This window comes from Pan paniscus, chromosome 20, assembly GCF_029289425.2.
Source record: "Pan paniscus chromosome 20, NHGRI_mPanPan1-v2.0_pri, whole genome shotgun sequence".
In the NCBI taxonomy this organism is placed as follows: Eukaryota; Metazoa; Chordata; class Mammalia; order Primates; family Hominidae; genus Pan; species Pan paniscus.
Genome location: NC_073269.2, coordinates 19,850,147 through 19,915,013, shown reverse-complemented (window position 1 = coordinate 19,915,013; position 64,867 = coordinate 19,850,147). Strand labels below are relative to the sequence as shown.

General features: G+C 44.8%; 2 protein-coding genes across 7 annotated transcripts; one reads left to right on the top strand and one right to left on the bottom strand.

Moving 5' to 3' along the window:
* Positions 1–18,889: 18,889 nt before the first annotated feature.
* SLC1A6 (solute carrier family 1 member 6) lies at positions 18,890–49,343 on the top strand. Of its 6 annotated transcripts, none has more exons than XM_034944478.3 (10): positions 19,621–19,824; positions 26,417–26,624; positions 27,460–27,597; positions 30,838–31,042; positions 34,980–35,022; positions 36,999–37,342; positions 42,661–42,894; positions 45,040–45,234; positions 46,307–46,441; positions 48,982–49,343. In XM_034944478.3, exons 2-10 carry the CDS (start codon positions 26,420–26,422, stop codon positions 49,175–49,177), a joined length of 1,695 nt encoding a protein of 564 aa, XP_034800369.1. In that variant the 5' UTR covers positions 19,621–19,824; positions 26,417–26,419; the 3' UTR covers positions 49,178–49,343. The 6 variants fall into 6 exon arrangements, 5 of the variants coding, with proteins under 5 accessions (XP_034800369.1, XP_034800367.1, XP_034800368.1 ...); XM_034944476.3 differs by having other exon boundaries at positions 19,686–19,824; positions 26,413–26,624; XM_034944477.3 differs by lacking the exon at positions 19,621–19,824 and adding an exon at positions 19,831–20,028 and having other exon boundaries at positions 26,413–26,624.
* Positions 49,344–55,762: 6,419 nt separating this feature from the next.
* LOC100976323 (olfactory receptor 7C2) lies at positions 55,763–59,386 on the bottom strand. The gene has a single exon (XM_003813594.4). The coding sequence runs from the start codon at positions 57,992–57,994 to the stop codon at positions 57,032–57,034; it is 963 nt and encodes a 320-aa protein (XP_003813642.3). The 5' UTR covers positions 57,995–59,386; the 3' UTR covers positions 55,763–57,031.
* Positions 59,387–64,867: the final 5,481 nt, after the last annotated feature.

The following is a 64,867-nucleotide window of genomic DNA, read 5'->3' as shown; positions in this document are numbered from 1 at the left end:
CAACATGGTGAAACCCCGTCTGTACAAAAATGCAAAAATTAGCTGGGCGTGGTGGCACATGCCTGTAATCCCAGCTACTCAAGAGGCTGAGTCATGAGAATCGCTTGAACCCGGGGGGCGGAGGTTGCAGTGAGCTGAGATTGTGCCACTGTGCTCTAGCCTGGGTGAGACAGAGACTCTATTACAAAAAACAAAATAACAACAACAACAACAACAAAATCCCACAAAAAACAAAAAGACAAAAACGAAAAACACAAACCGAAAACAAACAAAAACAAACAAACAAAAATAATGGCTCAGGCATCCATCATCAATGTCTTCCTGCAATGGACAAATTCCAGTTTCTTTTCTATCCTGCTCAACTTGACCTCCTGGTAGCTTTGAAATTGTCAGCCCTCTGTGACTTGAATCCCCTCCCCTGTGCTCTTTCACATGTTTTCTTTTTCACCTCTACTCTGTGTTCTTTACTAGCTGGTTGTCCGCCATCCACCCCTCAAATATGATGGGTTTCTTTTCCAGCTGGGTTAGGCATCTTCAGATGGCCCTGAATGGTCCTCACCTCCTGATCCTCATGCCCTGTGTAATCCCTTGAGTGTGGGCTGGATCTGATGACTCACTTGTAACCAACAGCCTATGGCAAACACGATAGATGCTGCTTCTGAGATTAGGTTACAAAGCGATCATGGCTTCTGTTCTGCTCTCTCTTGCTTGCTCTTTCACTTGCTCACTCTGAAGAAATCCAAGCCAGGCATGGTGGCTCATGCCTATAATTCCAGCACTTTGGGAGGCTGAGGTAGGAGGATTGCTTGAAGCCAGGAGTTTGAGGCTAGCCTGGGCAACATAGCAAGACCCTGTTTCTTAAAAACAAAACAAAACAAAACAAAAAACCCAACCCAAACCAAACAAAAAACAGCTGGATGTGGTGGTGCATATCTGGAATCTGAGCTACTCAAGAGGCTGGGGTGGGAGGATCGCTTGAGCCCAGGAGATGGAGGCTGCAGTGAGCTATGATCGCACCACTGCACTCCAGCCTGGGTAACACAGCAAGATCCTGTCTCAAAACAAAATAAAACAATAATAAAATTTAAAAAAGAGAAATAGCGTGTGCATCAGGTTTTCATTCTCCATTCACTTCTCATTCCTCACTTTTTCCTTGGAAAATCTTTTTCACATTAGTGAATTTGGGTATTCATAGTTAGGTTAGGGCCAGGTGTGGTGGCTCACAACTGTAATCCCAGCACTTTGGGAGACTGAGGCGGGTGAATTGCTTAAGCCCAGGAGTTTGAGACCAATCTGGGCAACGTGGTAAACCCTGGCTCTACAAAAAATGGAAAAATTAGCAGGGCATTATGGTGTGTGCCTGTGGTTCCAGCTACTCTGGAGGCTGAAGAAGGAGAATCACCTGAGCCAAGGGAGGTTGAGGCTGCAATGAGCCCTGATTGTGCCACTGCACTCCAGCCTGAGTGACAGAGTGAGACCCTGTCTCAAGAAACTAAAAAGGTTAGGAAGACTGTGGCTTTACAACCAATAGGTAGGTTCAGTGAAGTGAACCTCAGGTTTAGAATGGCATCCAAGTTCCTTACCAGAATCTACAGAATCCCACTTTCTTACCATCCGGCCCCATCCCACCTTTCCTTCCTTCTCCCACCTCTCTGTCCAAAGATCGTAAAGGATCAGTCATGATGTGCTCACAATCCGTGTTTATTCTCATAGTCTTTGCATTTGTTTTTCCCCTCTCTGAAATATTCTTTCTCCTCTGAAATGTTCTTATTCTGCATTTTTATATGGCTTTCTCCCTTTCTTGCTTTGGGTCTCTGCTCAAATATTATCTCTTAAAGAACTCTTCTCTGACCACTCGGTTTGAGGTCTCACACCACCAGGCTATACGCCATCCCTCCTCCCCTCGTAGCTCTTGTCAGATTGTAATTCTTTTCCTTCCCTCTCTAGAATGTCAGCTCCTTGGTGGGCATCTCATTTGTCTTAGTTATTACTGAATCTACAGTTCCCAGCCCAGTTTGGGAACAAACTGGAACAAAGTAGACCCTGAATATTTGTTCGTTGAGTGACATAATGATGGCTGCTCTGTCATGCTAAAACATACTCCATGTGTGTGGACCAACCAAGGACTTTCTTCTGCTTCTGCTATGAACATTCCTGTTCTAGCTGTTCAACCTTCAAACATCTTTTCTGTTTGTGGGATAACCCAAATTAGGTGGGAAGAAGAACTGTTGAAAGGGCTTATCTACTGTTATGGGTTGAATTGTGCCCCTCAGAAAAAGATATGTTGGAGTCCTCCCCTGTGGTACATGTGAATGTGATATTATTTGGAATTAGGGTCATTGCAGATGTAATTAAGGTAAGGTGGTACTGGAGTAGGGTGAATCCTACCGGTGTCCTTATGACAAGTTGGCCATGTGTATAAGAGAACAGAGATGCATGGGGAGAATGCCGTGTGAAAACATGATGATCAACAAAGGAAATGGCATCAATATGTCAAGGACATATCTGCACTCCCCATGTTTATTGCAGCACTGTTCACAGTAGCCAAGATACGGAATGAACGTGAGTCCATCAGGTTGGATAAAGAAAATGTGGCACATATACACAATAGAATACTATTTAGCCATTAGAAAGAAGGAAATCCTGTCATTTGCAACAACCTGGATGAAGCTGGAGGACATTAGGCTAAATGAAATAACCCAGGCACAAAGACAAATACTGCATCTTCTCACTTACATGTGGAAGGTAAAAAAGACAAACTCATAGAAACAGAATAAAATGGTGGTTGCCAGAGGCTAGGATTGGGGGCAATTGGGGAGATGTTGGTCAGAAGACACAAAATTTTAGCTAGAAGAGAAGAATAAGTTCAACAGATCTGTTATACATCGTGGCAACTATAGTTAATAACAGTATATTGCATAGAGATTTTCCTCAACTTATGATAAGGTTACATCCTGATAAACCCATCATAAGTTGAAAATATCATAAGTCAAAATGCATTTAATACATATAACCTACTGAGCACCATAGCTTAGCCTCATCTACCTTAAACATGCGCAGAACACTTACATTAGCCTAGAGTTGAGCAAAATCATCTAACACAAAATCTATTTTTCATTGTTCAATTCCCACATGGACACAGGAAGGGGAAGATCACACACCGGGGCCTGTTGTGGGGTGGGGGGAGGGGGAAGAGATAGCATTAGGAGATATACCTAATGTTAAATGATGAGTTACTGGGTGCAGCACACCAACATAGCACATGTATATATATGTAACAAACCCGCAAGTTGTGCACATGTACCCTAAAACTTAAAGTATAATAATAAAAAATGAAAAAACCTATTTTATAATAAAATGTTGACTATCTCATGTAATTTATTGACTATTGTATTGAAGGTGAAAACAAGAATGATTGTGTGGCTACTCAAAGGATGGTTTCTACTTTGCCCCACGGTAGAGTCAAAAAATCACAAGTTGAACCATTGTAAGTTGGAGACTGTCTGTACTTGAAAATTGCTGAAAGAGATTTGCAGTGTTCTCACCACAAAAAAAAATGATAAGTATGTGAGATAACGCATGTAAACCAAGAAGTATCTCAGTTGAGTCTCAATCAGTTTAGAAGTTTATTTTGCCAAGGTTATTGACAGGCCTGTGACACAGGAGAGGTCCTGATGACAGGTGCCCAAGGTCTTTAGGCTACAGCTTGGTTTTATACATTTTAGGCAGACAAGAGACATCAATCAATACATGTTAAGTGTACATTGGTTCGACTCAGAAAGACGGGACAACTTGAGGTGGGTAGGAGTTGGGGGGCTTCCAGGTCATAGGTGGATTCAAAGATTTTCCAATTGGCAATTGGTTGAAAGAGTTTATATAAAGACCTGGAATCCATAGAAGAGAGTGTCTGGGTTAAAATAAGAGGTTGTGGAGACCAAGGTTCTTATTTTGCAGATGAAGCTACCAGGTAGCAGGCTTCAGAGAGAGTAGATTATAAATGTTTCTTGGCCGGGCATGGTGGCTCACGCCTGTAATCCCAGCACTTTGGGCGAGGGAGGTGAATCATGAGGTCAGGAGATTGAGACCATCGTGGCTAACACGATGAAACCCCGTCTCTACTAAAAATACAAAAAAATTAGCCAGGTGTGGTGGCGGGCACCTGTAGTCCCAGCTACTCGGGAGGCTGAGGCAGGAGAATGGCGTGAACCCAGGAGGCGGAGGCTGCAGTGAGCCGAGATAGTGCCACTGCACTCCAGCCTGGGTGACAGAGCAAGATTCCATTAAAAATAAATAAATAAATAAATAAATAAATAAATGTTTCTTATCAGACTTAAAAACGTTCTAGACCCAGTTAATTCTCTCCTGGATCAGGGAGAAGACCTGGAAAGGAGAAGGGATGCTCCAAAAAGTGTAGATTTTCCTCACAAGAGACAGCTTTGCAGGGCCATTTCAAAATATGTGAAAGAAATATATTTTAGAGTAAAATATCTCAATTTCTTTCAGGACCTGCTATCTGTCATGTGATGCTATACTAAAGTAATTTGGAATTTGGTGTCTTATTGCTACAAAAAGTCTTAAGATCTCTGTTTTTTCTGTTGTTGTTGTTGTTTATTTTTTTGTTTTGTTTGTTTTTTGAGACAGAGTCTCACTCTGTTGCCCAGGCTGGAGTACAGTGGCATGATCTTGGCTCACTGCAACCTCTCCCTGCTGGGTTCAAGTGATTCTCCTGCCTCAGCCACCTGAATAGCTGGGATTACAGGCATGTGCTACAATGACTGGCTAATTTTTGTATTTTTAGAAGAGACAGGGTTTCACCATGTTGGCCAGGCTGGTCTTGAACTCCCACCCTCAAGTGATCTGCCCACCTTGGCCTCCCAAAGTGCTGGGATTACAGGGGTGAGCCATCACACCTGGCCAAGATCTCTGTTTTAATGTTAATGCTGGCCAGCTATGCCTGAATTCCAAAGGGAAGAGAGCTTAATGAGGCATGTCTGATTCCGTCTTTCTATCATGGCCTGAACTAGTTTTTCAGGTTAACTTTGGAATGTCCTTGGCCAAGAGGGGGTCCATTCAGATGGTTGGTAGGGCATAGAATTTTATTTTTAGTTTACATGCATATGTTAATAGCTTGATTTATTCATTCCATAGTGCATACACACACACATACACACACACACAAACATATTGTACATCATAAATATATGCAATTTTTACTTGTCAATTAAAAAAAAAGACATGAAGATTGGAGTAGAGGATATACAAGCCAAGAAATGCCCAGGATTCTTGGCAACTATGAGAAACTAGAATGAGGCAAGGGAAGATTCTCCTCCAGAGCTTTGGAAGGAGCACAGCCCTACCAACACCTTGATTTCAGACTTCTGCCTTCCAAGACTGTGTGAGAATAAATTCCTGTGGCTTTCAACCAGACAATTTGCTGTGATTTGTTATGGCAGCCCTAGAAAACTAATATAATGGCTTCTGCTCCTTTAGCTGAGGGTCCCTTGCCTATTCCTGGCCTGTCTCTGTGTGGCATTGCCTATCACAGGTAGGTGCACCGGGGAAGCATCTCAAATAGCAGAGCAAGAGAGAAGCAGCCACTTGCTCTCTTGGCTGTCTGAAGCTCATCTTCTAATATCCTGGTTTCCTGCCTTAATCTGCCCCAATGCTGCCATTTTCTGGGGATTCTTTTAAGCTATGAACCCCAAATATCTGAGACAAGTATCAGTCAATTTAGGAAGTTTATTTTGCCAAAGTTAAAAATGAGTGCCTGTGATACATCCTCAGGAGGTCCTGATGACATGCCCTCAAGGTGGTCTGGGCACAGCTTGGTTTTATACATTTTAGAGAGACACGAGACATCAGTAAATATCTGTAAGAAGTACATTGGTTCCATCCAGAAAGGTGGAACAACTCAAAGTAGGGAGGAGGCTTCCAGGTCATAGGTAGGTAAGAGACAAATGGTTGCATTCTTTTGAGTTTCTGATTCGCCTTTCCAAAGGAGGCAAGCAGATATGCATTTATCTCAGTGAGCAGAGGGATGACTGAGTTCTGTCTGTCCTTTGCCTGCAAGGAAATTCCTTGTGAGGGAGATATGTAGCTCTTTTATCTTAGTACCTATCTTTTTTAGGAATAGAATCGGAGGCATGTTTGCCCTAAGTAGTTCCCAGCTTGACTTTTCCCTTTGGCTTAGTGATTTCTGGGTCCCAAGATTTATTTTCCTTTCACACCCCACCAGATCCTCCAAGGAAGGGAGCCCACTGATATCCACAAAAATCCACCTCCTGGGGTGCAGAGCAAGTTGGAGGGGTGCGTCCTTTCTACCTCCTGGAGAAGGATGGAGAGTAGACTTGGGGGCCCACTAGAAAATCTTTCTTTCCTAATGGCTTGATTGATTGATTGATCGAGTGACTTGGCAAATGTTTATTGAGCATCTGCTCTGTGTCAGGCACCAGGCTAAGAGCCAGGAGAGTGGAGCAGTAAGATGAAGTTTCTCTTCTCTCCTGGAGCTTGTCAGTCAGTGGGAAAAATGAAAAACTAAAATAAACCATCAAAATCATGTCAGATAGAAGTAACGGCTTAAGGTACAATGAGAGGAAGAAGAAGAGGAAGAAGAAGAAGAACAAGAAGAAGAAGAAGAAGAAGAAGAAAGAGGAGGAGGAGAGGGAGGAGGAGGAGGAGAGGGAGGAGGAGGAGGAGGAAAGAAAGAAGGGGAAGGAGAAGGAGGAGGAGGAGAACAAACTGACCAATTGGCAGGATTCTAATGTATCTATTTCTAAGTGTACAGTTCAGTGGCATTAAGTACAATCACATTGTTGTGCAACCATCACCTTCATCCGTCTTCCCCAGATGAAACTCAGTGCCCATCAAACAACAACTCCCCATTCTCCTTGCAACTCTGCAGTCCCTGGTAACCAATGTTCTACTTTTTGTCTTTGCTTTGGCTATTCTATGTATCTCATATAAGTTGAATCATACAATACTTGTCCTTTTGCATTTGGCTTCTTTCACTTAGCCCACTGTCCTCAAGGTTTATTCATGTAGCAGGTAGGCATGATTCTAATTTTGAAGTAAGACAAATATCTCCACCTGGAAAGCAGTTCACCAACAATTTAGCGTTGATTATAAATAGGATTTGGTTGAATTTTTTCTACCGTGTTTCCTTCTATTCTTTCTGCATTTTTCAGATTTTCTGCAATGAACATAAATTACCTTGATAGTAAAAAAAATCTTTAAGATCTTTAAAATGGACACCCCCTTTTCGTTCCCTCTCTCTTCTTCATCAATGATATTGCTGTCTAATGTTCTTTTCCGGGGTAACCTAGCTCCTGGATCTACCAGTGATCTACCATCTCTCTTCTTCTATGAGGTCAACTGAGGACACTTCTACTACTATACTTTACTTTTTTAATGTCAAATTGTATTTTTGTTCACACTTAAGCAACTATTGATGCCAACACTGGGGATCTGGACTTTTAATATATGTTTTAATTAAAAATTTAAAAATTGACACAAATTGTATCTGTATATCGTGTATAGCATAAAGTTTTATCGTATATATATATTGTGGAATGACTAAATCTAGTCAATTAACATATGCATTCCCTCATATAGTTATCATTTTTGTGGTGAAGCATTTGCATCTGCTTGCTTAGCATTTTTTGAGAATAGGGTAACCATGCTGTACAATAGATCTCTTGAACTTTTTTCCCCTATCTAACTGAAATTTGGCATCCTTTGACCGACATCTCCTCAACCACCCAAGCCTATTGTAACCACTGTTCTACTTTCTTTTTCTTCCCTTCCCTTCCCTTTTCTTTCTTTCTTTCTTTTTTTTTTTTTTTGGAAATGGAGTTTCACTCTTGTTGCCCAGGCTGGAGTGCTGTGGTATGATCTCGGCTCACTGCAACCTCCACCTCCAGGGTTCAAGCAATTATCCTACCTCAGCCTCCCAAGTAGCTGGGATTACAGGCATGTGCCACCATGCCTAGCTAATTTTTGTATTATTAGTAGAGACAGAGTTTCGCCATATTGGCCAGGCTGGTCTCGAACTCCTGACCTCAGATGATCCACCCGTCTTGGCCTCCCAAAGTGCTGGGATTACAGGTGTGAGCCACCACACTCGGCCACTCTACTCTCTTTTTCTATAAGTTCAACATTTTAGGATTCCACATATGAGTGAGATCATGCAGTGTTTGTCTTTCTGTATCTGGCTTATTTCCTGTAATATCATGTTCTCCGAGTTCATCCATGTGGTTGCAAATGGCAGGATTTCCTTATTTTTTTGTGGCTGAATACTATCCCATTGTGATTATACTCTACTACCTGCCTGCTTATTTTTCTTCTTCCTCTTCTAAATACATATCAAGAGGGAAGTCTGAACAGAAAGAAACTCAGGATGGCGCACCCAAACTTTTTAAGCAATAGAAAGGCAGGGGGGTTTGCCCTAAGCAGCTCCCAGCTTGACTTTTCCCTTTGGCTTAGTGATTTTGGGGTCACCAAATTTATTTTCCTTTCACAAAGCCAACCCCACCAGATTCTCCAAGGCAGGCAGCCCATTGATAGCCACAAAAATCCACCTTCTGGGGTGCAGAGCAAGTCGGAGGGTTGCATTCTCTCTAACCCCTGGAGAAAGATGGAGGGTAGACTGGGCAGTTTGAGGGGAGTTGGGTCAAGGTGTGGTAGGAGGGTAAAGAAACCATACAGGATTGCAGAATCCATGCAGTTACGTGGAGCAGTCAGCATCTGGGAGTTATTACCACTCCTGGGCAGATGCAGAGAGGGGAGGGAGCTGTTACTACTGGAACCTAGAGGGGGCTGCCAGCCAGGACCTTGTGCTCTGCAGTCTAGGGCCAATCTGCAGGGGGATGCAGGGAGGCACCCCAGGAAATAAATACTCTGGCCTCACCCTCTTTCATCCCTCTTGCCTCCTGTAAGGGCTTCCCATTGCTTGAAGCCAACCAGAAGACAGAGGACAAGGCTTCTTGTTGGTTTGATCCATGAACCTGGACACAGAACAAGGGGAGGACAGATGGAAAACATCCCTGGAGGCCATCTTGAAGGTCTCCAGCATCATTTCGTGTGGAGCCCTAAGGAGTTAAAAGAAAACTTAAAGAATGGGCTTATCTGGGGTTGAGAGAAGCAAATGTTCTGAGAAATGGGGTCAACTGCAAAAGGCCCGCTAGCACCTAGTGCTCCGCTCACAGCCCGCCTGCACCCAAGCATTCTGTTGCAAGTGCTCAGCTCACAGCCCACCTGCACCCAAGCATCTTGTCTACAAGCTTTCAGCTCACAGCCCATCTGCACACAAGCATCTTGTTTGCAAGCACTCAGCTCACGGCCCACCTGCACCCAACCATCCTGTCTGCAAGCACTCAGCTGAAGGAGCACCACCTTATAAAACTTTCCCTCCAGCCCCTGCCTCTTTGCAGACAGCAGACAACCTTCCTTCTGCTGTCTTACCCATTGCATCCTTGCAGTGCATGTCCTCCTTTCTTTAATACATCTGCCTTTTAAAACTCACTCTTGTCTTGGTAAATTCCTTTACCCCTTGCATGCAGGCCTCAAACAGTTGTTGACCACGACATCTCTCACTAAGACAGAGTTGCCAGGGTGGCACCAGGCCTCCCCTCCCAGTACAATGCCGGGCAGAAAGCACATGTTAATAAATGTTGATGAAATAGCCAGGAATGAGAAGGAGATTGATTTTTTAAAATTATAAAATACACATAACATAAAATTGACCATTTGAAAGTTGATGGTTCAGTGACTTTAGTACATTTGCAGTGCTGTGCTACTGTCAGCATTATCAAGTTTGACTACAGTTTTCACCCCCCCAGAAGGAAACCCTCTACCCATCAGCAGTCACTCACCATTGCCCCCCGACTCCAGCCCTGGGCAACCACTAATTGGATGTCTATCTTTATGGATTTACCTGTGCTGGGTATTTTATATAAAAATAAGTGCAGACTGAATTTGGGAGGGGGTATCCTGAATCCCTCAGTTCTGACTTTCCCCTTTTTACCTCCCCTGAAATTCTACTTTTAGACAATTCGCTTGCATATCAGGCCACTCTGGTAATGAAAGACAGGGAATCAGGACGGGGAGACCTGGTCCTCCTCCCACCTCCTCTGCTCCCTCTGGGGCCCTGGGAATGGTGGGGAAGCTGTTAGCCGATAATGAGACCCCCTCTCCCTTAATGACTCTGGGGGCTGCGGGGATGCCTCAGGCTAGCTCTGCCCTAATTAATTAATAGGGAGCGTTTCCCACAGAGGAATTAGCCTCAATTCCTCGGTCTCAGACTCTTCTTGGCTCAGCTCGTGTTCAAGCTCCACCTTGCAGCTGGGGCAGTCGTCTGGGACAGCCTGGGGTGCTCCGTCTGCACTGCCTTGCCCTCCTAATGCTAGGGCCAGAGTTGGAGCCTCTGGTCAGAGTGGACCTGGGGTTGCTGGAGGTTTGAGCCAGACAGATGTGGGCTCCAATCTAACCCTGCTCTTTTTTTTTTTCTTTTTTTTGAGACAGAGTCTTGCTCTGTAGCCCAAGATGGAGTGCAGTGGCATGATCTTGGCTCACTGCAAACTCCACCTCCTGAGTTCAAGCGATTCTCCTGCCTCAGCCTCCTGAGTAGCTGGGATTACAGGTGCGCACCACCTGTCTGCCTGCCTCAGCCTCCGCTGGGATTACAGGCGTGAGCCACTACACCCGGCCCTGACCCTGCTCTTTATTAATTCTGAGGCCTGCTGCTTAACCTCGTTGAGACCCTTCTTATCTGTAAAAGGGAGCTGGCAGCCTTTACTGTTGAGAGAGCAAGAGACCCACAAGGCCACAGTGAGGTTGAGATACCAGTCCCACATACAAAATACAAGGTAGCACCAAAAAACTCGGCGACTAAGCTAAATAATATTCCAATGTCAATAATTAAAAAAAAAAAACAACTCATGAAATTAATGCAAACAATCCATGGTTAACCCAAATAGCAGAATGTTCAAGATAGAATCAGTAAGAGTGCTGAACTGAGCCACACAGGAGCCTGAAAAGCAGAAGGCACTGGGCGCGTTGGCTCACGCCTGTAATCCCAGCACTTCGGGAGGCCGAGGTGAGTGGATCACCTAAGGTCAGGAGTTCGAGACCAGTCTGGCCAACATGGTGAAACCCCGTCTCTACTAAAAATACAAAAATTAGCTGGACGTGATGGTAGGCACCTGTAATCCCAGCTACTCGGGTGGCTGAGGCAGGAGAATCACTAGAACCCGGGAGGCGGAGATTACAGTGAGCCAAGATCATGCCACTGCGCGACAGAGCAAGACTCCCTTTAGAAAAAAAAAGAAAAAAGAAAAAAGCAGAAGGAAAAGTAGGAACTTTGGTCCTGTCTTTATTTAACATGTTGATCTATTTGTTCATTGTGGATTTTTTTGCATTCATTTTGATTTCTAAAAAGATTTCATTGAAATATTGTTTCTCTTTAATACTGAGGTTTTTTTTGGTACTCCTTTACTTTTGTTTTATTGAAGTGAAATTTGTGTAATGTAAAATTGTCTTTTTTTTTTTTTTTGACACAGAGTCTCCCTCTGTCACCCAGGCTGGAGTGCAGTGGCGATATCTCGGCTCACTGCAACATCCCCCTCCCGGGTTCAAGCAATTCTCTTCCTCAGCCTCCTGAGTAGCTGGGATTACAGGTGCGCATCACCACACCCAGCTAATTTTTGTATTTTTGGTAGAGATGGGGTTTCACCATGCTGGCCAGGGGGCTCGAACTCCTGACCTCTAGTGATCTATCCACCTTGGCCTCCCAAAGTGCTGGGATTACAGGTGTGAGCCACTGCACCTAGTCAAATTAACTCTTTTAAAGAGTACAATTCCCAGTGTCCTGTAACCATCACCTCTATCTAGGTCTAGAACATTTCAATCGCCCCAAAAGGAAGTCTATACCCTTTAGCAGTCACTCATCATTTCTCCCGCCTGCAGCCCCTGGCAACCACGAATCTGCTTTCCAAATCTAGGATAGGATTTGCCTATTCTGGACATTTCATATAAATAGAATTATATACACTTATGTGGCCTTTTGTATCTGGCTTCTCTCACTCAGCGTTATGTTTTTTAAGGTGTGTTTTAAAAATATTTTTATTTTAAAATTTTATTTAAATGACAGATAAAATTGTGTGTATTTGTTGTGTACAGCATGATGTTTTGAAATATACACACACACATTGTGGAATGGCTAAATCTAGCTCATCAATATGTGCATTGCCTTCCAAAGTTCATTTTTATGGTAAGAACATTTACAATCTACTCTCTTAGCATTTGTCTAGAATACAATGTATTGTTATTAACTAGAGTCACCATGTTGTACAACAGATCTCTTGAAATTATTCGTTTTTTTGTTTTGTTTTGTTTTGTTTTTTGAGACGGTGTCTCACTCTTGTTGCCCAGGCTGGAAAAATTAGCCAGACCTGGTGGCGCACACCTGTAGTCCCAGCTACTCAAGAGGCTGAGGTGGAAGCATCACTTGAGCCCAGGATGTCAAGGCTACAGTGAGCTATGATTGCACCACTGCACTCCAGCCTGGGTGACAGAGGGAGACCCTGTCTTAAAAAAAAAAAAAGGCCAGTTTCATTTAGGCTTGTACTATATAAAGCATTACAATTATTCATTTTATTAAATCCTTTTTTTTTTTTTGAGACAGAGTTCACTCTTGCCGCCCAGGCTGGAGTGCAATGGTGCAATCTCGGCTCACTGCAAACCTCTACCTCCCAGGTTCAAGCAATTCTCCTCCCTCAGCCTCCATAGTAGCTGAGATTACAGGCACCCACCACCATGCTGGGCTAATTTTTTTTGTATTTTTAGTAGAGATGGGGTTTCACCATGTTGGCCAGGCTGGTCTTGAACTTCTGACCTCAGGTGATCCACTCACCTCGGCCTCCCAAAGTGCTGGGATTACAGGCGTGAGCCACTGTGCCTGGCCCATTTTATTAAATCTTGACTCTTGAGTATATGTCTTTTTAATATTCTGTGTGATGCAATGGGAAGTATGGATAAAAAAATTTTCTACACACAGAAGTACCATGGTAGCTGTCTCCAAGACAAAAAAAAAAAAAAAAAATTACTGCTTGTGTGAGTGTTTGAATTGCAAGCTGAACCAGCTACTTTTTTTCATGGAATTCCATTTTGAGACAGACAAACCTCAGCTATTCTGACATGGTGTATTAGTCTGTGTGTGTGTCTGTTTTTTTTTTTTTTCTTTTTTGAGACAGAGTCTGGCTCTGCTGCCCAGGCTGGAGTGCAGTGGTGTGATCTCGGCTCACTGCAACCTCCACCTCCTGGGTTCAAACAGTTCTCCTGCCTCAGCCTCCTGAGTAGCTGAGTGGTATGCACCACCATGCCCAGCTAATTTTTGTATTGTTAGTAGAGATGGATTTTTGCCATATTGGACAGGCTGGCCTCAAACTCCTGGCCTCAAACGATCCTCCCTCCTTGGCCTCCCAAAGGCTGGGATTATAGGCGTGAGCCACAGGGCCCGGCCAGACTGTTTGCATTGCTATAAAGGAATACCTGAGACTGGGTAATTTATAAAGAAAAGTGCTTTATTTTGGCTCACAGTTCTGCAGGCTGTACAGGAAGCATGGCACTGGCATCTGTTTCTGGTGAGGGCCTCAGGCAGCTTCCAGTCATGGTGGAAGGTGAAGGGGAGCAGAAATGTCAAATGGTGAGAGACAGCAAGAAAGAGAGAGGGAGGAGGTGTCAGGCTCTTTTAAACAGCAAGCTTTCCCATGAACTTATAGAGTGAGAACTCACTCATTACCAGGAGAATGGCAGCAAGCCATTCACAAAAAATCCACCCCCGTGACCAAAACACCTCCTGCTAGGCCTGCCTCCAACACTGGAGGTCACATTTCAACATGAGATTTGGAGGGGACAGAACATCCAAACCACATCAAAGGAGGTTTGACAGACATTTTTGCAAAAATGAAAGAAATATATCTGTCACTTCAAGGAAAATGATTCATAGTCATTATTGTCAATGATAAAATTTGCACTTTTTACGCCTGTAATCCCAGCACTTCGGGAGGCCGATGCGGGCGGATCACCTAAGGTCAGGAGTTCAAGACCAGCCTGGCCAACACGGTGAAACCCCGTCTCTACTAAAAATACAAAAATTAGCCAGGCATGGTGGCACGCACCTGTAATCCCAGCTACTCAGGAGGCTGAGGCAGGAGAATTGCTTGAACAAGGGAATTGGAGGTTGCAGTGAGCCAAGATTGCGCCATTGCATCCAGCCTGGTGACAGAGCAAGACTCTATCTTAAAAAAAAAAAAAAAAAAAATTGCACTTTTGAGTGAAAATTATAATTTTTAAAAATTTGTATTCACGACTGTGAGAACTTCCCAACACTTTAAAACTTTCCATGAGATCAGTGATGATATTAGCAAACATGACTTTTTGCTATTGCATAATGAAATGTGTTAATATGTAGCAGATCTGTAACTAGTGAGCTAACATTTTTCAAATGACGAATGCATGAGGTTTCAAAATCATGCATGGTTAAAAGACGAGCTTAATGGATTTTAATATTAACAGAACGCAAGAATTCACGGACAGGGTTTCCAATTCTGCATTGCAACTGTTCTTGAAGAAACTAAAATATGTAGCATTTTGGTGTCGTCTCAAAGAATAGACACAGTTACCTGAAAAGCTGATTAAAATAATCTTCCCTTTTCAACTGCCTGTCTGTGTAAGACTGAATTTTTTTCATGTATTTCAACCAAAACAATATACCATTACAGATTCAATGCAGAAGCAGATACAGTTGATTTTCATGATTCATGGTAGTTATATTCTATGAAGTTGCTTTTTTTTTGTTTTTTATTTTAGAGATGGAGCTTTGCTCTTGTTGCCCAGGCTGGAGGGCAATGGCACGATCTCGGCTCACCACAATGGTGCGATCTCAGCTCACTGCAACCTCCACCTCCTGGGTTCAAGCGATTCTCCTGCCTCAGCCTCCCAAGTAGCTGTGACTACAGGCAAGCACCACCATACCTGGCTAATTTTGAATTTTTAGTAGAGGTAGGGTTTCTCCATATTGGTCAGGCTGGTCTCGAACTCCCGACCTCAGGTGATCTGCCTGCCTCAGCCTCCCAAAGTGCTGAGATTACAGGCATGAGCCACCGCACCCAGCCCTATAAAGTTGCTTTGAACACTGAAGTAGCAAATACTAAATCACTGCTTCCAGGGGGAAGTACAAGATTTAGTTTCTGTAAGCACCTGGTCACAACATTTTTGTCAACTGATATATACTTTGTTTTATTTGTGTTTTTGTTCAAAGACTCCATATTTAATATATGTTGCTGATTCATTAACATTGAGCTCATGGCCAACAGTACTAAAAATTATGTCTGAGCATAGCTTACCTAACATACATATTGTCTCTGTAAGGCACGTCACAGCCTCACAGCCTTACAGCCTTACAGCCTTACAGCCTTTTTTTTTTTTGGTGTTGTTGTTCTTGTTGTTGTTGTTTTTTAGAGCTAAAATCTTGCTCTGTCGCCCAGGCAGGAGTGCAGTGGTACGATCATAGCTCACTGCAGCATCAACCTTCCAGGCTCAAGCGATCTTCCCACCTCAGCCTCCTGAGTAGCTGGGACCACAGGCACGCCCCCCATACCTGGCTCATTTTAAAATTTTTTGTGGAGATGGGGGAGTCTCGATATGTTGCTCAGGCTGGTCTCAAATTCCCGGGCTCAAGTAATCCTCCTGTCTTGGCTTCCCAAAGCGCGGCTGGGATTGCAAGTGTGAGCCACCACACCCAGCTACCCCACAGCCTTCTAGAGCTTAGAAACACACTAAGCACTTCAGCTTAGAAACGCTAGACAGCACTTCAGCAAAGTGCCCGGGACCATTTTAAACAGCGAAATCAACAAAAAACATGAAAATTAGAAAAGTATGGCACTAAACAGGCCACAAATAGGATGCTTGTTCACTGTATGAGCTGAAACAAGGTAACAGAGCATGGTTCTTTTGCACCTCAGCTACAAATGTTCACGCCGTGCAGCTCAAAATGTTAATCTCTCTGCGAATGACCCAGAACAATGTCAGAATCTCTGCAAGTATTAATTTTGGGGTCACAAATACATGTTAGTGAGTGAGTGACTTTGCAAATACAGAATCCGTGAATAATGAAAATCAACTGTATAAAAATTCCGTTTCCTTTTGATGAAGGTAGCCATTAAAGCAATTTGAAAAAGTGTAAAACAATGTCACTCTTCTTTTTTTGTTCTTGTTTTGGAAAATACAGTTATTTTTCGTAAAAATATGCTATTTTATGTTAACATGTAGTAGGTTTATTTTTGTTATGTTAAAATGAATAAATGTTGAAACACTTTTTCAGTTTTAATTTCTGATACTGTAAAGATCAATAGCTATAACCTATATAAACAAAAGCTCTTTGGGATCTCCCAGGATCTTTTTAAATTAAGACACAGTTTCTGAGAACAGTTTTAGATTTACATAAAAAATGAAAAGATAGTACAGACAGCTCCCATATGCTCACTTGACTTAGTTTCACTTGTTATTAATATATTTCATTAGTATGGCACATTTGTATAATTACCATATTGTAATATTGATATATTATTATATTGATACATTATTAACAAAATGTTATTGTTACAGATAACTTTTTTTGAAACAGACTCTTACCCTGTTTCCCAGGCTGGAGTGCAGTGGCACGACCTTGGCTCACTGCAAACTCTGCCTCCTGGGTTCAAGTAATTCTCTTGCCTCAGCCTCCCGAGTAGCTGGGATTACAGGCACCCGCCACCATGCCTGGCTAATTTTATATTTTTAGTAGATACGGGGTTTCACCAGGTTGGCCAGGCTGGTCTCGAACTCCTGACCTCTAGTGATCTGCCCACCTCGGCCTTCCAAAGGGCTGGGATTACAGGTGTGTGCCACCATGCCCGGCCAATATGGATACATTATTATTAGCGAAAGCCCATACTCTATTCAGATTTCCTAATTTTTTCCTTATATCCTTTTTCTTTTCTAGGATCTCACATTACGTTTTGTTGTCATATCTTCTTAGACTCCTCTCGGCTGTGACAGTTTCTCAGACATTCCTTGTTTTCTCATTTTTAAATTTTATTTTTTTTTTAGAGACAGGGTCTCGCTCTGTTGCCCAGGCTGGAGTGCTGTGGCACAATCATAGTTCACTGCAAACTCAACCTCCTGGACTCAAGCGGTCCCAGATTCAATCTCTTGGACTCAAGCGGTCCTCCTGCATCAGCCTCCTGAGTATCTGGGACTACAGGCACCTGCCACCAAACCCTGCTCCACACGTTCCTTAATTTTTAATGACTGTTTTGAAGAGGACTGCACAGGTAGATTATCGGATGCCTCGCTATTGAAATTAGTCTGATGTTTTCCTCATGCTTAGGCTTGAGTTATGGTTTCTTTGGGATCCTCCCTGATTGTTACGGGTGTAAAGGGCTTGCAAGGCCAATTGCCAGGGAACAACTGCTATTTTATTTACTTATTATTTTGTGTGACAGACTGAGGGCTCTGTTGTCCTCGCTGCTGAGTCTCCAGCTTCTAGCACATCCAAGTGCACAGTAAGTATTTGTGGAGTGAATGACCGTAAGAGGCAGGAGTTCAGGGGCAGCTCTAGGTTCAAGAAGGATGCAGAATCGTCTAAGCACAGTGAGTGACTGAAGCAGCGGAGTGAGAAGGTTGCAGAGAGGGGTTGCCAGTGTGGTCCAGGGGAATCTGACATCTAGGACACAGATTCAGCCTTAGCCATACATTGGGGAGCATTCAAATATACTGATGCCTGGGTCCCACTTCCAGGTATGCTGATGTGCTTGGTATAGAGTGTGGCTTGGGCATCAGATTTCTTTTCTTTTCTTTCTTTTTTTTTTTTTTTAGACAAGGTCTTGCTCTGTTGTCCAGGCTGAAGTGCGGTGGCGCAATCATAGCTCACTGTAACCTCAAATTCCTAGGCTCAAGTGACCCTCCTGCCTCAGCCTCCTGAGTAACTGGGAGTACAGGTGTGTGCCCAGCTAATTTTTTGATTTTTTTCTTTTAAATAGAGACAGAGTCTTGCTATGTTGCCCAGGCTGATCGTGAACTTCTGGGCCCAAGTGATCCTCTCTCCTTGGCATCCCAATGTGCTGGGATCACATGCATGAGCCACTATGTCAGGCTGGCTTCAGAATTTTTAAAACCTCTCCAGGTAGTTTTAAAATACAGCTAAGTTTGAGAATCACCTATCTAGGAGTTGTTGCAAAGAAGCAGAGCCAGGGCGATGCATGCAAAGAATTAGAATTGGGGCATCTGTTTCCTGGCTGTGTGACCTTGGACAAGTTATTGAACCTTTCTGAGCACCTGTCCCCGCCCTGAAAATAGAGGAAGTGATATATACTTTATAGGAGTGTATAGATTAAATATAAGTATTAATAAAAGAGCCTGCCTAGTTCAGGAGGTCGCCATCAACACTTCATCAACAACAACAACAATAATAAAAAACATTGAACGTGCACTGACTTTTTTTTTTTTTTTTTGACGGAGTCTCGCTCTGTCACCCAGGCTAGAGAGCAGTGGTGCGATCTCGGCTCACTGCAACCTCCGCCTCCTGTGTTCAAGCGATTCTCCTGCCTCAGCCTCCCGAGTAGCTGGGACTACAGGTACCCGCCATCACGCCTAGCTAATTTTTGTATTTTTGTAGAGAGGGGGTTTCACCATGTTTGCCAGGCTGGTCTCGAACTCCTGACCTCAAGTGATCCTCCCGCCTTGGCCTCCCAAAGTGCTGGGATTACAGGCGTGAGCCACCGTGCCCAGCCTGCACTGAGTTTTTATTCATACGACAGACCTGATGCTCAGATCTTTAAATGGCATTAGCTCTCAGGAGAGGCAGAAGATGTGGGAAGCAACCAAGTCATTGCCTTTCGAGAAGAAAAGTCGAGTGCACCTTGCCTGGTGTGCTCTAAAGACAGCAAAGAATAATATTAATTACAATAGGAACGACATTATCCGTCTCCCATTTGCCCAATGCTTCGCGCTGGCACGGAGCATTTCCAGCCTCACGCGCTTTAATTTTCTCAGCTTTAATTTTCTGTGGGGTCGGCCAAGCCATCTTCCTTGTTTAGCGGAGGAGACCAGGCTCAGAGAGGGAGAGGTGTTGGCCCAAGGGCACACAGCGGCCAAGTGGCCAAGGCCGGAAGGTGCACCCGCAGGGAGAAGGGGGCAGCGGAGCCCTCTCCCTGGCTATTGTTACTGGGACACTAGAGCCGCGCCTTCCCCAGGCCTCCGCCGAGGCTGCTGGAGCGGGTCCCGCGGTGCCAGAGCCTGTTCCCCGCGCTCCGCCAGGGATGCTGGGGCCTCCGAGGGTTCCGGAGGCAGTTTAGGGGGCGGGGGCGCGGAGGCGCGGCTTCGAGCAGGGGGCGGGGGCTGGATGCCGGAGAGGCCACTCACCCCCGCCCACCCCCAATCCCCCTCCCTTCCCAAGCACGCGGTCCCCCTTCTCCCACGCGGCTGCGGAGCCTGGGCTGGGCGCGGGGGAGGCGGGGGGCATCGCGGAGGGGATCCCGCCCCCTCCCCCGGCCGCTCGGTGCCCCCACACCCACGTGAGCGCAGGGCCGGCCCGGATCCCTCCCGCAGCATAGCGCGTCCCGGCTCCGCGCCGGTGCCTCCACGGTCCGGTCCCCGCGCCGGTGCTGCACAGTCCCTGGCGGGTCCCCGCGGCCCCGGCCGGGCGCTTCGCCGGGCTCCGGCTCCTGCATCCGGGCGCAGCGCGCAGGCCGAGGCGCGGGCAGGCCGCCCCCGCCGCTCCGGACGCCGGTGAGTGGGGGCTCCGCGGCTCGGCGCGGGGACTCGGTGTGGCTGCGGCGCGGAGGTTGCGGGCAGGTGGGGGATCCGAGGCGCTGGGGTCAGGCGTGTGAGGCGCTCCCTGCGCCCACGTCCCCACCTCTGCGCCGCCCTTTGTCTCTGAACTCCTGCTTGCCCCTTAGAGCCGTTGCCACCGCTTTTCTCCTGGTCGTTCTGGTGAGTTTCCTATCCCCTTAGTTATCCCCGGGTCTCCCTGCCCGTCTTCCCACCTCCCCAACCCGTGGCCTCCGCACACAGGCACGTTTCCAGCACCGAGCCTGATGCCTTGTGCATTTATAGGGCTCGGTTGCCTTCTCTGTCAGAGGGCTTATTTCACCAATTTCAGATGTATCTGATGTGGCTGAGGCTGCAGAGGGTCTGGGCATTAGTGTGTGTGTGTGTGTGTGTGTGTGTGTGTCAGAGAGAGAGAGGGAGACTGAATTTGTGAGTGGGATCGCCGTCCTGAACAGGTGTGTGGAGCTGAATGTTTAAATGTGAGGATGATTTCGAAAGTCTGAAGTTTGTGTTTTGTGCCCTAAAGAGAGTGTGTGTGTGTGTGTGTGTGTGTGTGTGTGTGTTTCTGTGTGTAGGTAGGAATTGTATGGCTGTCACTGCCTCTGTAGGATTTAATTCATGAAGGGTAATTGTGCAGAGCCACGAAGGTGTGTGTGGTTGTGTGCCTGAGGGTGTACATGAATGTGTATGTGTGTGTGCAGAATTGTATGACTGCATGCCTGGAATTGCATTTCTGAAGGTGTGGGTGGTTGCGTGCCTGAGGGTGTACATGAATGTGGCAAGTGTGTGTGTGAGTGTGTCTGTGTGCAGAATTGTACAACTGTGTGCCTGGAATTGCATTTCTGAAGGTGTGTGGTTGTGTGCCTGAGGGTGTACATGAATGTGGGAAGTGTGTGTGTGTAGGGATTGTATGACTGCATGCATGGAGCTGCATTTCTGAAGGTTTGTGTGGGTGTGTGTGTGGTTGCATGTCTGAAGAGTTTGCATGTGACTGTGTCTGTCTGGGGTTGTGGATATGTCAATTGCATACAACAGGTTTTCGAGGTTATGTGTGCGTGTGTGTGTCTGAGTGTGTGTGATGTACTTGGTTTCCATGCCGTCTCTCTCTTCCCTCACTCACTCCTCTGGCTAGCATAGCATTGACATAAAATGTACAGAAAGCATTTTCAGTTTGCTCACTGTAGCTTGCTTTAGTTTTAGGGATGTAAGAGGCTCCAAGAAGCAGCCCACACATCTCATCAGATCTAAGTGTCTAGAGGTTGGGAGAACCAAGTGGGAAAGACCCACCCTCACCCCTCACCCTGTAGAAACTGGGGACACTAGAAGGGACATTTTCTGAGCAGGAAACCCAAGAGGTAGGTCCAAAAGAAAGCCTAGACCCAGGAAAGCCTAGAAAAGAGAGAGCCCAGGGTGGGGGAGAAGAGAGAGACCCAGAGAGGCCCAAGTGGAGTCTAAGATCACATTTCAAGTCAAACATTTTTTTAAACTAGTATTATTATTAATTGACAATCATGATGGTACATACTTATAAGTGATGCAGACAGGACTGAGAAAAATTGATAGTAAGACATTCTCACACTGTAGCATTTTACTCTATTCTTAATTTTGTATGAGTTAGGTTTCTGCTTTTTATCAACCACAGTTGGCAACTATTTTATGGTCATCAGGTGCTAAGATGCTGTTTTCTTTTCTTTTAGACAGGGTTTTACGCTGTCACCCAAGTTGGAGTGCAGTGGTACGATCATAGCTCATTGCAGCCTCAAACTCCTGGGTTCAAGCGATCCTCCTGCTTTAGCCTCTTGAGTAGCTAGGACTACAGGCACAGGCCACTGTGCCTGGCTAATTTTTAATTTTTTAAAAAGAGACAGGGTCTGGCTATGTTGCCCAGGCTGGCCATGAACTCCTGGGCTCAAGCGGTTCTCCAGCCTTCACCTCCCAAAGTGTTGGGATTGCAGGCATGAGCCACTGCGTCTGGCCCACAGATGCTAAGTGTTGTCTGCTCTTCTCCAGGGGTCAGCAAATTTTTTCAGCAAATGGCCCGAGAGTAAATATTTTGAGCTTTGTGGCCCGTACAATCTCTGTCCCAACAACTCAACTCAGGCATTGTAGCTTGAAAGCAGCTGTAGACAATAGGTAATGCATGAGTGTGGCTGTGTGCCAATAAAACTTTATTTACAAAAACAAGCAGTAGGCTGAATTTGACTAGCAGACCATGGTTTGTCAATACCGTATTATGTCTTGTAAGGAAGAGAAAGGAACCAGACAAAACTCTAGCCTCGGGAGTTTTCCTGACTGTTCAGATCTTAGCTGAATGATCTCCCTTGGTATCTACAGGCAACTTCCTGCTGTGGCTTAGGGACTGGAAACATAATATCCCAGAGGGATTCCCTGTGTAGTCTGTGGTTCACTCTTTGGGATTTTTTTTTTTTTCACAGCAAGGAGAAGCAGCATTATGGTTTCAGGAGATGGGTCCATTTGGAGCAGGATCCTAAGTGGGGCTTGGAATTGGGAATTTGGATTAGCTCTAGAGGACGCAGGATCTGGAAAACCAGGGCAGATGTCCCATCCCTTGGATATGGTGGGGAGTTGAGGAGGGCAAGGAAGATCCCAGAAAAGCCAGTGGCAGCAAAACACAAAGGCCAGGGACCTACATACTGGTAAAACTGAGACCTCCAAGAAACCTGCAGCTCGACCTGGTTGAATTCAGGTACTGGGGTGTGGCTGGGGTGGGGGTGAGAAAAAATATCAGGGAGCCTTGATCCCTTAGGAAGTAGATGGGGGAGCGGCCGGGCGCTGTGGCTCATACCTGTAATCCCAGCACTTTGGGAGGCTGAGGTGGGTGGATCACCTGAGTTCAGGAGTTCGAGACCAGCCTGGCCAACAGTGAAACCCCGTCTCTACTAAAAATACAAAAATACTAAAAATAAGTAAACATGCGGTATTACACTTTGCTTCTGAATTATTGCACTTAAGAGAATGGCCTCCAGTTGTATGTGTGTGTTGCTGTAAAAGACACTTTATTATGGCTGATTAGTATTCCATGATATACATAATGAAACATAGATAAAATACAATAATCAACAATGCAGCAAGAAAATGTGATATTGATATAAATGTGATACAGATCTATTTATCTATAATATGATAAACTTGTCTATATCACATTTTCTTTAATTGTCCATTGATGGACACTTAGGTTGATTCCATATCTAGGCGATTGCGAATATTGCTGTGATGAAACATGCCAGTGCAGATATCCTTTTGATACAATGATTTGTTTTCCTTGGGGTGGATATTCAGTAGGGAGGTTTCTGGATGGGATGGAGTTCTTTGAGAAATCTCCATACTGTTGTCCTTTCCACTGGGTAGATCGAAAGGGAGCCCGTGGGAGAGGGAGCCTAAGAGTGGGTCTAGAAGGAAGAACAGAATTCTCAGTATGCCTGGAAGAAGGGCACCACCCTTTCTTGGTTATGAGAACAGTGTAGGTTAGGAGGTATAGTACCTATAGCACACAGTGCTTTTAGGGACCCACAGAAAAGTGCCCCTTCCCTTCCCTTCCCTTTGTCCCCTTCCCTTTCGTTCCCTTCCCTTCCCTTTGTCCCCTTCCCTTCCCTTTGTCCCCTTCCCTTCCCTTCCGTTCCCTTCCCTCCTTTATTTCTTTCTTTTTTTCCTATTTTTTTTTTTTTTTTTTGACAAAGTCTGGCTTTGTCACCCAGGCTGGAGTACAGTGGTGCAATCTTGGCTCACTGCAACCTCTGCCTCCTGGGTTCAAGCGATTCTCCTGCCTCAGCCTCTGGAGTAGCTGGGATTACAGGTGTGTGACACATCCAGCTAATTTTTGTATTTTTCATAGAGATGGGGTTTCGCCATGTTGGCCAGGCTGGTCTCGAACTCCTGACCTCAAGTGATCTGCCCGCCTCGGCCTTCCAAATGCTGGGATTACAGATGTGAGCCACTGTGCCCTGGCCGTTTTCATTTTTTTTGGTTCCCTTTTATTTTGAGTTGATACAAAATACTTGTACATATTGATGGGATACAGTGACATTTCGATACATGTATACAATGTGTAATGATCAAATCAGGGTAATTAGCACATCCATCATCTCAAACATTGATCATTTCTTAATGTGTGAATGCTCAGAACCTTCTCTACTGGCTTTTTGGAAAATATAGAATAAATGATCATTAACCATAGTCCCTCTACGGTGCTGCAGAACACCAGAACTCATTCTTTCTATCTAGCTGTAGTTTTGTATCTGTTAACCAACCTCTCCCCATCCTCTCCTCCCGCCTACCCTTCCCAGCCTCTAATACAATTCTACTATTTCCCTGATGTTTTCATCTCTTTCAAAATTAGAAGACAGAAACAAGCATTTAGGTGAAAGAAAATGTTATAATGTAGAATATTAACATATTCATTTTAATTTTTAATTTTTTTAGGGTGGGTGCGGTGTCTCATGCCTACAATCCCAGCACTTTTGGAGGCTGAGGTGGGAGGATCACTTGAGCCCAGGAGTTGGAGGCTGCAGTGAGCTGCACTCCTGCCTGGGTGACAGAGTGACATTCTGTCTCAGGTCTTGAACTCCTGGGCTCAGGTGATCCTCCCCACTCAGCCACCCAAGTAGCTGGGATTACAGGCATGAGCCACAGCAGCTGGCTCCCTTTTTAAAATTGACGGGAATTCACATAACACAAAAGCAACTATTTGAAAACGTACAATTCAATAGCATCTAGTATTTTCATTATGTTGTGCAATAATTGTCACCTCTATCTCGTTCTGAAATAACATATTTTTCTTTATATGAATGCAGTTGTGAAACAGAATTTTAATGTAGGCTTTTTTTTAATGAAGGAAGGGGTGCACAAAGAGAAAAGTTCCCCAGGCCCATGAAAATCACAATTTCTGAGCCGCCCTATACATGTGAGGTGTTTAGTTGGTAGACGGATGGGCAAGTTTTAATTATTATATGCATTTTATTTAATGTTGATGAGAAATATAATTCACATTTCAAGTAGGGGTCTAAAGTTTCCATTTTAGATACATTTTTAATTTTAATTTTTAAAGTATTTATTTATTTTTATTTTGAGACAGAGTTTCACTCTGTCGTCCAGGCTGGAGTGCTGTGGTGCGATCTCGGTTCACTGCAACCTCCACCTCCTGGATTCAAGTGATTCTCTTGCCTCAGCCTCCCGAGTAGTTGGGACTACAGGCACCTGCCACCACTCTTGGGTAATTTTTGTATTTTTAATAGAGGCGGTGTTTCACTGTGTTGGCCAGGCTGGTCTCGAACTCCTGAGCTCAAGTGATCTGCCCGCTTCGGCCTCCGAAAGTGCTGGGATTATAGGCGTGAGCCACCGTGCCTGGTTCGGTACGGTTTTTTAGGTAAGTGAATAAGGACACATGGATATGGCCAAATATAAAGAGGAGACGCAAAAGCCTGCAGTTTGGGAAACATCAGTACAGTGCCTGCCACCCCAGAGGGGCTCCTGAACATCACGCTGTGGCCAAGAATCATTATCATTTCGTTCCCAAGGGACTCCCCGCTCTCCTGACTCCCCGCTCTCCCTGTTGCTCACCTGGGCATTCAGGCAGAATAGCTGCATTTACTGGGCACCTGCTGTTTGCCAGGCACCTGCTGATTTTGTCCTTGTGAAAAGCCTCCAGGCTGGACACAAAACCGTCCTAATTTGGGGGACTAGCCTCCGGGTGCTTTGTCTAGGGCTCCGTATGCAGCTGGCACTTCACAAAGGCTTGTTAATTTCCCTTGAGCCACTGGGGCAGCCCCCAGAGGCTTGTGATGATCTCAGTGAAATAAGAGTGGGCTGGAGTCAGGGTGTGTCAAAAAGATCCATTATTTTTGTGGTTTCCTCCTCTTCCCAGCCATTCTCAGGAATGATTCTGGAGACTTGACGTTTTCCTGCCAAGCGGGCACATCGCAACAGACTTACCTTCCCCCTCCCCTGCCATTTTTTTTTTTAGTTATATTTTTATTTACTTGTTGTTCTTAGAGACAGGGCTGTGCTCTGTCACTCAGGCTGGAGTGCAGTGGTGCAGTCACAGCTCACTGCAGCCTCAAACTTCTGGGCTCAAGCGATCCTCTTGCCTTGGCCTTAGAAAGTGTTGGGATTACAGGTGTGGGCCACTGCGCCTGGCCTTTGTGCTTTTTTGGAGGGGTGGAGGTCTCACTATCTTGCTCAGGCTGGGAAGATCATAGATCACTGTAACCTTGAACTCTTGGGCTCAAGTGATCCTCCTGCCTCAGCCTCCCAAATAGTTAGGACTACCACCCCTAGCTGTTTTTAAATTTTTAGAAACAGGTTCTCACTATGTTGCCCAGGCCAGTCTTGAACTCCTGGGCGCAAGTGATTCTCCTGCCTCCGCCTCCCAAAGTGCTGGGATTACAGGCGTGAGCCAAAACACCCAGCCACCCCCGCCTTCTGAGAGTCCTCAGGAAGCGCTCATTACCCTTCGCAGCCTTCGCCATCTGCCCACGCTGGCCTTCTGTCCTGGCCCTCACCAGCCCCAGGCTTCTCTGTTTCCCGCAGATAGACCATGAGCAGCCATGGCAACAGCCTGTTCCTGCGGGAGAGCGGCCAGCGGCTGGGCCGGGTGGGCTGGCTGCAGCGACTGCAGGAAAGCCTGCAGCAGAGAGCACTGCGCACGCGCCTGCGCCTGCAGACCATGACCCGCGAGCACGTGCTGCGCTTCCTGCGCCGAAACGCCTTCATTCTGCTGACGGTCAGCGCCGTGGTCATTGGTGAGCTCTGCCTCTTGGAGGGCGGGGACTTCAGGGAAAGGCGGGGACTTCAGGGAAATTCCTGGCCCCTACACATCTCTTTGCTGCACCCCCTCATGCTCACCTGCACACACGTCCCAGTCCCACCAGTCACCCTCAACCCCCCACATAAAGACACACCACACAGATGAATACACATGTGTGCAAACACAACTGTGTGTGCACACAATGTTACATGCATATCCATGTGTACACACACACTCACATATATACATATACAATGTACAAACACACTTTACTATGCACACACACATATGCGTGCATTGAACTTATAGGTGCAAACACAGAAACATGCACACTTGTGCATGTATGTTGGAACTTATAAACACATTCACATCTCTGCATGCATTCTCTTGAGTACACGTGCACACACTTATGAGCTTAAGAACACGTACACTCCCATGTTTGAAAATAGTAAGATACACACAAATCACACCTATAGATGTCCAGGAAAACACCTGTGCAGATTCATGTGTATATGCCCCTGTATACAGACACCTATACCTGTTCACAAGTGAACGTCTACCGTCACATATCCTGGATATATACACACACATTTACACATTTACATTTGCACAGACACGGACACACATTTACACAATATCAATATGGTAACCCATACATGCATACATTTCTACAATGTCTGCACACATCAGTACACACACAAATACACACACTCATAGGATATTTCTCTCCCTCACTCCCACCCTTGCCCTACCCTTCTTGGGATGGATGGACCCTGCCTGGGGCTGAGCGACCCAGACTTCAGTCCATGGACCCCTTCTTTTGGCCCTAGGGGTCAGCCTGGCCTTTGCCCTGCGCCCATATCAGCTCACCTACCGCCAGATCAAGTACTTCTCTTTTCCTGGAGAGCTTCTGATGAGGATGCTGCAGATGCTGGTGTTACCTCTCATTGTCTCCAGCCTGGTCACAGGTGAGAGAGCCCAGGCCAGTGTTGGCCTCCAAGACCCATCCAGAGCCTCAGCTTGAACCCAGAGCCAAGGCCATCCCAAGCATGGGACCACTTCCTTGACGCGGCACCTCAAACATGGAGCCTGTGTCTGGTCCAGGGTCCTTGGCCAAACAAAGCCCAGGTCCCAATCGGTCCCAGGTTCCAGACCCCATATGACCCCACACCACTTATCTCAGTAGGCTTCCTGTCCTTTTCCTTGGAGGTAAAATGCCAGCCTGCAAGGGGCTTAGTATCACAAAGAAGTGAGAGAAAGTCTTGGAAGGGCAACGAGGGAGGGTGGCTGGGATATGGTATGGATGTGCAGGGAGTGGGGTGTCGATTAAGGTGTGGAAGGTGAGTGAGATGGAGGTGACAGCTTAGTGGGTAGAGGGTGGGATGGGAGTATGGTTGGCTTATGCAGGGGTCCACAAACTTTTGCTTTAGAGGGCTGGATAGTAAACATTTTCAGCTTCAAGGGCCATATGGTCTCTTTTGCAACTAGGGTTGACCCTTGAACAATTTGGGTGTTAGGGGCACCAACCCCCACACAGTAAAAAATCCACATATAACTGTTTTGTTTTCTTTTGTTTTTAACAAAATCTTGCTCTGTTACCAGGCTGGGGTGCAGTGGTACCATCTTGGCTCACTGCAATCTCCACCTCCCAGGTTCAAGCAATTCCTCCACTTCAGCCTCCCGAGTAGCTGGGACTACAGGCACGCACCAACACGCCCAGCTAATTTTTTGTATTTTGGTAGAGTTGGGGTTTCACCATATTGGCCAGGATGATATCGATTTCCTGACCTCATGATCTGTGCACCTCGGCCTCCCAAAGTGCTGGGATAGCAGGCGTGAGCCACCACGCCCGGCTCACATGTAACTTTTGACTCCCGAAAAGCTTAACTACTAATAGCCTACTATTGACTGGAAGCCTTACAGAGAGCATAAACAGTTGACTAACTCATATTTTGTATGCTGTAAGTATTATATACTATATTCTTTTTTTTTTTTTTGAGACAGAGTGTCGCTCCGTTGCCCAGGCTGGAGTGCAGTGGCACAATCTCCGCTCACTGCAAGCACCGCCTCCTGGGTTCATGCCATTCTCCTGCCTCAGCCTCCTGAGTAGCTGGAACTACAGGCGCCCGCCACCATGCCCGGCTAATTTTTTGTATTTTTAGTAGAGACAGGGTTTCACCGTGCTAGCCAGGATGGTCTCGATCTCCTGACCTCGTGATCCGCCCGCCTCCGCCTCCCAAAGTGCTGAGATTACAGGCGTGAGCCACCCCACCCGGCCATTATACTATATTCTTAAAGTACAGTAAGCTAGAGAATAGAATGTTATTAAGAAAATCAGGCCAGGTGAGGTGACTTATGCCTGTAATCACAGTGCTTTGGGAGTTTGAGGCAGGAGGATTGCTTGAGCCCAGGAGTTCGAGATCAGCCTGGGCAACACAGTGAGACTCCATCTCTATATAAAATAAAAAAAATCAGCAGGATATGGTGATACATGCCCATAGTCCTAGCTACTCGAGAGGCTGAAGCAGGAGGATCACTTGAACCCAAGAGGCTGCAGCGAGCTGTGATGGCACCACTGCACTCTAGCCTGAGCAACAGGGTGAGACCCTGTCTATTAAAAAAATGATAAGGAAGAGAAATTTTATCTACTATTAATTGAGTGGAAGTGGATCATCATAAAGGTCTTCATCCCCTTTGTCTTCATGTTGAGTAGGCTGAGGAGGAAGAAGAGGAGGGCTTGTCTTGCTGTCTCAGGGGTGGCACAGGCAGAAGAAAATCCATGCATAAGTGTACTCGAGCAGTTGAAACCCATGCTGTTCAAGGGTCAATTGTACTCGATTCTGCCATTGCAGCACAGAAGCAGCCATAGACAATATGAGAACAAATGGGCATGGTTGTGTTCCAATAAAACTTTATTTACAAAAGCAGGCAGAGGGCCGGATTTGGCATGAGTAGAAGTTTGCCAATCCCTGGATTTGGGGATGGGGAAGAAGAAAAAGGCATGAAGAAATGACTTCTTAGGTTGGGTTTCCTAGAAGCAGAGCCTGACTGAGATGGGGATATCTGCACAGGTGATTTATTGCGGGATAGCTCTCAAGAGAAACTCGCAAGGAAGTGAAGGAAGTGGGACAGGGCTGGGAAACCAATGAAGCAAAGATGTGGGTTTCAAAAGAAGGCTGGCCTCTCAGCCTGATCCCATGGGGAGCTCTGGAGTGTGAGCAGAACCACAGAATTGAATCCCTCCCCAGCTCTACTGCCACGTGAATCAAAGGAGTTGGCCACTGTGAATCCCTGCACAGTCATTCTTTGGCTCTAGGTCTCCCCTGGGGTTTCTGTGGGCAAGGCAGCTCCCATTTTGCTGAGGGCAATTCTCAGGAGAAGTGGGCAGCCTGAGCTATTGTAGTCAGTGCTCTTGGGGCTGAAGGATCAGCAGATTGGCTTGGGAAAGGGTGTAGGAGTGGAGCACCAAGAATATGTGCTACAAAGGGTGCGCTGTGAGGTGGGTTGGAGGAAGGTGTGATTTTGGGATTAATAGTGGGATGACAAGTGGAATGAAAGTTAGGTTATGGGCCAGGCGCGGTGGCTCATGCCTGTAATCCCAGCACTTTGGAAGGCTGAGGCGAGTGGATCGCCTGAGTTCAGGAGTTCGAGACCAGCCTGGCCAACATGGTGAAACCCCGTCTCTACTAAAAATACAAAAATTAGCTGGGCATGGTGGCAGGTGCCTGTAATCCCAGCCACTCGGAAGGCTGAGGCAGCAGAATTGTTTGAACTGGGGAGATGGAGGTTGTAGTGAGCTGAGATCGCACCATTGCACTCCAGTCTGGGCGAAGGAGAGTCCGTCTCAAAAAAAAAAAATAGTTAGGTTATGGTGCAAAACAAGAGAAAACAAGACTCAATAGAGGATGGGGTGAAAGTGTGGAAAAGGTGGCTTGGAGTAGAGGGAAGGCAGTAGGATAGTGGAGTGCTGCTTGGGATAAGGGTTGGGATGGAGTGTGAGGGTGTGTATTTTTGGAAAATAGAATAGAAGTAGAAAGATGGTGGTGCGGGTGAATGGGTAATGGGTGGGTTTTGGGGTGGGCTATAGGAAAAGGGATGCTTGGTGGGTTGGCTGTTGAGTTGGTGATATGGGGAGGGTGGAATGGATGCTAGGAGAGCTGGCGTTGGGTATGCATGGAGCTGCGGGGGCCACATCATCTGTCCTTCAGGTATGGCATCCCTGGACAACAAGGCCACGGGGCGGATGGGGATGCGGGCAGCTGTGTACTACATGGTGACCACCATCATCGCGGTCTTCATCGGCATCCTCATGGTCACCATCATCCATCCTGGGAAGGGCTCCAAGGAGGGGCTGCACCGGGAGGGCCGGATCGAGACCATCCCCACAGCTGATGCCTTCATGGACCTGATCAGGTGTGCCAACCTAAAAAACACAATATACGCATTTGGAAAAGGAGACTTTATTTATTGTAAAAGGTTATAGCCTGCAAAAAGGTCATCCCACAGGCTGGGAAGCATGCGTCCGGTCAAGAGCAGAGACAGGCACTTCTAAGGAGGAGGGGTTGGAGTAGGAGCTTTATGCTGAATGGGTTGGCTAAACATGCATATTCAACAGTTTACAGGAGGAGCTATGAATATTCATGTAGGTAGCCCTGATGCATGCATATTGAACAAAGTTGCATGTAACATGTGACCCCATGTCCACTTTGGGGTGGATACTTAACATTTACTTAACATTTAAATGTATCACATTTAGGCTTTATACATCAAAAGGTCTTTTCAGGACACGAAGGTATCCAAATGCACAGCCTCTGTCAATGAGCCAGAACCAGCCCATGGTCAGTGGTGTTATCAGGAGAAAGTTACTGAAATCAGTCCCTTGTCCAATCAAAGCTGTAGTTATGGCTGGTGGAACAGGGGCCCCATTAGTCCTTGTCTGTGAGCTGATGAGTTGTAATTATTTTAATATTGCTTATCGTAAGACTAGTGTTTGTTTAACTCCTAGAGAAAAAGAAGAATCTTTTGACAGCTAGAACACAATTTATTCTTTGAGCGTAGGGTCCATGACTTAACCCCTGCCTGGCATGGTCTTAGATCCTCCTTATAATTTGGTATCTTATTGCCGCAAAGAGCCTGTTCTATCAGTCTTATGATTTCTGTTTTAATTTAATGCATTAATAACATTAATGTGGGTTAGTTGTTGTGTCTAGATTATAAAAGGGAGAGAGTGTAAGGAGGCGTGTCTGACCTCCTGTCCCATCATGGCCAGGAACTCAGTTTTAAAGTTGTTCTGGGGTCCACTTGGCCACAAGAGAGTCTGTTCAGCTGTTGGTGGTGGTGGTGGCTTAGGTGTTACTTTTAGTTTACAGGTGACTGTACTCATTTTGATATGATTTCTGACTCTACTTGCAACAACTCATACTGAAGGAGAGACAAAGGGGACAGGCTCCCGCAGCCTGGACATAGCAGCACCCATAGTATCCACCTGTGGTACCCAATTTCTGCCCTGGAACCTTGTATATATTCTCCAACAGCAGCTGCTGCTAGAATATGATCTTAGGATATGACCCTTAAGGTAGGGTCAGAACAGCTGGTATTTGCCTAAGCATCATTGGAGGGTGAATGATTCTCTTAGAGCAGCATGATTTTTTAATTTATATTTTATTTTATTTTTTACTTTAAGTTCTGGGATACATGTGCAGAACGTGCAGGTTTCTTACATAAGTATACATGCGCCATGGTGGTTTGCTGCACCTATCAACCCGTCATCTAGGTTTTAAGCCCCGCATGCATTAGGTATTTGTCCTAATGCTCTCCCTCCCTTTGCCCCCACACCCCACAAAAGGCCCCAGGGTGTGATGTTTCCCTCCCTGTGTCCATGTATTCTCATTGTTCAACTCCCACTTACGAGTGAGAACATGCAGTGTTTAGTTTTCTGTTTCTATGTTAGTTTGCTGAGAATGATGGCTTCCAGCTTCATCCACGTCCCTGCAAAGGACATGAACTCATTCTTTTTTATGGCTGCATAGTATTTGCATGGCATATATGTGCCATATTTTCTTTATCCAGTCTATCACTGATGGGCATTTGGGTCAGTTCCAAGTCTTTGCTATTGTAAATAGAAGCAGCACGATTTTTTAAAAAATTAACTAAATTTTTGATTTTTTATTTTTATTATTAAAAAATATTTTTGCTATTAATAGTTGCCTTTACTCTTTTAATTGTTTTTATTTTTATTTTTGCACTCCATTGCCCAGGCTGGAGTGCAGTGGCATGAGCTTGGCTCACTGCAACCTCCGCCTCCAGGGTTCTGTTGTGCCTCAGCCTCCAGAGTAGCTGGAATTACAGGTGCACGCCACCACACTGGACTAATTTTTGTATTTTTAGTGGAGACAGGGTTTCACCATGTTGGCCAGGCTGGTCTTGAACTGCTGACCTCAAGTAGTCTACCTGCCTCAGCCTCTTAAACTGCTGAGATTACAGATGTGAGCCACTGTGCCCGGCCTATGAAAAATTTTTTAATTTTTAATTTCAATAGCTTTTGGGGAGCAAGTGTTTCTTTGTTACATGGATGAATTATCTAGTGGAGAATTCTGAGATTTTAGTGCATCCGTCCCACTAGTAGTGTACATTGTACCTAATGTGCAGCTTTTAATTTCTAACTACTCTCCCCGCCTCCCGCTTCTGAGTTTCTAAAGTCCATTATATCACTCTGTATGTTTCTGCATACTCATAGCTTAGTTCCCACTTACAAGTGAGAAATACTGTATGTGGTTTTCCATTCCTGAATTACTTCACTTAGAATAATGGCACCCAGCTCCAACCATGCCAAAGACATTATTTCTTTCTTTTTTTTTTTTTTGAAACAGAGTCTCACTCTGTCGCCCAGGCTGGAGTGCAGTGGCATGATCTCAGCTCACTGCCACCTCTGCCTTTCGGGTTCAAGCGATTCTCCTGTCTCAGCCTCCTGAGTAGCTGGGATTAGAGGTGCCTGCCACCATGCCCAGCTAATTTTTGTATTTTTAGTAGAGACAGCGTTTCATCATGTTGGCCGGGCTGGTCTCAAACTCCTGGCCTCGAGTGATCCACTCATCTCAGCCTTCCAAAGTGCTGGGATTACAGGTGTAAGCCACTGCACCCAGCCTATTTCATTCTTTTTCATGGCTGAGTAGTATTCCATGGTGTACATATATCATGTGTTCTTTATGCACTCATCAGTTGATGGGCACTTAGATTGGTTCCATTTCTTTGCAACTGTGAATTGTACTGTGATAAACATATGTGTGCAGGTGTCTTTTTGATATAGTGACTTCTTTTCCTTTGAGTAGATACCCAGCAGTGGGATTGCTAGGTGGAATGGTAGATCTACTTTTAGTTCTTTAAGAAATCTCTCAGCCAGGCGCAGTGGCTCACGCCTGTAGTCCCAGTACTTTGGGAGGCTGAGGCAGGCAGATCATGAGGTCAGGAGATTGAGACCATCCTGCCTAACATGGTGAAACCCCGTCTCTACTAAAAATACAAAAAATTAGCCAGGTGTGGTGGCGGGCACCTTTAATCCCAGCTACTTGGGAGGCTGAGGCAGGGGAATTGCTTGAACCCGGGAGGTGGAGGTTGCAGTGAGCCGAGATCGCACCACTGCACTCCAGCCTGGGCGACAGAGCAAGACTCCGTCTCAAAAAAAAAAAAAAGAAATCTCCATACTGTTTTCCATAGAGGTTGTACTGATTTACATCCCCACCAGCAGTGTATAAGTGTCCCCTTTCCCTCACATCAATGCCAACATCTATAGTTTTTTGACTCTTTAATGATGGCTGTTCTAGCTGGGGTTAAGGTGGTTATCTCATTGTGGTTTTAATTTTAATTAAAGCAGCAAGATTTTTGCCACACAGAATCAAGGCTAGCCATGGTTCTACCTTAATCATGGGCCTAGACGAAACCTAAAGTTAAAAGGGTTTAAGAGTTTTCTGTGGTTTTTTGAGGCATCACTGACACATGTGTGTTTGAATTAAAGTCCTTGAGGTGATGTAGGGCTCTGGCCACGTGCTCAGACAGACCTGGATTTGAGGGCCATCTGCACCTCTTAGCAGCTCTGTGGCTCTGGGTAGCTTACATCAATTCTCTGGGCTGTGGTTTCTTTCTATGTGACAGGCGGCATTCAATAGGACTCATGTCTAGGGTTATTGTAGTGTTTTAATCAGATGATAGTAAGATGCTTGCTCAGTGCCCAGCCTAGAGGAAGCATTCATATGTTGGCTGCACTATTGTTGTTCTTGGTGTTAGTATTACTGTTATCACCCTAGATGCCCTTCCATGGTCTAACCACTTTCCTTCTTCTCATGTTTTTCTGCAGAAATATGTTTCCACCAAACCTTGTGGAGGCCTGCTTCAAACAGGTCAGGGGGAAGTACACAGTTTGATCAAGGAGATTCGGAGGGTGGTGGGAGCTTGGGGCTGAAGGGATGGTCCAAGGGCAAGAGGCGGGAGGAAGGGCCTGACAGAGCAACGGGCAGGGGTTCTTGAGGAGTCTAGGAGAAAGGATGTATTTTCCATGGTGATCTGGGAGGGTTAGGGAGAAGCACTTAGGTCCGAGAATGGTGGCTCAGGCTTGTAATCCCAGCACTTAGGGAGGCCAAGGCGGGAGGATCACTTGAGGCCAAAAGTTCAAGACCAGCCTGGGCAACAGAATGAGACTCTGTCTTTCAAAAAAAAAAAAAAAAAAGATTAAAAAAAAATTAGCTGGACACGCCTGTCTCAGCTACTTGGGAGGCTGAGGTGGGAGGATTGCTTGAACCCAGGAGATCAAGGCTCCAGTGGTCACACCACTGCACTCCAACGTGGGTGACAGAGCAAGACCCCATCTCAAAAAAAGAAAAAAAAAAAAAGAGGACTTAGGCCAAGGACTTCCTGAGCGCAGGGCTAGAGGAGGCAACAAGGCTGGTGTAGAGATTCCAAAAATTTTGACCATAGATGGTTGAGGGGAGAGGCCCTCAACTCTGGTTAAGCATTGCCCAGGGAGCTTGTGAAAAATTCAGAATCTATACTGCTTCCACACATTGGTTGTTCACTTCCTCATTCATTTATTCAGGCACTTATTCTTCAAAAAATATTTTTAATTTATTTATGTTCAAATTCACAGAAAGACTATATGTATTTATGAGGTATGATGATGTTTTGAAATATGTCTGCATTGTGGAGTGGCTCAATCAAGCTTACTAACATATCAATTACCTTATATACTTAACATTTTTTGAGATAAAAACACTTAAAATCTACCCTTTTGGTGATTTTCAAATACACAATACATTGTTATTAGCTATAGTCACCATGATGTATAATAGAGCTCTTGAACTTATTCCTCTTGTCTAGCTGAAATTTTGTGTCCTTTTACCAACATCTCCCCAATTTCCCTGCTCCCCAGTCCCTGGTAAGCACTATTCTATTTTCTGCTTCTATGAGTCCAACTCTTTTAAATTTCACATATAAGTGAGAGCATGCAATATTTGTCTTCCTGTGCCTGGCTTATTTCACGTAGCACAGTGTTTTTCAGGTTCAACCCTCTTGTCACAAATGACAGGATCCCCTCCTTTTTCAAGGCTGAATAGTATTTCATTGTATATGTATACCACATGTTCTGTATCCATTCATTCACTGATGGATACTTAGGTTGATTTCATATCTTGGCTATTGTGAATAGTACTGCAATAAACATGGGAGAGCAGATATCTCTTTGAGATACTGATTTCATTTCCTTTGGATATATACAGTAGTGGGATTGCTGGTCCTACGGTAGTTCAATTTTTTTTTTGTTTTTTTGAGATGGAGTCTCACTCTGTCGCCAGGTTGGAGTGCAGTGGCACCATCTCAGCTCACTGCAACCTCCGCCTCCCAGGTTCAAGCGATTCTCCTGCCTCAGCCTCCCAAGTGGCTGGGACTACAGGCACGCACCGCCACACCCAGCTAATTTTTGTATTTTTAGTAGAGACAGGGTTTCACCATGTTGGCCACGATGGTCTCAAACTCCTGACCTCATGATCCGCCTGCCTCGACCTTCCAAAGTGCTGGGATTACAGGCGTGAGCCATGCCCGGCCGGTAGTTCTATTTTTAATTTTTTGAGGAAGCTCCATATGATTTTTCATAATGGGTTTACTGATTCATTCGCTCATTCTTCCATGCACTATTCAAGTCATTCATTCACTCATTCAGATCTGCTGAATGAGTGATAATCAATAATGAGTGATAATCGATAATGAAGATCTTATCAATCTTCCAGGGTGTGGGAACTGGGAATCAGTGGTCTCAAGGAATTTCTCCAGGCGATTCTGATGCATCCGCTGAATTGAATCTGGGTGCAATCTCTCTCTATTTCAGTTCAAGACACAGTACAGCACGAGGGTGGTAACCAGGACCATGGTGAGGACAGAGAACGGGTCTGAGCTGGGTGCCTCCATGCCTCCTCCATTCTCAGTGGAGAACGGAACCAGCTTCCTGGAAAATGTCACTCGGGCCTTGGGTACCCTGCAGGAGATGCTGAGCTTTGAGGAGACTGTACCCGTGCCTGGCTCCGCCAATGGCATCAACGCCCTGGGCCTCGTGGTCTTCTCTGTGGCCTTTGGGCTGGTCATTGGTGGCATGAAACACAAGGGCAGAGTCCTCAGGGACTTCTTCGACAGCCTCAATGAGGCTATTATGAGGCTGGTGGGCATCATTATCTGGTGAGTCCTGGTCTGTGCCCACGGGAAGGTGGAGCCAGAGCTGGGAAGTCAGGCTGTGGGGAAGCTGCCGAAGGGCTTGCTGGGGACTTTTGGTCATTCATTTACGTATTGGGTGATTCACTTAACCACTCACCAACTCATTCATTCATGTCTTTCTGGGATGATTTCATCACTAGTTCACTTCCTTGTTCATCTGTTCATTCATTCATTCTTCTATGCATTGGTTAGTTCATGGAATATCTCACTCTTTCATTCATTCATGTCCTTCTGCAATGATTCATTCACTGCTTTGTTCATCTGTTCATTCACTCATTCTTCTATGCATTGATGAAATCACTCATTCAGTGATTTATTCATCTATACTCATGCTTCAGTGCATTGATTTACTCATTTCCTCATGCATTTATTCATTCGTCTATGCATTGGTTAAATCACTGGCCAACTCACTAACTCATTCATTCATTCACACTTTTCTGCAATGATTTGTTCACTTGTTCACTCCCTTGCTTATCTGTTCATTCACTCATTCTTCAATACATTGACCAAGCCATTCACTGACATTTATTCAGCTACATTTATTCTTTCATGCATTGGTTTCTGGATTTATTTGGTCATTCATTTATTTATTTTGCAAAATTAATGTATTTTTAATTGACAAATAAAAACTGTATATATTTTCATGTGCAACATAATGTTTTGAAATATCTCTACATTGTGGAATGGTTCAGTTGAGCTAACTAACATAGACGTTACCTCACATGCTTATTTTTTTGTGGTGAGAACACTTAAGATCTAGGCAGGGTGTGGTGGCTCATGCCTATAATCTCAGCACTTTGGGAGGCCAAGGTGGGAGAATCACTTGAGCCCAGGAATTTGAGACCAGCCTGGGCAACATGGCAAGACCACAAAAAATACCAAAAAATTAGCTGGGTGTGGTGGCATGCAGCTGTAGTCCCAGCTACTTGGGAGGCTGAGGCGGGAGGACAGATTGAGCCTGGGATGTAGAGGCTGCAGTGAGTTGTGATTGCCTGGGTGACAGAATGAGACCCAGTCTCAAAAAAAAAAAAAAAAAGGAGAGACCACTTAAAATCTACTCTCTTTGTGATTTGCAAGTACACAATACATTGTTTTTAACTATACCTACCATGTTGTCCAATAGATCTCTTGAACTTATTTCTCCTATTTAACTGAAATTTTGTACCCTTGATCAACATCTCCACAATCTCCCTTTCCTGCGAGTCCCTGGCAACCACCATTTTACTCCCTGCTTCTGTGAGTTTGATTGTTTAGATTCCACAGATAAGTGAGATCATGTGGTATTTGTCTTTCTGTGTCTTGGTTATTTCAATTAGCATAATGTCCTCCAGGTTCATCTGTGTTGTCACAAGTGACAGGGATTTATTCATCTCCTATGCATTGGTTAGTTACTATTCATTCATTCATACCTTTCTGCAATGATTTATTCACCCATTTACTTCCTCATGTATCTCTTCATTCACCAATTTATTCACTTATTCATTCTCATTTTTCTATCGGTTCATTCATTTTCTTATTCATCTATTCATTCTTCCATGCATCAGTTAACTCACTCATTTATGTATTCATTCACTCGTAAATTTATTTACAAACTCATCCATGCATTAGTTAAATCATTGATGGACTCATCTGTTTATTTACTCAGTTAAGTCATTTATTCATTCTAATTCATTCTTGGACCCACTCATTCATCTATGCATTTGTTATTCTTTCATTCATTTATTCAAGTATTCTCTTCATTCACTCATTTGTTCACGTATTTGTTCACTCAGCTACTAACTTGTTTCATTTGCTTATTTCCTTACTTATTCATCCAGTTGTTAATCCCTTCCTTTCTTCCTTCTTTCCTTCCTTCCTTCCTTCCTTCCATCCTTCCTTCTCTAGATTCCTTTATTACTTCAGAAATATCTTTATTCACTCAGCAGGCATTTTCCCAGGCAGACTTTGTCTTGACCTCTGGAGTACAGAGATACAGTGCACTCATACCTTATCCTCAAGGAGCTCACAAAATCTTAGGGGAGACAGACACATCGTAGATCAATATAACACAAGGTGGTAGGTTCTGTAGTAAAGGAACATTTAAAAAATGTTGGGAACTTGGAGAAGGAAGCAGTGAGTAGAGGGGTACGCAGTGAATCCTTCCTGAAGAGGGAGTCATGAAGAAGGTCACCTGTTAACTGCGTCTTGACAGGTGAGTAGGACTTCAACTGGACAGTGAGAGGGGAGACGTATTTCAGGCAGAGAGAAGAGAACATGCAAAGCTTGAAGGTACCTAAGTTGTTTGGAGAATGGTGGGGCATTCAGGAAGGTGAGAGCATGGGGTAAGTTGGGAGTGGTGGTGGAAGATATTAACAAGGCTGTCAGATCCCAAATGGGAGAAGACTTTGTACATCATCCCAAACAATTGGAAAGTTGTATAGTGTCATATGTAAAATGTTTATTTAGAAACAGAATGCTTATTCCCCAGTGCCATAAAGAAATAGCACTCAAACATAAATTTAATTATCTCAGCAAGGCAATTTTTACTTCTGCAGAAAGGGTGTTCATCACAGATGGAACAATGGCAAGAGCACACCTGAACAAAGGAGGGAAGAAGCAATTTTTATCCCTTATGCAGTTTGTCCCTGCTACTGTGTCCTGTCTCCATTGGCTGGAGCCAGACCTTACAATCTAAACTAAAACCCGACTGGCTAATAATTTAAAACTTTTCTAAATAGGTAAAAGCAATGGAAAACAGAGGAAAAGAGGAAGTTGCTTACAAAAGGACTTAGAAAAGTAATAACATTCCCAAATAAGGAAGGGGTATAGGCTGCAAGCTGGGACATGCCTGTGAGCACATCCAGCACAGATATCTTGGTTAAAGTACAAGGACGTAGAATGTACTATGTGCCTGTGAGCGTGTCTAACACCTACATAGGATAGGGCTTAACAAAGAGTTGTTAGCATAAAGTAAGGAGGCTTGAAGGAAGTTAGTCTTTAAAAGAAAGTATTTTTAACACTTAAGATTTATTCTTTAACAAGAAGGGAAACTTTGAAGACGAACTTTTACTTTCTTCATATAAGGAACTTGAGGCCAAGTTGAGGGCCTGGAAAAGCATCTGAAAGGAATGGGAGTGGGGAGCTTATTAAGGATAAGCAGAGAGTTAACAAGGAATAATGAAGGCTCAGCTGAATTGGGAACAATGAATTTATAGCAGTGTCATTGGCATGATTGGGTGAAATGTCCAGATGTGCCAGGTGGCTGAGTGTAGGGGGTAAGAAATCATGCACAATTAATCTTGGGCTGAGGAATTTTGCAGGGGATGAGGTGGAAGGATGGAGGTGAGGAAGTTGAGAGAGGGATTACTCAGAGTAAGCATAGAGGTGGATCTAGTCATGTTGACTTGGAGAAGACTCAGCAACTACTCCCCAGGGCTAACTCTGAGCCCAGTTTGGAGAACACAGATGTGACTGGAGAAGCCCCGTGCATCCTCATTTTTGACTCAAGCTATTGTACCACCTTCCCAAGAGGTCCCCACCTCCTCCAACACATCCACGATGAATGTGAGCCAAAGTAGATTTCAATTTTTTTTTTTTTTTTTTGAGATGGAGTCTGGCTCTGTTGCCCAAGCTGGAGTGCAGTGATGTGATCTCAGCTCACTGCAACCTCTGCCTCCTGGGTTCAAGTGATTCTTCTGCCTCAGCCTCCCGAGTAGCTGGGACTACAGGTGTGCACTACCACACCTGACTAATTTTTTTATTTTTAATAGAGATGGGATTTCACCATGTTGGCCAGGCTGGTCTCGAACTCCTGACCTCAAGTGATCTGCCCTCCTCGGCCTCCCAAAGTGCTGGGATTACAGGCATGAGCCACCACGCCCAGCCATAAACTTCAATTTCTGAAGAAAGAGGAGTAGCCATTGAAGCCTCGAAATGAGATGATGGTGCCAATGGCAGAAACTCACACGATTGACCAGTGGGCTGGATTATGGGGGGAAACAGGTGAGCCCTGATGAACTTGCTTCTTTCATCTTCTCTATTCTCCTTTTTACTCAATACTCCAGCCACATTGGTCTTCTCTCTGGTCCTCCAGCACTCCTAGTGCATGCCCATCTCAGAGCCTGCATTGTGCCTGCAATGATTTCTTCCAGATACACAGGGTACCTTCTCATCATGCAAGTCTCAGCTTAAATGTCACCTCTTCAGAAAAGCCCTCTCTGACCATCTGCTCAGAAGCAGTCCCATCCAGTGACTCTCCTTTGCTGTTATCACCACTTGAAGTTTGCAATTAGTGCATTTCTATGTGTACCTCCTGCTTTCCCCATTAGAATGTGTCTTAGTTCATGTCAGCTGCTGTAACAAAAATACCATAGACATTGTGGCTTAAAGAACAAAAATGTATTTCGCACAGCTCTGGAGGGTGGGAAGTCTAAGTTCAAGGCACCCACAGATTCCATGTCTGGTGAGGGCTGTCTTCTGGTTCATGGAAGGCGTCTTCTTGCTGTGTCTTCGAATGACAGAAGGGTGGAGGGAGCTCTCTGGTGTGTCTTTTATATGGGCACTAATTCCATTCATGATGGCTCCACCCTCATGACCTAATCACCTCCCAATACTATCCCATTGGGGGTTAGGATCTCAAGATATGAATTTGGTTGGAGTGGGGAGGGGACATAAACATTTAGTCCATAACAGAATGTAAGTGCTATGAGGACGAGAGCCATGTGCCTGGTACTCAGTAGGTACTCAGTCAATATCTGTGGAATGAATGAATACATCGGTGATTTTGATAGGACAAGTGGTTTGAGAGGGAAATGCTTAGGCTGGTGAATGAGTGATAACAGGCACTGATAGGGAAGAGAATAGGGGCATACACGTTTCAAATGTGGAACAAACAGTTGGGGGCAGAAGATAAGGGAAGCTTAGAAGGCCAGAGACAGGGAATGTCTTGGCAATGTCTAAGGAAGGAAACTGAAGGTAGTGATTATTTGGGGCAGGATTGAGAGGGCTTGAATGGGGAGTAGATACAGGAGAGACCTGAAAGGTTGTATATCCTGGAGTTGTAGGAACTTTTCTACCATGGTGGGGAGATGTGGAAGAGCAGGAGGAGGAGGAGGTGGGCTTCATTCATGGGGCCCGGTGGCATTCATTAGTGTACGGGGAAGACTGGGATGGAGTAGGGTGCCGTATCATGGGTATTGTGTGGCTCCAGGGCCCTATATGGGCAAAGCCTTGGGGATGCCACCTTCAGACCTGCAAGGGAAGTCAGGAGGGAGCCCTGACAGGTATGTGGCTCCCTCACACAGGTATGCACCTGTGGGCATCCTGTTCCTGATTGCTGGGAAGATTCTGGAGATGGAAGACATGGCTGTCCTGGGGGGTCAGCTGGGCATGTACACCCTGACCGTCATCGTGGGCCTGTTCCTCCATGCCGGCATTGTCCTTCCCCTCATCTACTTCCTCGTCACTCACCGGAACCCCTTCCCCTTCATTGGGGGCATGCTACAAGCCCTCATCACCGCTATGGGCACGTCTTCCAGGTATGGCCTTGCTCCCCACCCCAGCACCATTCCTGGTTGCACTTCTGTCCTTCATGTCCTCTCCTAAGGCACCTGCCCTCTCCATTCCTTAAACACCTCTTCTGAGTCGTCCAACAATGTCCAGGGCTCATAATGTCAACACCTAGGGTCCAGTCATTGTCCTGGGCTGGCTCTCCTGGTCTCCTTTTCTCCTTTCCTGTTTTTTAACTTTCTGTGGAGGAGAACCAGGTACCAGTTTTGAGGTTAAGAGGGAAGGTTCCAGGATGCCCCATGAGCTCAGTCATTTCCTAGCTCAGAGGGTGTCATCTCCACTTGTGAGATGGTGTCTGGGAGACCTCTTGGCTGCTGCTTCTTCCTTCTCCTCCTCCTTCTTCTTCGCCTTCATCCTCTTCCTCCTTTTTCTTCTTCCTCCTCTTCCTCCTCCTCTTCTTCTTTTGTAGTTTTAGGGGATTAATTAAGAGCATCATCCCAATTCAAAAACAAATTTGAAAAGTAGCACAACAGCCACAAAGATGGAAGAATTTTTTTTTCTTTTTTTTGAGACAGAGTCTCACTCTGTCACCCAGGCTGGAGTGCAGTGGTGTGATCCTGGCTCACTGCAAGCTCCGCCTCTTGGGTTCAAGTGATTCTCCTGCCTCAGCCTCCCAAGTAGCTGGGACTACAGGCATGCACCACCACACCTGGCTAATTTTTGTATTTTTAGTAGAGATGGGGTTTTGCCATGTTAGCCAGGCTGGTCTCGCACACCTGGCCTCATGTGATCTGCCCACCTTGGCCTCTCAAAGTGCTGGGATTACATGTGTAAGCCACCACGCCCGGCCAAAAATATCTTTTTTTTCTTTTTCTTTTTCGTTTGACATGAGGCCTCACTCTATCACCCAGGCTAGAGTGCAGTGGTGTGATCTCCACTCACTGCAACCTCCACCTCCCAGGCTCAAGTGATCCTCCCACCTCAGCCTCCCAAGTAGCTGGAATCACAGGTGCCTGATTCCAGTCCTCCTGGCTAATTTTTTAGCCCTCCCGGCTAAGTTTTTTTTTTTTTTTTTTTTTTTTTTTGGTAGAGATGGGGTTTTGCCATGTTGGCTATGGCTTGTCTTGAACTCCTGAGCTCAAGTGATCTGCCCGTCTCACTCTCCCAAAGTGCTGTGATTACAGGCACGAACCACTGCACCTGGTCAAAAATATAATTTTTAAAATTGCCCATAACGCTGGTCAGGGAATGTGCCTCTTGGTCTATGGCTACGTAAGACTGATGTCACTGTATCCTAGAATTAAACTCACATAGTCACCACTGAGTTGGACACCCAGAGACTCTCTTATGAGTCCAGGATTCCAACTGTATGATGTAAAGCTGACCACAGAACACACGCCTTGTGGACAGACTTACCCCAAATGAGATGCCCACTTCTTTGACTAAACTCGCCAATCAATTAGGTCACTTTTCTCCGATAAGACGTGGCGGGTAGATGGATAGAGAAAGTTAGCACAGCTGAGGTCAATGCTGGTGCAAACAGGGGAGTCTGGAGTAGGGGCCCTCCCTGAAGTCAGCAGACCTTTGGTCCTGTCCTTTCTGGAAATGGATAGGTAGAACGAACCAGTGCCATCAACTAGTGTGTAGTCATTGGCCTTAGCTATTGGCTTTAAGTGGGTGAAGAGATCTTCAGCTTGGGAGACCCTCATTGCTGTTTTCTTCCTGTATCATGAGGAGTTGCTCCTTTCCTTTGTACAGTTATCAGCCTCTGAAATGTTATACCCTTGTCTTCTGCATCTTGCAGAGCCCCCCACCTGGCCTGCTCAATGTTCTCAAGGGGAACGCTCCTTGGGCTCATTTCTGCCCAGGCCACGCCCAGCCCATGCCCTGCTCTGAGCCCCGCCCTGCCTTGCCACGCCCTATTCTCAGCTCTTCCTCACCTGGCCACGTCCTGCTCTGAGCCCCGCCTCACCTACTCCTCCCCTGTTCTCAGCCCCGCCCATGTGACCCAGCCCTACCCATTCTCAGCCGTGCCCCACTAGGTCACGCCCTGTTCCCCAGCCTTTCTTCGGCCACGCCCCATTCTCTGCCCTGCCCCACTAGGCCACACCCTGTTCCCAGCCCCGCCCCCACCAGGCCACGCCCCGTCCTCAGCCCTGGGCTCTTTCCCCCAGCTCGGCAACGCTGCCCATCACCTTCCGCTGCCTGGAGGAGGGCCTGGGTGTGGACCGCCGCATCACCAGGTTCGTCCTGCCCGTGGGCGCCACGGTCAACATGGATGGCACTGCCCTCTACGAGGCCCTGGCTGCCATCTTCATTGCTCAAGTTAACAACTACGAGCTCAACCTGGGTCAGATCACAACCATCAGGTGAGGGGGCTTGGGTAGGACCTGCCAGCAGGTGAGACTTAAGCGGTCATCAGCTTGGCTGGGAGGGTTGGGGAGGGAGGAGGGGGCCGCAGCTGGAGCTCAGAGGAGCCCACGGATGTTGGAAGGGGGATGTGGGAAGAGCCCAATGCCGGATGAGGTAGGTGAAAGGTAAAGTTGCCACCTGAGGCTGTCAGGAGCTGCCAAGACGTTCCTGTCAGTTTCCCTCTCACGTGGGAGATCCATTTGTCCAGTGTTTTCCAAAGCATGGCTGGTGCATCCTGATAACCCGAGGTTCTTGTATATAGATTCTTATATTTGTAGGCTCTATACATTTATTTATTCCTGTATTTATAGGTCCCATCATCCAGTGGTTCCAACTTAGTCATTATAAAAATAACAGTGAACATTGTCATCTCCTTCAGGTCTTCAGCGTTACTTTTTCAGGGAAGCCCTGTTTAAAATGGCATATCGGGTCTTGCTAAGGAGGCACTGTTTCCCCATGTAGTACTATCTCCATATAGTATGAATTTTAGTTATTCATTTTGTTTATTGCCTGCTTCCCATACTAGAATGTAAGCTCTGTCGGGCGCGGTGGCTCACACCTGTAATTCCGGCACTTTGGGAGGCCGAGGTGGGTGGATCAGGAGTTCGAGGTGGTCAGGAGTTCGAGACCAGCCTGGCCAACATGGTGAAACCCCATCTCTACTAAAAATTAACCAGGCGTTGTGGCATGTGCCTGTGGTCCCAGCTACTCAGGAGGTTAAGGTGGGATTGAGTAGTGAGTTGCAGTGAGCTGAGATAACACCACTGCACTTCAGCCTGGGAGAGAGAGAGAGGAGGCGAGGCAGGGGCAAGGTGAGGTGAGGAGGGGAGGGGCGGGGCGGGTGGGGATCGAGGTGAGGCGAGGCGAGGCGAGGCATCAAGCAGTATTTTTCTCTCTGTGTCTGGCTTGGGTATTTAATTTAAAATGCCTTGGGGAGCTGATCTCTTCCCTTCTCTCTGTCCTTTTCCTCTCTCTTCCTCATCGCCTTCTTCCCTCCATCTGCTCCCCATGTTCTCCCTCCCCCTGCAGCATCACGGCCACAGCAGCCAGTGTTGGGGCTGCTGGCATCCCCCAGGCGGGTCTGGTCACCATGGTCATTGTGCTTACGTCGGTCGGCTTGCCCACGGAAGACATCACGCTCATCATCGCCGTGGACTGGTTCCTGTGAGTGTTCTCTAGGCTGGACCCTGGTGCTCCTGCTTCTGCACACACTGCTTTCCCCTGCAACGTCCTCGACCTGTGGACTTTTATTCCAGCAAAGATGCAGTGATCCAGAATTTTCAAGTGAAAAGGAGGCCTTGGAGAGGCCTCCAATCCATGGCCTCTGGACCCCAAATCCCACAGTTATCTTTGGGAAGTAGGGTTGGAGACAAGCAATGGGGGCTTTACCTATCAGGCAGAAAAACTCCTCTTTTACCTGTTTTATGTAGAAGTCACCGAAAGGTGATCCAGGCCGGGTGCGGTGTCTCTACTAAAAATACAAACAAACAAAAAACAAAATTAGCTGGGCGTGGTGGCACGTGCCTGTAATCCCAGCTGCTCAGGAGGCTGAGGCAGGAGAATCGCTTGAACCTGGGAGGTGGAGGTAGCAGTGAGATGAGATTGCCTCCTGGGTTCACGCCATTCTCCTGCCTCAGCCTCCCAAGTAGCTGGGATTACAGGCGCCCGCCACCATGCCTGGCTAATTTTTTGGTTTTTTGTATTTTCAGTAGAGATGGGGTTTCACCATGTTAGCCAGGATGGTCTCGATCTCCTGACCTCGTGATCCACCTGCCTCGGCCTCCCAAAGTGCTGGGATTTGTTATTTTTTTTTTTTTTTTTTTTGAGATTACGTTTTGCTGTGTTGCCCAGGCTGGCCTTGAACTCCTTAGCTTAAGCAATCCTCTTGCTTCAGCCTCCCAAGTAGTTGGGACTACAGGTGTGAGCTGCTACTCCCAGCTGCAAATATATATTTAAATCTCAATTTTTAAAAACAGGAGGTTTACAGGTAGGACACAGTGACATGTGCCTGTAATCCCAGCACTTTGGGAGGCCAAAGCAGGTGGATTGCTTGAGTTCAGGAGTTCAAGACCAGCCTGGGCAACATGGCAAGTCCCATCTCTACAAAAAATACAAAAATTAGCTGGGTGTGGTGGCGCACCTGTAGTCCCAGCTGCTTGGGAGGCTGAGGTGGGAGCAACTCTTGAACCTGGGAGGTTGAGGCTGCAGTGAGCCAAGATCACATGACTGCACTCCAGCCTGTGTGACAGAGCAACACTCTGTTTCAAAAACACAAAAACAGGCCGGGTGTGGTGGCTTACGCCTGTAATCCCAGCACTTTGGGAGGCCAAGGTGGGCAGATCACCTGAGGTCAGGAGTTCAAGACCAGCCTGGCCAACATGGTGAAACCCCATCTCTACTAAAAATATCAAAAATTAGCCGGGCCTAGTGGTGGGCGCCTATAATCTCAGCTACTCAGGAGGCTGAGACAGCAGAATCACTTGAACCTGGGAGGTGGAGGTTGCAGTGAGCCGAGATCGCACCACTGCACTCCAGCCTGGGCAACAGGAGTGAAACACCATCTCAAAAAACAAAAACAAAAACAAAAACCAGCAACAACAACAAAACCAGGAGGTTTACATTAAAGGAAGCCTGGACTTTCATTCCCACATGGGAGCTGTCAGCTGAGCCTGAGTTCCAATTTTATAATCTTCAGCCTGCCCTATTCTACACCTGTATTGACTCAGGCCTGCCCTGGTTTACCATTCCGGATTCTATGTGCTTTTCAGTTCATAATCCTTAATCATCTGCATGAGATGTTCATTTTTCTCTTTTCTTTCTTTCTTTCTTTTTTTTTTTTTTTTTTTGTGAGACAGAGTCTTGCTCTGTCACCCAAGCTGGAGTGCAGTGGCTCGATCTCAGCTCACTGCAACCTCTGCCTCCCAGGTTCAAGTGATTCTCCTGCCTCAGCCTCCCGAGTAGCTGGGATTACTACTGGGCATGCCACCATGCCCAGCTAATTTTTTTTTTTTTTTTTTGTATTTTTAGTAGAGACGGAGTTTCACTATGTTGGTCAGGCCGGTCTCCAACTCCTGACCTTGTGATCCGCCCGCCTTGTGCTGGGATTATAAGCATGAGCCACCACGCCCTGCCTCATTTTCTTTTTTTTGAGAGACAGGGTCTTGTTCTGTCATCTAGGCTGGAGTGGAGTGGCATGATCATAGCTCACTGCAGCCTTGACGTCCTGGGCTCAAGTGACCCTCCCATCTCAGCCTCCCAAGTAGCTGGGACTACAGGCACATGCTACCATCCCAGGCTGTGTTTTAAAGTTATTCTATGTAGAGACGGGGTCTTGCTATGTTGCCCAGGCTGGTCTTGAACTCCTGGTCTCAAGCAATTCTTCTGCCTGTCAGCCTCCCAAAGTGCTGGGATCATATCTTTTTAATGATATGATCTTTTTTCTTTAAACCACACCCAGCCTCATTTTTAAAAAAATATCACATCTAAGATCAAACATGAACATCTCAGAGCTGGTCCATCCTGTTTGTTAGTAGGAGAAACAGGGCAGAGAGGGGGAAGAACCTGCTTGGGGACATGTGGTCATGGATTGTACTGCAATGGGAGCCCTCTGACTCCCTGGCACAGGGACCCCCCTCTGCTGCACCCTCTTTCTGTGAAGCTTTTCAAGCCCCCATTAATGGCAGCTTCTTTTTTCCCTGTACCAGTGACCGGCTTCGCACAATGACCAACGTACTGGGGGACTCAATTGGAGCGGCTGTCATCGAGCACTTGTCTCAGCGGGAGCTGGAGCTTCAGGAAGCTGAGCTCACCCTCCCCAGCCTGGGGAAACCCTACAAGTCCCTCATGGCACAGGAGAAGGGGGCATCCCGGGGACGGGGAGGCAACGAGAGTGCTATGTGAGGGGCCTCCAGCTCTGCCCCCCAGAGAGGAGGGAAGGGGGCTGGGGAGGGGAGTCCTGGTGACACATCTGTTGCCCAACTGACCGTGGGCTGAACACACGTTCTGCTTGACTCATTTAGGGGGGAGGGAAAAGTGAAATAAAGGAGCAGGAATGAAAGGTATATAAGGTCTCTGTTTCTCTCTGAGCACATGCTGAGGGCTTGAAGGACGGCGTGAGCAAGGGAGGGGAAGAAACGTTTCTCCTAGGTTTGGGGAGAAGGGAAGCTTCAGCTTCAACAAGAAGAGTGGTCAACTCATGTTTCTTACATTCTCAAAGAGTGGCGGAAGAAGAAGGTAAAGAAAAACCATTATTTCTCCTGATAAAACAATATCCATGGTCTCTGTGTCAGGGGTCCCCCAAGACCACCTTTAGGTTCAGCAATTAACTAGAAAGGCCCATAGAATTCAGGGTCGGGCGTGGTGGCTCCCGCCTGTAATCCCAGCACTTTGGAAGGCTGAGGCGGGAAGATCATGAGGTCAGGAGATCGAGACCAGCCTGGCCAACATGGTGAAACCCAGTCTCTACTAAAATACAAAAAATTAGCCAGGCGTGGTGGCAGGCGCCTGTAGTCCCAGCTACTCAGGAGGCTGAGGCAGGAGAATCACTTGAACCCAGGAGGCGGAGGTTGCAGTGAGCTGAGATTGGTGCCACTGCACTCCAGCCTGGCAACAGAACGAGACTCCGTTTCAAAAAAAAAAAAAAAAAAAGAAAGACTCATAGAATTCAAGACAGGCGTGGTGATTCACACCTACAATCCCAGCACTTTCAGCGGCCAAGGCAGGAGGATTGCTTGAGTCCAGGAGTTTGAAACCAGCCAGGGCAAAATGGCAAAACCCCATCTCTACTAAAAATACAAAAACTAGCCAAGCGCGGTAGAGGGCACCTGTAGTCCCAGCTATTCGGGAGGCTGAAGTGAGTTGAGCCCCGCAGGCAAAGGTTACAGTGAGCCGAGATAGCACCACCACACTCCAGCCTGGGCAACAGAGGGAGACCCTGTCTCAAAAAACAAAAAAATAAAATAAAATAAAAAGACTCGTAGAACTCAGAAAAGCTATCATACTCCCAGTTATGGTTTATTACAGTGAAGGGTACAGATTAAAATCAGCAAAGTATCAGTATATATATATACACATATATATACACGTGTATATATATATACATATATACGTATATATACACGTCTGTGTATATATATACACGTGTGTGTATATATATGTGTGTGTATATATATACGTGTGTGTATATACGTGTGTGTATATATATATACATGTGTGTATATATATATATATACGTGTGTGTGTGTGTGTATATATATATATATATATATATATATATATATTTTTTTTTTTTTCCAGACAAAGTCTTTTTCTGTCACCCAGGCTGGAGTACAGTGGCAAGATCTCGGCTCACTGCAACCTTCACCTCCCAGGTTCAAGCGATTCTCCTGCCTCAGTCTCCCGAGTAGCTGAGATTACAGGTGCTCACCACCATGCCTGGCTAATTTTTGTATTTTTAGTAGAGACGGGAGTTTCGCCATGTTGGTCAGGCTGGTCTCAAACTCCTGACCTCAAGTGATCCGCAGGCCCTGGCCTCCCAAAGTGCTGGGATTACGGGCAGATTACCTGAGGTCAGGAGTTCAAGACCAGCCTGGCCAACATGGCGAAACCCTGTCGCTACTAAAAATACAAAAATTAGCCGGGTGTGGTGGTGGCCGCTTGTAATCCCAGCTACTCAGGAGGCTGAGACAGGAAGAATCACTTGAACCCGGGAGGTGGAGGTTGCAGTGGGCCGAGATTGCACCACTGCACTCCTGCCTGAGCTGCAGAGCCAGATCCCATCTCAAAAAAAAAAAAAAAGATAAATAAATAAAACCAAACAGAACAACAACAACAACAATAAAAAACCACTTTTGGACTGTTTTGTAATAACGGGTAGCTTAAAATAAATACATTGTACAGCTGTACAAAAATGTTTTTTCTTTATATTCTTATTCTATATGTTTTTTTTTTCTGTTTAAAAAATTTGTAACATACGCATTAACCTAGGCCTACACAGGGTCAGGATCATCAGTATTACTGTCTTCTACCTCCACATCTTGTCCCACTGGAAGGTCTTCAGGGGCAATACCACGCACGGAGTTGCCATCTCCTGTATTAACAATGCCTTCTTTTAGAATATCTTCTGAAGGACATGCTTGAGGCTGTTTTTTGGTTAACTTTTTCTTTTAATAAGTAGAAGGAGTAACCTTTAAAATAGTGATAAAAAAGTATAATATAGTAAGTACACACATCAGTAACATAGTCGTTTATTTTCATTGTCAAGTATTCTGCACTATACATACTTGTATGTGCTTGCCTTTTATACAGCAGGTGGAACAGTAGATTTGTTGACACAAATGTGTGAGTAATGTGTTGCATTCTGAAGTACAGTGACTATGAAGTCATTAGGCTTTAGAAAATTCAGCTCCGGGCCGGGCGCAGTGGCTCACGCCTGTAATCCCAGCACTTTGGGAGGCCAAGGCAGGTGGATCACGAGGTCAAGAGTTGGAGAGCAGCCTGGCCAACACGGTGAAACCTCGTCTCTACTCAGAATACAAAAATTAGCCAAGCATGGTGGTGGGCGTCTGTAATCCCAGCTACTCGGGAGGCTGAGGAAAGACAATTGCTTGAACCCAGGAGGCGGAGGTTGCAGTGAGCTGAGATTGTGCCACTGCACTCCAGCCTGGGCGACAGAGCAAGACTCCGTCTCGAAAAAAGAAAAAAAAAAAAAAGAAAAGAAAATTTTCAGCTCCATTATAATCTTATGGGTTTACCATAATATATGTGGTCTGTCTTAGGCCAAAACATCATCATGTGGGGCATGACTGTATACCAATGCTGCTGGATAATGGAAAACAAATTCAGTAAAATAAGCTACTATATTATAGAAGTGACATTAAAATCAATGAGGGGGCCGGCCGTGGTGGCTCTCGCCTATAATCCCAGCACTTTTTGGGAGGCTGAGGCGGGTGGACCACCTGAGGTCAGGAGTTAGAGACCAGCCTGGCCAACATGGTGAAACCCCGTCTTTACTAAAAATACAACAATTAGCTGAGTGTGGTGGCGGGTGCCTGTAATCCCAGCTACTTGGGAGGCTGAGGCAGGAGAATCACTTGAACCCGGGAGGCAGAAGTTGCAGTGAGCTGAGATTGCGCCATTGCACTCCAGCCTGGGTGGCAAGAGTGAAACTCCACCTCAAAAAAAAAAAGAAAAAAGAAAAAGAAAAAGAAAAGGAAAAAGAAAAAAAATCAATTTTTTGATTGAGGGAAGGAAGGACGTTAAAAATGGTACTTGGATAATTGGTTATTAATTGGGGAGCAAAATCAACTTAAATTCCTATCTTAACATCAACCACCATAATAGAATGAAGTTGGAGGAAAAATGTCAAATAGCAGCAGAATTCTAGAAAAAAAGATAGATTAACCCTCTGAGCAGAAATCCAGATGGAAGAAAGAGAAAAGAAGAGAACTGAGAAGATAACTGATGGACTCAAACATATTAAACAGCTGCAAGTAAAACAATAAAGTTAATAAAAGATGAATGGAAAGCTGTGGAAATATTTAATAAATACATACATAAAAGAGATGTCTTTTATACACTCTCATGTTTGTTTCAGCACTACTCACAATAGCTAAGATTTGGAATCCAACTAAGTGTTCATCAACAGATGAATGGATAAAGAAAATGTGTTACATATACACAATGGAGCACTATTCAGTCATAAAAATTAATGAGAGATCCTATCATTTACAACAACATGGGTGGAGCTGGAGGACATGATGTTAAATGAAATAAGCTAGGCGGCCGGGCTTGGTGGCTCACGCCTATAATCCCAGCACTTTGGTAGGCTGAGGCGGGCAGATCACCTGAGGTCAGGAGTTCAAGACCAGCCTGGTCAACATGATGAAACCTGGTCTCTACGAAAAATAAAAAAATTAGCCGGACGTGGTGGTGGCTGCCTGTAATCCCAGCTACTCGGGAGGCTGAGGCAGATAGAATGGCTTGAACCCGCGAGGTGGGGGTTGCAGTGAGCCGAGATCGCACCATTGCACTCTAACCTGGGTGTCAAGAGCAAAAGTCCGTCTCAAAAAAAAAAAAAGCAAAAACCAAACAACAACAACAAAAGAAATAAGCCAGGCACGGAAAAACACATTACATGTTCTCACTTGTATGTGGGAGCTGAAGAAACTGAACTCATGGAAACAGAGTAGAATGATGGTTACCAGAAGCTAGGAGGGGCAGTAAGGAGGGAGGGAGGATAAAGAAGGGAGTTAATGAGTACAAAACTACAGTTAGAAGGAACAAAATCTAGTATTTGGAAGCACAACAGGGTGACTATAGTTAACAATAATTTATTGTATATTTCAAAATAACTAAAAAAGTGGAATTGGAATGTTTATAACAATAAGAAATGATAAATACTTGAAGCGATAGATACCCCAATTACATTGATTTGATCCATATATATTGTATGTGTAAAAATTTCATATGTGGCCAGGTGCGGTGGCTCACGCCTGTAAACCTAGCACTTTGGGAGGCCGAGGTGGGTGGATCACGAGGTCAGGAGATCGAGACCATCCTGGCTAACACAGTGAAACCCCGTCTCTACTAAAAATACAAAAAGTTAGCCAGGTGTGGTGGCAGGTGCCTGTAGTCCCAGCTACTCAGGAGGCTGAGGCAGGAGAATGGCATGAACCCGGGAGGCAGAGCTTGCAGTGAGCCGAGATTGCGCCACTGCACTCCAGCCTGGGTGACAGAGCAAGACTCTGTCTCAAAAAAAAAAAAAAATTATGTGTACCCCATAAATATGTACAGCTATTGTGTATCCATGATTAAGAATAAAAATTTAAAAACTGCTTTAAGTGAACTAGAATTTTAAAAAGTCTAAGATTATAAATGATCAATGGAGGTAAACTCAAAATTTAGTAAAAATAAATGCAAGTAAATCACTACACAATGTATACATATATCAAATCATTATACACCTTGAATAAGTACAATGTTTATTCATCAATTATACCTCAGTAAAGCTGGAAAAAAGAGTTACTATAAAAACATCGAACACAAAAAGATCGAGCACAAAAATGTGCTCATTTTCATGAACAATCAAAGGAAGTCAAATTAAAATATCAAAGGAAACAATAAATCTTACTCTTGGGTTTCATTTATTTCTGAGGCTGCAGCCCCCAGACACAGAATATTTCTTGGTTGGGGAGCATAATTCCAGAAGTAAGAATTTATGTCAGAGAATTCCTGGTTCCTTTGAGGTTTAACTATTATTATTAGAAGGTTTGACTAGAGGTAACTGTCGTGGGTGAGTGGCGACTGTCTGGGGCTGGTGGTGTGGAGGATAAGAAGAATTTACCAACACAGTTGTAGGTAAAGAAAGGCAGATTTATTGGAAAAAGTATGAAAATACATTGCAAGGAAGCAATGGGCAGGCCAGCAATAGAGGAGCTGACTGCGAAGGACAAAAGCTTGCTGGGGATTTTATAAGACAGTGCTTGTGCTGTGTGCTGAAGAGGGCTTTGTACAGTATTGATAACGCCAAGGTTGCAGTGAGCTAATTTGCAATGTTTATATCAGCCAAGGGTCTGGTGATAGCTGAGTGCAGGAAGATTGTGAGTGTTTTGCACAGGAGGGCTTTGTGTCCGGGACCATGAAGAAAGGCAGACTTCTATCTGCTTCTTTTTGCTTTCCCTTGGTCTTGCCAGCCTGACTCCTTTTCCCTAACTAGGACTCCACAATAACACAACATAATCCCTGGGAGAGCTGTCTGATTCATACAGCCCTGCATTTGAACCTTGTCGCTTCATTCATTACCTTGAGCTAATTACCTACTTACCATAAGCTCTTACTTTTTTAGTTGTAAATTTGAGAAATAATACTAATCACATAAAAGAGTTATTGGAAAAATTAAATGAGGTAATGTATATAAAGCTCTTAAACTGTTCTGGTATATAAAGTGTTATTAATATCAACATCAATAACCTTGAATTTTGTTTCTGGCTCAACAACTTAATTAATTATTATTATTATTTAGAAACAGAGTCTCACTCTGTCACCCAGGCTGGAGTACAGTGGCATAATCACAGCTCACTGCAGCCTCAACCTCCTGGGTTCAAGCCATCCTCCCATCTCAGCTTCCTGAGTAGCTGAAACTACAGGCATGCAGCACCATGCTTGGCCAAAACCTCTAATCAGATTAATCAATTTGTATTTTTCTGGTCCAGATCTTATTTTATATTTAACCATCCACTCATCTATTTTTCTACTCCATTTGACAAATATCATGTAAACATGAACTCCTTATCAATAACTGTGCTAGGCATTGTGATTGCAAAAATGGGTGAGACATTGCTCTGAAATTCAAAGAACCCATGTTGTGAAAGAGTAGAAAAGTTAAGTAAAGTTGGTGTGACTGAAAGGAAAGTGAATCAGATAAAAAAAGGAGGAAACTCTTTGAGTTATTTTTATTCACGTAACCTCAAAAAACATCTCTGTAAATGAGTTTCCAGGGCAACAAGTCCAAAATAGGGACATATCTCATTGCTTCTGAGGGTATATATTTAACATGTAAGATTTGATACATATATTTTTAACTCAAATCAGGCCGGGCATAGTGGCTCATGCCTGTAATCCCAGCACTTTGGGAGGCTGAGGCAGGCAGATCACTTGAGGTCAGAAGTTCGAGAACAGCCTAGACAACATGGTGAAACTCTGTCTCTGTTAAAAATACAAAAATTAGCCGGACGTGGTGGTGCATGCCTGTAGTTCCAGCTACTCAGAAGGCTGAGGCAGGGGAATTGCTTCAACCCGGGAGGTGGAGGTTGCAGTGAGCCGAGATGGCGCCACTGCACTCCAGCCAGGGCGACAGAGGGAGACTATCTCAAAAACAAAAACAAAAAACAAAACAAAAAACAAAAACAAAAAACAAAATCCAAATCATTACTAAAGATAACAGAGAAAACACCAGGTTGTATTCATACAAAGTTAAGATTACTGGTTAGAAAGTCAAAAAGGGTGATCCTATATAACTTTATTAGCAGTAGCAAGGGCAGGAAACGTTCCAAAGGAAGATGCAAGGGAAGAGATGCTTTAATATGTATAAAAGAAGGCAGGGTGCGGTGGCTCATTGCCTGTAATCCCAGCACTTTGGGAGGCAGAGGCAGGTGGATCATGAGGTCAGGAGTTCGAGACCAGCCTGACTAACATGGCGAAACCCCATCTCTACTAAAAATACAAAAACTAGCCAGGCATGGTGGTGGGTGCCTGTAATCCCAGCTACTCCGGAGGCTGAGGCAGGAGAACCACTTGAACCCGGGAGGCGGCAGTTGCAGTGAGCCGAGATCGCACCATTGCACTGCAGCCTGGGTGACAGAGTGAGACTCCTTCTTGAAAAAAAAAAAAAAAAAGTGGCTGGGCACGGTGGCTCATGCCTGTAATCCCAGCACTTTGGGAGGCAGAGGCAGGTAGATCATGAGGTCAGGAGTTCGAGACCAGCCTGACTAACATGGTGACACCCCATCTCTACTAAAAATACAAAAAATTGGCCGGGCATTGTGGCGCATGCCTGTAATCCCAGCTGCTAAGGAGGCTGAGGCAGGAGAATTGCTTGAACCTGGGAGGCGGAGGTTGCAGTGAGCCGAGATCACGCCATTGCACTCCAGCCTGGGCGACAGAGCAAGACTCCGTCTCAAAAAAATGCATAAAAACAGAAGTTGAAATATTGGCTGAAAGAGGCCAGTCTGGCCTCAGTATTGTGTTCACTGCAATTCATGAGAGCATAGCAATGGTCCCCTCTTTGAGAGACGTTGCCCTGAGGAGGAGTTTCCCCAGTGACCCCTTCATGTCCCTGTTCCTCAGGCTGTAGATGAAGGGGTTCAGCATGGGGGTGACCATGGTGTACATCACCGAGGCTGCCAGACTTGTCCTAGAAGGTGGTGTAACTGCAGAACTGAGATAGACCCCAAGGCCAGTGCCATAGAACAAGCTGACCACTGAGAGGTGGGAACCACAGGTGGAAAAGGCTTTGTGCTGGCCTCTGGCAGATGATACTCTTAGGACAGAGGAGAAAATCTGAGAATAAGAGAATAGGATTCCACAGAGAGGAAAAACACCCAGGACAATGGTCACAAAATACATCACGATGTTATTGATGAAGGTGTCAGAACAGGCCAGCTTCAGGACTTCGGAAGGATCACAAAAAAAGTGCGGAATTTCCATATTTGTGCAGAAGGACAGCCTCAAAATGGTCAAGGTCTCAAGCAAGGAACCCATGACACTGATGCACCAGGACCCCAGAACCAGCAGTCCACAGAGCTGGGGGTTCATGATGACCATGTAGTGCAGGGGGTAACAGATGGCCACGAAGCGGTCATAGGCCATCATGGTCAGGAGCAAATTGTCCAGGCATCCAAATGCAATGAAAAAAAACATCTGAGTGAGGCAGCCTGCAAAAGTGATCATTTTGCTTTGTGTTTGGATATTCACCAGCATCTTTGGGACAGTCGTGGATGTGAAACAGATGTCAGCAAAGGACAGGTTGGAGAGGAAGAAGTACATGGGGGTGTGGAGGTGGGAGTCTGAGCTGATGGTCAGGATGATGAGCAGGTTTCCGATGATGGTAACCAGGTACATGGAGAGGAACAGCCCACGGAGGAGAAGCTGCATGTCAGAGTCCTCTGCGAATCCCAGGAGGAGAAAGTTTCCAACTTCTGTTTGGTTTCCTCTTTCCATGGGGCCGCTGGGTTTCCTGAGAAGGAGGAAAAAAAACCAGCCACACAAAATTTACTCCAAATAAGCATTCCCCAGAATGACTGCAATATCCTTTATTCAAACCCAGGGAACTCAAGAAATCATGCATTTTGGCTAATTATTGGATTTCTTTGCCGACAAGTTACAGTTACCATTGCTACCTGGAGAAGACATCTCTACATCATTGGTCCTCAAACTGTGGTTCCTTGAACAGCCGCATCAGCATCACCTGGGAACTCATTAGACATGTGCCTTATCATGCCCACCTGACCAACTGAATCTGATACTCTGGGTATGGAGCCAGCATTCTGGTGTTAGTTTTTGTTTGAGATGGAGTCTCGCTCTTTCGCCCAGGCTAGAGTGCAGTGGCACAATCTTGGCTCACTGCAACCTCCGCCTCCCGGGTTCAAGTGATTCTCCTGCCTCAGCCTCCAGAGTAGCTGGGATTACAGGCATGTACCACCACACCCAGCTAATTTTTGTAGTTTTAGTAGAGACAGGGTTTCACCATGTTGGTCAGGCTGGTCTCGAACTCCTGACCTCGTGATCCTCCTGCGTCGGCCTCCCAAAGTGCTGGGATTACAGGCATGAGCCACCACGCCTGGCCTTTTAATTTTTATTAATTAATTTATTTTTTTTGAGACAGAGTCTCACCCTGTTGCCCAGGCTGGAGTGCAATGGTGCAATCTCAGCTCACTGCAACCTCTGGCTCCCAGATTCAAGCAATTCTCATGCCTCAGCCTCCTGAGTAGCTGGCACTACAGGCGCACACCACCACGCTGAGGTAATTTTTTTTTTTTTTTTTTTTTTTTTTTTGTATTTTTAGGAGAGACAGGGTTTCTCCATGTTGGCCAGACTGGTCTCAAACTCCTGACCTCAGATGATCCGCCCGCCTCAGCCTCCCAAAGTGCTGGCATTACAGGCATAAGCCACCGTGCCCGGCCTGCATTCTGGGTTTTAATAAGCCCTCTAGGGAATTCTGATGCACACTCAAGTTTGAGGACTATTGCTTCAGCGCTTGCCTGTATCCCTAAGCAATCCTTCCCACCGCAGCATCCCTGGTGGCTGCTCTTGCCCTTTCTGCCTAAGGCATGGGGATTAGGAAATCAGGCAATGAGAATTCCCTAATTCTAGGCAGATTGTCAATCCTCAGAAGGCTTTTTCTTCTATTGTGCTGCATTCCTGTAATTTATTTTTCATTTTGTTTTAGAGACAAGGTCTTGCTCTGTTGCCCAGGCTGGAGTGCAGTGGCGCCATCCTAGCTCACTGCAGTCTCGAACTTCTGGGCTCAAGTGATCCTCCTGCCTCAGCCTCCCAAGTAGCTGGGACTACAGGTGCAAGCCACTGTGCCCAGTTGTAATGTCTACATGTTAAATCCTCTGGATCTTGGATGCCCCTTCTGCTAAAAAATAATAACCACTGTTTTTAATCATCATTGTTTACATTTCATTTATATTATCAATCTCCCTACCTAAACTCAACAAAAATGGAACTTTGAAATAGAAAAGCCCTAGAGTTTCTAGATATAGAATTAAATTTTATCCCCATTTTCCATCATCTGATTCCATCAGATCAAAATATTCTGCCATACGGAAATGGCTCTTTAAAACTTGCCCATGTTGGACATTTACTTACTTTCTAAGTTTTCTTAAAGACAAAGAAAGTTTTTGATTAATTATAATTTTATATTTTCTTCTCTTAGGATAATCTGTAAATGGCCTTTCTCAGTTTTTTTTTTTTTTTTTAATTAAGACATTTCCGGCCGGGCGCGGTGGCTCACGCCTGTAATCCCAGCACTTTCGGAGGCCAAGGTGGGCGGATCACGAGGTCAGGAGTTCGAGATAAGCCTGGCCAACATGTTGAAACTCTGTCTCTAATAAAAATACAAAAATTAGCTGGGCGTGGTGGCACACACCTGTAGTCCCAGCTACTAGGGAGGCTGAGGCAGAAGAATTGCTTGAACCCAGGAGGCGGAGGTTGCAGTGAGCCGAGATCATGCCACTGCACTCCAGCCTGGGCAACAGAGCGAGACTCTGTCTCAAAAAACAACAACAACAACAACAACAAAAACATTAAGACATTTTCTTGTTCACAGTCTTATAAATAGATAATTTTAAATGGTCATCTGTGCCATGACAGCAAGCAGGGTATCAAATCTTTTGTTCCATATTTTTAATTGTCTATCTTCAAAATATACTTAAACATTGAGTTGAGAAATTTGCTTAGTATTGTTTCTTTCATAATTTTATTTCTGATGTGCCAGTTTATCCTCCCAGATGAGCTTTAGAATCCTCTAGCCATGTTGCAAGAAAAATACCATTGGAATTTTATTGGAGATTACATTAAAGTTATCAATTAATTTGGAGAGAAATTGACATCTTTATTATGTTCAAATTCTCATTCCAGTAGCAGAAATGTTCCTCTGCATATTTTAATCCTTTTTTGGATAGACATTTTTGTTCACGTGTTAAAAATACACATATAGATTATGTTAATTTCTTAATATTTTAAAGTAATACCCCCCCACATAACATCTCTGCTATTGGTATTATATTAGGAAGTCATTTGATATTTTGTATTGAAGAGGTGCCATATTCTTTTTCTGGGTTTTCTTCTTAGTTTCATGTTTTTCTCTAAAATTCATCTATTTTCTCCAAATAATACTAATTAATAACACCTATTTCTCTTTTAGGTCTTATTGCATTGGTTTGAAATTTTAGAATCCTTTTAAAATTTATGGTAGGAGTTGGCAATCTTCTTTTTCTTCTTCTTTTTTAAATAGAATAACCTTAGAGTTTTGTAATTTAATATGATGTTCACTGTGATTTAGAATGTGTAATTTTTATCACGTTAACTTGCATTTTTTATTTCTGGATACTTGAGTGTGTTTAAAAATTTTTTTTATTTTTTTATTTTTAAGTTGTATGGGTAAGTGTATATCTCTATGAGTTACATGACATATTTTGATTCAGGCATGGAATGCGTATGGTAATCACATCATGGAAAATGCAGTATCCATTCCCTCAAGCATTTATCCTCTGTGTTGCAAACAATCAAATTATATTCTTTTTGTTATTTTAAAATGTGCAATTAAATTGATTTTGACTGTACTCACCCTGTTGTGCTAGCAAATACTAGGTCTTATTTATTATTTCTCTTTTTAAAACTTATTATTAATTTTTGTGGGTACATAATAGGTGTATGTATTTATGGGGTACATGAGATGTTTTGATACAGGCATGCAATGCATAAGAATCACATCATGGAGAATGGGGCATGCATCCTCTCAAACATTTATCCTTTGTGTTACAAGCAATCCAATTATAATCCTTTAGTTTTTTGTTTGTTTGTTTTGTGGTTTTTTGGTTGTTTTTTTTTTTTTTTTTAAGATGAAGTTTCACTCTTGTTGCCTAGGCTGAAGTGCAATGGCACCATCTTGGCTCACTGCAACCTCCGCCTCCCGGGTTCAAGCGATTCTCCTGCCTCAGCCTCCCAAGTAGCTGGGATTATAGGCATGTGCCACCATTCCTGGCTAATTTTGTATTTTTAGTAGAGACGGGGTTTCACCATGTTGGTCAGGCTGGTCTTGAACTTCTGATCTCAGGTGATCCACCCACCTCAGCCTCCCAAAGTGCTGGGATTACAGCTGTGAGCCATCTTCCCTGGCCTCCTTTAGTTATTTTAAATAGTGTTTTTTAAAGGTATAAATAAGTGTTTAATGATTAATTATTTAGAAAAAATGATGTCAAATCCCATCTCTGTAGTCCCAAATACATTTCAAACAGACAAGAGACTACATAAGCTATCTGAAGAAAACATAGATAAACATATAGATTTTATAAATTTATATATGGATAGATATAATCTTTGAAAGTACAAATTCTTTCTGAATAATTCACCTTTGATACAAAAAGAGATCAGCAACTGGAACCATAAATTGAAAAATTCTGAATGAGAAAATGTGCCTTGCAGAAAGTTAGAATGCAAAAAAAAATCTATTTAACTGACAAAAGTTAATATCTTTATAAAGACAATTATAAATCATTGAAATATTAATGCATTGATGGGGAAAATAAATAGAATATTAAAGGTTCATACAATGAACTGTAAAAGGATAATAAATGTTTGAGAAAATGTTTTATTTTTACTGTTAATCTAAAAAAGTAAAATTAACAATAACATACCCCTTTCACTAAGGGAATTAAAACGTCTGTATGAAAGAAGAGTAAAAATGCAAAATTTCGGTTGGGGGCGGTGGCTCATGCCTGTAATCCTAGCACTTTGGGAGGCCAAGGCGGGCAATCACGAGGTCAAGAGATCGAGACCATCCTGGCCAACATGGTGAAACTCTGTCTCTACTGAAAATACAAAAATTAGCTGGGCATGGTTGCACGTGCCTGTAATCCCAGCTACTCCCAGCTACTCGGAAGGCTGAGAGAGAATCGCTTGAACACAGGAGGCGGAGGTTGCAGTGAGCCGAGATCGCGCCACTGTACTCCAGTCTAGCCTGGCGACAGAGTGAGACTCCATCTAGGGGGAAAAAAAAAAATTCCATCATGTGGAAAGAAAACATTTCAGATACTGCTATGAAAAGACATTTGGTCTCCTTTCCTGAGCTAGAGAAATGAACTCAGCCTATGGATCTCTTAAACTATACACATATTGGCACCAAAAGAAAAAAAAGATCCATAACAACATACCCCAAAGTATGAAGAGGGATCATCTTTGACTGTTAACATTAATTTTGATTTTTAGATTCCTTTTTTAGCATATTGTTTGAAAATTGCAAATGAATACATGTGTAGCCTATCCTCAAGAAATAAAAACTTAAAAATTTGAAGATATTGTCAATACAAGTGTTACAAAATCAATATTGTAAAATTTGATTTTGTTAAAAATTATCAGAAAATATTTAACATTCTGTTAAAACAGAAAGGAGTAGCTAATAAAGATCAAAGCAGAATTAATGAACTAAAAAGAAGAAATATTCTGGAACTGAAAAATAAATTCCAGAGCTAATTCTTTGGCAACCACAAACAAATAGAAAAAATTAGAAGTGTAACAAAAGGGGTACAAAGAGGCAGAAAGAGCAGAAAGGCCTAAAACCAAGAATGAGAAAAAAATGAACACAGAGATAAGGAAACACTCAACTTTGCAAGATAATGTCATTTATAACGCCATGTTAAAAATGCGAAAATCCCCAAGAAATGAATTTATTTCTGGAAAAACATAAGTGCCCAAAGTTGATTCGGGATGGAGGAAAACAGATCAATAACTAAGGAAGGAATTAAATAAACAGAACTTACTTCCAAAAATGCCCTGGTGAGGCTGTGTGGCAGGAACAACAGGAGAATTCTCCTTTAAGAATTAAAAAGGAAAAGTATGTTTATTATTAGTAATTATTTGTCAGTGCCCTGGAAGTTTCAACCAATGCAATACAAGGAGAAAAAGAAATGAGACCTATATTAAAAAGGCAACATAACTTTGTTTTCAGATGATGGATTGGCTGTGAATGATGGATTGGCTGTGGATGATGGATTGGCTTTGGATGATGGATTGGCTGTGGATGATGGATTGGTAGCTGAAAACTTATTCTTTTTTTTTTCTTTTTTTCTCTTTTTGAGACAGAGCCTTGCTCTTCTCCCAGGCTGGAGTGCAGTGGCATGATCTCGGCTCACTGCAACCTCCACCTCCTGGGTTCAAGTGATTCTCCTGCCTCAGCCTCCTGAGTAGCTGAGATTACAGGTGCACGCCAACACGCCCAGCTAATTTTTGTATTTTTAGTAGGGATGGGGTTTCACTATGTTGATCAGGCTGGTCTTGAACTCCTGACCTTGTGATCCGCCCACCTCAGCCTCCCAAAGTGCTGGTATTACAGGCGTGAGCCACCACACCCAGCCTGAAAACTTATTTTAACTGAGCATGATTTTAGTAAGGCAGCTGAAACAAAACAAATCTGTAAAAAGCAGTAGCCATTCTAAGGTGGCATTCAGAGGGACATTCAGAATGTTTTTTAACCATTGCTTTTACCTAGTTCCCATAGGAATAGGTAAGGGAATTATGGGAACTCTGTACTCTCTTTGTAACTACTCTGTAAATCCAAATTATTCAAAAATAAAAATTAACAAAAAAGTGAGTCCAAGGAAAAATAAAAGTAACATTCATATGTACAGTTGAATCTCTTAAAAATACATCTCCATCATTTCAAACATTAACAAGCACAGATGCTGGTGAGGTTGTGGAGAAAAGGGAACAGCTTATACACTGTTGAAGGGAGTGTAAATCAGTTCAACCACTGTGGAAGTCGGTGTGGTTATTCCTCAAAGATTTAAAGATAGAAATACCATTTGGTCCAGCAATCCCATTACTGGGTATATACCCAAAGGAATATAAATCCTTGTTTTATAAAGACACATGCACGAGTGTGTTCATTGCAACACTATTCACAATAGCAAAGACATGGAATCAACCTAAATACCCATCAATGATAGACTGGATAAAGAAAATGTGGCACATATACACCATGGAATACTAGGCAGCCATAGCAAAAAACAAGATCATGTCCTTTGCAGGGACATGGATGGAGCTGGGGGCCATTATCCTCAGCAAACTAACACAGGAACAGAAAACCAAATATCACATGTTCTCACTTATAAGTGGGAGCTAAATGATGAGAACACATGGACACATAGAGGGAAACAACACGCACTGGGGCCTATTGGAGGGTGGAGTGGGGGAGGAGAGAGTGGATCAGGAAGAATAACTAATGGGTGCTAGGCTTAACACCTGGGTGATGAAATAATCTGTACAACAAACCCTCATGGCACACATTTACCTATGTAACAAAACTGCATA

What these genes read in the sequence shown, in the direction of transcription:
- SLC1A6 (XM_034944478.3), top strand. Translation starts at nt 26,420, where the DNA reads ATGAGCAGCCATGGCAACAGCCTGTTCCTGCGGGAGAGCGGCCAGCGG. An exon ending in GGTCAGCGCCGTGGTCATTG is followed by an intron (nt 26,625 to 27,459) that starts GTGAGCTCTGCC and finishes TTTTGGCCCTAG; the next exon opens with GGGTCAGCCTGGCCTTTGCC. An exon ending in GGTCAGATCACAACCATCAG is followed by an intron (nt 45,235 to 46,306) that starts GTGAGGGGGCTT and finishes CTCCCCCTGCAG; the next exon opens with CATCACGGCCACAGCAGCCA.
- LOC100976323 (XM_003813594.4), bottom strand. Translation starts at nt 57,994, where the DNA reads ATGGAAAGAGGAAACCAAACAGAAGTTGGAAACTTTCTCCTCCTGGGA.